The sequence below is a fragment of the Photinus pyralis genome, unplaced genomic scaffold (genome assembly GCF_008802855.1).
Source record: "Photinus pyralis isolate 1611_PpyrPB1 unplaced genomic scaffold, Ppyr1.3 Ppyr1.4_LG9, whole genome shotgun sequence".
Classification (NCBI taxonomy): Eukaryota; Metazoa; Arthropoda; class Insecta; order Coleoptera; family Lampyridae; genus Photinus; species Photinus pyralis.
In genome coordinates this window covers 5985541-6048407 of record NW_022170878.1, presented here as the reverse complement: position 1 = coordinate 6048407, position 62867 = coordinate 5985541, and the positions used below count along the sequence as shown (strand labels likewise).

Genomic DNA, 62867 nt, shown 5'->3' with positions numbered 1-62867 from the left:
TTTAACTCTTTCTTTAGTGATGTGGGTACTAACGTAGTGAACAATTTACCACAAACTAGTGTGAATCCTTTAAAATTCCTTGAAAACTTCAATATTCCTGGAAACCTAAATTTCTCATTTAGGGAAATAACGTACAATGAAACACGAGAAATTATTTCAAAACTAAAAAATACCTTGAGTAGGGACCCATACAACCTCAATTTAAAAATCGTCAAAACGGTGCAAAATATAATAATTTATCCCCTTTGTAAACTCATCAACCAGTCTGTGAACGAAGGCATATTTCCTGATTGCCTAAAAATTGCAAAAGTGGTTCCAGTCCATAAAACAGGTCCCAGAGATGAGGTATCAAACTATAGACCAATCTCCATCATCCCAATTTTTGGTAAAATTTTTGAAGCGGCGATGAAAAAACAAATACAGCAGTATTTTGAAGAGAACAACCTATTCAGCACTTGTCAATTTGGCTTCCGCAATGGCAGGTCAACTACTACAGCCATAAATTACTTGCTACAGTTTGTGAAGCAGGGGTTTGAATCTAAACGAGTCTCACAAATGTCTCTCTTTGACCTAACAAAGGCATTTGACTGTGTGAGCCACGAGTTACTGATCAAGAAACTTGCGAAGTATAAATTCGATGCGACCAGTATAGCACTAATTCGTTCGTATCTCAATGATCGTACCCAATATGTTACACTTAACTCACTTAAATCCAAGAATGCAGCCGTGAAGATGGGTGTTCCTCAAGGATCTGTATTGGGGCCCATCCTATTTCTTGTTTTCATTAATGACCTGTCATCACTTTCAACAGCACCACATCAGTACCTAACTCTTTTGCCGACGATACCACCGCCCTTACTACAGCCGACAGCAAGGAACTCCTGAGTAAATCATCTGAGAAGCTACTGTCAGGAATAACCCAGTGGTTCACGAGCAATGGTCTAAGTACTAATGAACTGAAAAATCAATCCCTGCTACTGGGCCTCCATGATACAGATAAATCTCCCCCAGTGAAACTGTTAGGTATATATATCGATGGCAAGCTGACGTGGGCAGAGCACGCCTTGTACCTGTCCAGTAAACTGTCTAAAATGAACTACATTATAAGAAATCTAAAGCCTAGAGTAACAAAGCAGGTCTTACTACAAGCATACTATGGGTACATCCACTCCACATTAAGCTACGCAGTACTGTGTTGGGGACATTCCGTCCATGCAGCTAAAGTGTTTTCCGTCCAGCGCAAGTGCATAAGAATCATTGACAACCGCAAATATAGAGATTGTTGCAGAACATCCTTCACCAAACTTAACATCCTTACACTCCCATGTATATTTACCTGTCTAACACACGCAAAGAAGGCCCTTCCAACCCTTCGTAAAAACAGTGATAAATATCATTACAATGTACGGACTAAAAACAACCTTGTCGAAGACTACTATCGGACGGTAAAAGGACGAGATATTAACTATTTCATGAAGAAATGTTACAATGCTCTTCCTGACTACATCAGGGATCTGGAAGAACAACAATTCAGAAAAACAATCAGAGTGTTCCTTGGTGCCAAAGCATTCTACAGCATCGATGAGTACTTGAACTACAAGTTCGATGGCTCTGAATATTAAAGTGGCAATTGTGCTTCCCTATACTGTGACGTGTGGAAATATTTTCTGTATAAACCCCACCAATAAATATTATTATGGTCGGTGTATCTTGTGAGAACTCAGGTCTAGCCTGGTTAACTAATCGCACGGATTAAAATCAAGTAACGATTAGTGTCTGTGTCTGTGTCTGGTGAAGTTATGTAGGGTCCTAAAAAAATAAAAGAAATAAATAAATAAAATAAAAATTCACACCCTCACATTGGAAATCTAGAGATAGTATGTATTTCATACTTACCAACATAGCTATTGATGGGCACAATAGCCAACGCTATCAGGAAAGAGGAAAACAAAACAAACAAACAAAATCATTATAATAATTCCTGTAATTTTATTAAATGGAGTTTATTGTGTAAGTGTTTCTTTGGCTTTGCGTTTGGGTTGAATACGAGTGGGTTGTGATAACGTGGTGTGTTTCTGTGAAGTAGGAGTTTTGTGTTTTTTAGCTGTGGTAGGACGTGTAATTTTATTGGGTGGACCTGTCTTTGTGGTGCATGTTGCCTTACTTGTATTTATGGTGTTTCTTTGTTCTTGAGGTTGTATTTGTGTGGTTGCTTGGGTTATTGGTGGAGACATTACAGTATTTTGTGAGCCTGTAGTGCTGTTAAGGTTGTTGCGTTTGGGTTGAGTGCGAGTGGGTTGTGATAACGTGGTGTGCTTCTGTGAAGAAGGAGTTTTGTGTTTTTTAATTGTATTTATGGTGTTTCTTTGTTCTTGAAGTTGTATTTGTGTGGTTGCTTGGGTTTTTGGTGGAGATATTGCAGTATTTTGTGTGGTGCTGTTAAGGTTTTTGCGCTTCGGTTGTATACGAGTGGATTGTTTCTGAGAAGAAGGAGTATTGTGTTTTTTAACTATGCTAGGGCGTGTAACTTTATTGGGTGGATCTGTCTTTGTAGTGAATGTTGCGTTACTTGTATTTATGGTGTTTCTTTGTTCTTGAGGTTGTATTTGTGTGGTTGCTTGGGTTACTGGTGGAGCCATTACAGTATTTTGTGAGCCTGTGGTGCTGTTAAGGTTGTTGCGTTTGGGTTGAGTACGAGTGGGTTGTGATAACGTGGTGTGCTTCTGTGAAGAAGGAGTATTGTGTTTTTTAACTATGCTAGGGCGTGTAATTTTATTGGGTGGACCTGTCTTTGTGGTGCATGTTGTCTTACTTGTATTTATGGTGTTTCTTTGTTCTTGAGGTTGTATTTGTGAGGTTGCTTGGGTTTTTGGTGGAGATATTACAGTATTTTGTGAGCCTGTAGTTCTATTAAGGTTTTTGCGTTGCGGTTGAATACGAGTGGGTTGTGAGAATGTGGCGTGTTTCTGTGAAGAAGGAGTTTTGTGTTTTTTAGCTGTGCTAGGTCGTGTAACTTTATTGGGTGAGGGCGTCTTTGTAGTGCATGTTGCGTTACTTGTATTAATTGCGTTTGTTTGTTCAGGAAGTTGTGTTTGTGTGGTTGGTTGAGTTAAGAGTGGAGATATTACAGTATGTTGTGTATCATGTTGTGAGTCTAAAGTGCTGTTTAGGCTTTTGCGTTTGGGTTGAATACTAATGGGTCGTGATAATGTGGTTTGCTTCAGAGGTGAATCTCTGATTGTAGTATATGTTGTATCATTTGTTGTATCATTTGTTGTACTTGTTTGTTCGGTAAGTTGTATTTGTGTGTTTGTTTGGGTTAGAGGTGAAGATATTACAGTATGTTGTGTACCGTGTTGTGAGCGAGTACTGTTGTTTACATGTATACGTTGTGGATCATTTGTGTATGTAGTATCTTGTGTTATGTTTAGAAATTTACGAACAATATGGCATGTGCTGATAATGACTGCTTTTTGTAAATGTTTGTATGTGTTTTTGTCTAAACCTAATAGCTGTAAATTGTGGTGAATCTCTGTCTTTGGTATAACTCCGGTAGCACTAAGAATAATGGGAACTATAACAGTAGATTTCATTCTCCATTGCGTCTTAAGCTTTATTATTATTATTATTATTATTATTTCAATGAAATTATTGTTGTGAGTGCTTTTTACTGCTTTTTCACTTAATTGTGCTATTTTCGCTCCCCAAAATGTTCAGGCCTTGAAAGCCTCGTGTATAGATATATGTCCGAGACAAGAAAAATTACTCGCTAGAAAATAATCATAAACATGTTAATTGTTGTATACATTTTGGGGGAAAACGTAGCACCTGGAGTGGTGGCTATGGAATACACCTGGAAAAAAAAGTATTGATTCCTTTCCCGAAAGCAACTCGAAAATTCTCGGTCCTTAGGTTTAATTGGTATTGAATAATTTGGAACCTCTAAATTTTCGTTTATTAACAATTTGTGCCTTTAACACGCAAATATATTATATTATGTTAAAATTTAGTATTAGTGAACAAACTACAATTTTAAATTGCACACACAATAAATCACTTCTAACACGACGCACAATTAACGATAAGCAAAAAAAAACGCAATCTAAACTGCATTACATGGTAGATCATTTTTTAAAACGATGCACAATTACCTCTCCAAAAAACGCCACGGTAGATAATAACAAACCCAAACCGAATACCACAAAGACACCACCGAGGTGCTTAAGAGACAAAGCTACCACATCCTCTTTACAAATGAAGTTGCTCTTCTTCGCCTCTGCGTCGAACTTTCTATCTTGATCCAACTTGTTGTACAATCCACTTTCAGTCAGCCTAACAATAATAACGGCCATACTATCAATAAGGTACCCGCGATTCGTAGCCGCAAGCACATTCATGGCAGTCGGCAAAATTTTATTCTCAACAAAATAAGGAGGAGAGGATACTTGCATGCCCAATTCAATCGAATGCAATGTCTTGAGAAGTATACCGTATGAGAAAGTTTTATTAGCATACCAGTTTTTTGTTAAGTTGTGTGGGTTACAGAACTGATTACCTCGCACGCGTAATCTACGAAGTGTATTGTTGAAATCTGACAGTTGAAACATGTGCGCGGACTCCAGATCTAACAAAATTGAAAGATTCGTCCTCATCAGCTCGTCTAAGCTCTTAATGTGTTTTCCCGTTGGTAGCGACACTAACAGCCGCATTAATTCCGCAATGTAAGCCGTTTGTATGTGTATACTGTATACGATGTAACACATGATTAAGAATCTTGCAGTTGAACGGTTGGGAATGCAATTCGAACTGCCACACAATGTCATTCTGACAGTGTTCATTACGATAGTACCCATGCTCACTTTAAATCGACAAATAACGTACCAAGCGAGGGCGTATAACACAAAAGCAAGAAGAATTGATAACCAAACTTCTTTCTTGAAGGCAACTATTAAAGCCTCAATATACGATATTTTCTCTGCTGGAGGAACAACGAATACAATGTTGTCTCTAGCAAACACAGGACTGACACGATTATTTTTAAAAATACCATGCGACAATATCATATCGCCAAATATATCTGGCAGTATCAATGATTTGGAATGAACAACCAAGTTGAAAGAAATATTTAATATTTCCCGCGTAACATTCAAGGTATAGTCTCTTGGATCAAAGTCGTACCGAAATTTAACTAAGACGCCGACAGTTGCTTTGCAGCCATTATAGTTCCTGGTAGCTTTAGGAATTGTGTCCGTAATTGAACCTATACAACTTTGATTGTGAATTACGTTTAATCGACGTCCACAATCATTCAACGCGTCGTTTGGATCTCCCGTAAATAAGAGCGACTCGGAACTGCTTTGGATATCGATAGCCAACGCTGCGACGTAGACGATGTCGATCTCCCAAAACCACTTCAAGATCGCTTTCGCTAAATCATTTCGGTCGGTTATCACTAGAAATCGTCCATCGCGTATATTGTTATGTTTAGTTCTGCGTAAATATACCATGCTTTGCTCAAATGTGCTTAAGTTGGTAGCTTGAATTACGAAATTGTTGAAAGTCCATCTTGTAACCATCTTGCTTCCGGCGCTAAGAAGAATCTTGTGATTACTTACATGGAATGGTAAAAGATGGTTCAAGTCATCATAGTAAAAGCAAACAGGTTCTTCTCCAAAAATGTTTTCAATAACTTTCGCTCCACACATCTCTACTGACGCACGAATTCCATTTTGCGAATTGAGAACTGAACGCAAACAGATTGCAAAGAGAACACGAAATACAATACCGCCTTTCATTACACGGATCCGAGGTAACGTCCACAAATGACACGAGTAAAGTAAAACTCGAGCTAGCATATTGTTTCATGTAGGTAATTGATTATTCATGTTAGTAGCCGTTTTTATTGTTTGTAGAACCTTACCTATATATTTACTCGACCAGCTCGTATTTACCTAATAACAGGGCAATAACAATAGAGCGCTCACAATCGAAACACCACATTTCATACTTCTTTGAATTTGTGACGTCTCTAACTCTACCTCAAAACAGTTTTTGAGTGCCCTTAACCCTAGCTTTAACCATCATTAATAGTTATTAATGAAACGCGTGTATCGTGTTGCGATAAAAGCAGATTTTAGTTATAACTACTTTCATTAATCACAGTTATATCGAACGTGTATCATTCAAAATGTACCTAAAGGTGTGTATACCTACTCATTTGCAACAAAATGCCCCGAACGAACGAAACGCGCGCTAAATAAATTCCGACAAACATTTTGCTGGGGAAATTTGGGCTCTTTGTAGAGTTTGCGGTATTTACAGCGTTCCCATCAAAATTGAAAAATGTTTGGCGCATTCTATTCCGTTTGCGTCAACGTACTGACGGCAAATTTGTTACAGCGCGCGGCACGTTTGGTTCGTTGGAGCCATTTTGTTGCAAATGAATGCGCACCTATAAAGATCAAAGAGCCCGAATTTTCACAGAAAAATGTTTGTTGGAATATATTCAGCGCGCGTGGCGCGTTTGGTTTGTTCGGGGCATTTTGTTGCAAGTGAGTAGGCACCTTAATATACGACGGTATTAAAATTCAATACTAATTACAAGTATTTCGGGTGGAATATAATGGTAGGGAATCACTATTTTAAGTAGTTCTACGTTCTCGCAAAGATCGTCGTTTTTTATTAGGTTGGATGTATGACTGAAAAAGTGTAGTGTGTGTTTGACCGTTGGTAGACGTCGTTTGCCACCGTGGACGTAGAGAGGGGAGTCTAAGGGAGGGCCCGAGCTATGCCGAACTCCCCGTCGGCTCGCTCGGCATTGGTGTGTAAAAAAGTGTAATGTGTGTTTGGCCTTTGCTAAACGTCGTTTGCCACCTTGGACGTAGAGAGGGGAGTCTAAGGGAGGGCCCCAACTATGCCGAACTCGCCTTCGGTTCGTTCGACTGGTGTGCAAAAAACGGGTAGTGTGTGTTTTAGGTATACTCAATGAATAAAGAATACCAGGAAGGAGCATTACTCAGGTTGTATACAAGAGAGAGTGCGACGGAAGTCGGCCATTTGCAAAAGCCACTTATGACTCATTTTTGTTGTGGTTTTTGCAGTGACATAAAATAATGGTTAGTTGTTGTGCTTGTGGTTGCTCCAAAACAGAAAAGAATAAAAGTTTGGGAATTACATTTCATGTGTAAGTATTGATACCAATATTATTTTTATATAGTACATATAAATTTACAAATTTTTTATCGGAATGTAGTTTGAGGTTAGTTAAACAAAAGTCATAGGCGGAGTCGACACATGGGGGTTTAGATTGTTTTCGTGTAAAATTCTTTATAATTGTATCCTTCTACAACTGTAAGGTAGGTACGCCACTGGAACAGGAAACTACTGTCCGCCATTTGCAAAAGCCATCTCGGTCGCACGTATATTGTTGATATTCTCTTTCCTGGTATTCTTTATTCATTGGGTATACTTTATGCATTTATACCTATGAAGCGCAATTACGCATTAATGTACGCATTAATGAAAAAATTCGCGTTAAACCTCGACAATATACTTACGTCGCATGTTGTTATATACGGCGGTAAAAAGCATTCTCGAGGATTTTTACCAACGGCAAAGCTCAATGTAATGGTTTAAAAAGACAATTTCGACAACTACTGGCGTGGCGTTAAATTTTTCAAATTTGTATTAATTTTCGTCAAAATAAAGTCCCGACCTATGACACCCCTTTGTTTATCTTGAAATTGACTCGTCCATCAGATTGACGTTTAGTTTTTTTTAAATGGCGGAACATTCCTAGGAACATTCTCATTTTAAGGAAATTAAGGAAAATACGCCTTTTCGTGACGACAAAAGGCTTCCAACACATGTGGATGGAACTCAAAATCGCCACAAAAAAGACCGCTTCACTGATGACGTCATCGGTGCATGATTTAAGGTTTTTTTTTGCAAATTTAAGGGTGAAGGAGTGTATCAATCAAATTTTGACGGTATGAATGTCAACTCAACTTTTCACGGACTACTTGAGTAACCTCAAAAAAGGGCCGTGACCTTCAATTGCGGCCTACCATTATATTTATATTTTGCGTGTTTTTCCGCTCATTCATAATTAGTCTAGTCTAGGCGATAAAGACATCTAACTGGACATTTTGAGGTGGAAAAGAAAAAAATGGTGGAATATGTTCAGTTAGGTGTCAGAAACAACATATTAAAAATCCCACCCCCCAGACCCTGTGCTAAAGGCTCCAGCCACCCCACCATCCCCCAAAAACCGTGTTTTCGCTCTTTTTGGTTGATATCTCGCGATCTATGAGGTCTATATGAAATATTTTTAGCTGAAAATATTTCTCGGGAAATTTCATATAATGTAGATACTCAGAAGTTAGCCTAGGTGTACCTCTTAGCCTAGAAAATTCATAAAAGGAGGCGAAAATCATCATTTTCGTGTTTTTTTTTGCGTTTTTTTATCGTGCCTAAATGCCACGTCGTCTCTTCAGGGTACCCATGCATCGATGCATCAGGTAAAGCGGAAGACGAGAACTACGAGTCGGTAATCTCAGACGATCCACTACCACTAGAGGACGTCGAAGAGCCTGAAGAAGTGGAATCTGCAGAGGATAATGATTACGTTATAAATGAATGTGTGAATATTTTAATATGAAAATACTGTTTTTCTCCAACCACCTGAATAAGACGCTATTTTGTGACAGTGTTCGGTACGTAAAATTGACGTTTTACGGATTAATCGCTTTCACTATGGCAACTGTACAAAAAGTGGATACTTTTGGTCCTTATAGTACCAAAAAGAAATTGACCTTGAAAGTTGGCCAATTAAAAAATTACAATCACGGAGATATGTCACATTGACATCGTTTTACATTGCAGGTTGTAAGATATTTCTATACATACAAATCAAATATTTTTGCATATTCAATGCAAATAATGATGTTAGCTATACGTATGTACATGTATTGAAATTCGCTATTTTTATTTAAACCATGTGTAACGTCGTAATTTACATATTCGGTGAACGTAATTTTAATACGTAGACAACCCGGCGTCGCGCGTAACGCCATCTACTTCAGACCCATTGCACTATTATCTGTCATTTTGAATTCAAAATTTGAAAAAGTTAATTGCAATTAATTTTAATTAAAAAACTGTATGGTAAGTTCTTTATTTCAATACAAAATATAACAATATTAATTGTGTATACAATAGAAATGACTGAAACTGATAGCGACATGGATTGCACTCCGCCAGAGACTATAGAAACGGCAGAACATGCTACCTCAAGATTTGCTCCCTACAAAGTCGCGAGAGGTGAGAAGTATAAGAAGTAAGAACGAATAGGTTATAAGTTAACCTAAAAACTAGAGTGGCATGACACGTGAGGACAAGAAAGCAGAAGTTCTTATACTAGTAGTGAAACTGTGACTGAATCTAAATTCGAATATAATTTGAAGTAAATAGTCCATGGGCCAGTCGACATGACGGTATAATTTGGGGGTACCAATTTTCCTTTTTACAGTGGTTATACAGGTTTATTAGGATGCCAAAAAATCATGATTGCCATCTCAAAGCGGTAGCTAATAGAAATGGCGGCCAATCAAAGATGGCGGATGTAGAGTTTTATAAAGTAAACTATATCTCTGGAATTATTGATCCAATTTCATTAATCTTTTTATTGAAAGCTCTTTATATGTGCTATAAATATTGTTATTAGTCCTTTTTCGATAAAATCAACTGTTAATAAGTAATTTAAAAAAATGTTTTTTTAATTGTTTCCCGAATTTTCTTTACTGCCTGTATTAATACACAATAAATGGTAAAATTATGCGCATATTATGCAGAATATTAGTGAAAAATATGCAAACAGTTTTGATATATATGCACACGTATACAAAATTATATATGTTGCATAATTTCTAATAAAAAAGGAATTATGATAAACACTAGCAATTAGATGTTTCTCTAAGTTTTCTGAACGAAATGATTGTCTCCTGCCGCTAAGAATTAATTTATAAGCACTAAGCAGAGAAACTATACTCTACATCAACAAAAGTAATAGGTGCATTAGAAAAGGACAAACTATTGGGAGCAATTTCCAAACCTTCCACAATATCACCCATCATCACCGTAGAGAAAGAGAAAGATAAAATAGTTTGGAAATGATGAAATTAAACATCAATTAAATCAATAAATCTTCCTTTCGGCTTTTGCAGTATGTTTCATTATCGCGTCCGTTATAAAAATCCGAAAAAATGTATTAAAAATTGAAATTAAAATCGATTAAATCTAACAAAAATTTAAATACATCTTAAAATATGCAATTCTATCATGTAAATGCAAAGGATATCAAAATATGCAAGATACGCAAAAATAAATTCGGTTTAATAAATATTGCAAACCGAAGATACACAAAATCTCATAAGACAACCAAAAATAAACGATTATTCACAGCTTTAGCTGATCAAACAATTGAATTAAAATTAAAATAATTACTAAATACAAAAATCATTGTAGTTACGTCTATAGATATATTGTAGCTGAAGAGCCATGATCAAATAACAAATGATGATGAAATTGGTATGTGCGGATTATGTTTCTAAACCTTCACTTCTCTACTTTAATTGAACTTGTATCTCAATTTGGACGTTGTAATTACAGATGTAAAATTGGCTCTTTAATGGTGAAAAAACTCCCTTTAACGAGTACTGGGAAAACCTTAAAGAAAGGCTTCAGATAAGCGACGCCTGTTCGATAAACACAGCACTTCCACTAACTTCCTCGTAAAACGTGACACACGTTTCCGCTTAACGGTAAACAAGAACTTTACAACTGACAAGACTGACTGTCTTGCAATAAATACGATCAAATACGGCTTTTAGCCATAACGTCAGCAAAGAGTTTGTTAATATTGATGGAAAGGTGTATACTGTGCCGATAATTTGACATAAGTAGATTATATAAAACAAAAAATACATTGGAAAATTGTACGTCAAAATCAAAGAGATGCTATTCCGGAAGCAGCAAAAAGATGAAAGATAACCCTAAGTTTGGCTTCCATATCACCTCACGTAGAATTACCAAGCTGGCTCTTGACAACTACCATTACGTAATGCTAATAACTTAAAGTGTACAAGCGCATGCAAACTGCCAACTTGTGGATACGTCACTGAAGAAAAGGAAGGAGCAGATTTTAGTGTATATGAAACTTTTGAAAGTAACGATGGGGTTAATTTAGTTTTCATTAAATGTTAAGAGTTAAAAAAAATTCCGTTCGTTTACTTCATGCATTAGTTACTAATTGTTGATTTTATCGGAAATGTAGTTATGACAATATTGTAGCACACACAAAAGCTTTCATTTAAGAAAATGATGAAGTCGGACCAATAGTTCTAAAGATAGGTATAGTTAATTTTATAAAACTCAACATCCGCCATCTTGGATTGGCCGCCATTTCTATTAGCTACCACTTTGAGATGGCAATTATCGTTTTTTTACATCCTAATGTATGTGTCTAACCGTGGTAAAAAGGAAAATTGGTACCCCCAAATTATACCATTTCCTTAAATTTAGCCAGTTGGCCCATAGACTAAAAGGGGGTTGGAGAAAAAAATTTATGTTTTATTCGTACAAAAAATGCGTTTTCGGGACTCGGAAGGATGCTGGACTCCGCTAACGCGTCGTCCAGCAACTATCTTCCTCGTCCCGAAAACTGACATTTTTTGTACTAATGAAACAAATAACTAATTCTACGTGAATAAATGGTACATAGAAATACTTTGTTTTACAATGAATATTTCCTCACACATGAAAGTTGAAGGGAAAAGGTGACTTTACGCCAACTCTCCATTACCTACCTCGTATGAAATTGCACGAAGAGCATTTTCAGCTAAAAACATATGTCATCTAGCCCTGAAGGTCGCGATATATTTGCAAAAAACCGCAAAAAACTACGAAAATTGATGATGATTTTCGCCTCTTTTATGAATTTCCTAGGCTAAGACGTACACCTAGGCTAACTTCTGAGTATCTACCTTGTATAAAATTTCCCGAGAAATATTTTCAGCTAAAAATATTTCATATAGACCTCATAGATCGCGAGATATCAGCGAAAAAGAGCGAAAACACGGATTTTGGGGGATGGTGGGGTGGCTGGAGCCTTTATCACAGGGTCTGGAGGGTGGGATTTTTAATATGTTGTTTCTGACACCTAACTGAACATATTCCACCAGTTTCCTCAAAATGTCCAGTTTGCCAATTTTACAGTCTATCGCCTAGACTAAATAGCGTCGTTAAGAGAATTTGCGAGCTGCCAAGGTCCCCCAAGAGCCTGGAAGTCTTTAAAATAGCCGAGTTTCCAATAGTCACTTTAACGGGTTTTAGAGCATTTAAAAGCTCGCTTTAAAAATGGGGAATCTTCAAGTCTTAAATCTTTCATTGGCCTTTAAAGGTCATTAAATATTTCCTACCTCTGACAATAGAAATATTCGAATTCTACAATTATAAGCATTAAATAACGAAATAAGAGTCTTATCCCTAATCCTATTATTTTTACGGCACATCTTTTATCTTGGTAAAGAAAAAATTAAAATAACAAAAAATTAACGATAAGTCTAAAAATGGCACAAAATTTCGTTTTCAATTAACGCATAATCGAAGGATAAGGCCGTTCGTCCACCTACGCAACGCGACTGCGATTCGAACAATAAAAAAGTTGCTTGCGACAATTGGTAGGCGATAAACGATGCATTTTCCGTCCATCAAACTGACCCAAAAATGACTCTGTGTTCAGTTCAGTTGCTTGCATAATGTCCGGATATTTTTCCATTTTTCTTTGCACAAAGTGGCTATAACAAAAAATACCCAAATTAGCCCAGTCATCGACAAATAAAAATAAAAAAACTTATAGTTTTGAAATTTTGCCAAAACTGTTCTTTGGATCTTCCTCCTGAACATATCCAAAAAACCCATATATGTGGACGATAGGTAACAGGCCGCAATTTTGGATTTCATGTCACTTTTTTTGGTTTTTCCTCAATATTCAAAGAACATTTTTGACCAAATTTCAGCGCTATAAGTTTTTTATTTTTATTTAACCTAGATTGACTGGGCTAAAATAGTATTTATTTTTCATTTGCCTATTATATGTCATTATATCTGTCATATAAAGTAGTCTATTACGCCCACGGGCATAATGAGAGGGCATAATGGATTGTCATCTCATTATGCCTTCAAACGGTCTGTCAAATTAATTGATGGAGTTATATTATCTAATAAAAAAGATGCAACTTGATTCGTATGAAGCACTTTAATGTTGGGCAAACAATAATCATGACATTTGTATATTGGAAATGCATTCTTTGGAACGATGAAAAATAAAATGTTGTATGCACCTCAGGCATTACTCAATATTTAAGCCTCGGGTGACTTACAATCCCTCGGGCCAGAGGCCCTCGGCATAAATATCGCCTTAATGCCCTTGATGCATAAATAACTATTTTATATATGCGCATACGACTATAATCATAAAGCAACTGACATTTCCCGTCGCCATACGACCAGTTGAGCACGAGTTGCGCAATAGTTGCGTTGCCGTCGCCTTGGTGAACGAGAAACTGTATAAAATACAGGGTCAGACGCATTAGCAACTTATTTGCGATTGTAAAGTGATTTTATTAACGGTCGGATCGCAGTTGCGTCGCGTCGGTGGACGAACGGCCTAAGAAAGAATTGTCCACGCGAAATCGTACGTGATAGTTTATTGCGGAAGTTAAAGTTAATTTACCGAATTCCAAGGGAAAACTGTGCCGCCATTTCAATGAAATTATTGTTGTGGGTGCTTTTTCAATTAATTGTGCTATTTTCTCTCCCCAAAATGTTCAGGCATTGGAAGCCTCGTGGATAGATATGTCCGAGACAGGAAAAATTACTGGCTAGAAAATAATCACAACATTGTTATTTGTTTGCCGAAAGCAACTCGGAAATCCTCGGTAACAGTCCTTGGGTTTAATTGGTATTGAATAATGCGGAACCTCTAAATTTTCGTTTATTATAATTATAATTTGTGCCTTTAACACGCAAATATATTTTATTGTTAAAATTTAGTGTTGGTGAACAAACTACAATTTAAATTGCATTGCACAGTAAATCACTCCGTAAAACGATGCACAATTAGCTCTCCAAAAAACGCCACGGTAGATAACAACAAACCACAACCGAATACCACAAAGACACCACCGAGGTGCTCAAGACACAAAGCTACCACATCCTCTTTACAAATGAAGTTGCTCTTCTTCGCCTCGGCGTCGAACTTTCTATCTTGATCCAACTTGTTGTACAATCCACTTTCAGTCAGCCGAACAATAATAATAGTCATGCTATCAATAAAGTACCCGCGATTCGAAGCCGCAAGCACATTCATGACAGTCGGCAAAATTTTATTCTCAACAAAATAAGGAGGAGAGGATACTTGCATACCCAATTCAATCGATTGCAATGTCTTGAGAAGTATACCGTATGAGAAAGTTTTATTAGCATACCAGCTTTTTGTTAAGTCGTGTGGGTCACAGTACTGATTACCTCGCACGCGTAATCTACCAAGTATATTGTTGAAATCTGACAGTTGAAACATGTGCGCGGACTCCAGATCTAAAAAAATTGAAAGATTCGTCCTCATCAGCTCGTCTAAGCTCCTAATGAGTTTTCCCGTTGGTAGCGCCATTAACAACCGCATTAATTCCGCAATGTACGCCGTTTGTATGTGTACACTGTATATGATGTAACACATGATCAAGAATCTTGCAGTTGAACGGTTGGGAATGCAATTCGAACTGCCGCACAATGTGATTCTGACAGTGTTCATTACGATAGTACCCATGCTCACTTTAAATCGACAAATAACGTACCAAGTTGCGACAAATAACACAAAAGCCAAAAGAATTGATAACCAAACTTCTTTCTTGAAGGCAACTATTAAAACCTCAATATACGATATTTTCTCTGCTGGAGGGACAACGAACACAACGTTGTCTCTTGCAAACACAGGACTGACACGGCAATTTTCAAAAGTATGATGCGACAGTAACATATCGCCATATATATCCGGCATTATGAATGATTTGGAATAATCAACAAAGACGAAAGAAATGTTTAATATTTCCCGCGTAACATTCAAGGTATAGTCTCTTGGATCAAAGTCGTACCGAAATTTAACTAAGACGCCGACAGTTGCTTTGCAGCCATTATAGTTCCTTGTCGCTTTAGGAATTGTGTCCGTAATTGAACCTATACAACTTTGATTGTGAATTACGTTTAATCGGCGTCCGCAATCATTCAACGCGTCGTTTGGATCTCCCGTAAATAAGAGCGACTCGGAACTGCTTTGGATATCGATAGCCAACACTGCGACGTAGACGATGTTGTTCTCCCAAAACCACTTCAAGATCGCTTTCGCTAAATCATTTCGGTCGGTTATCACTAGAAATCGTCCATCGCGTATATTGTTATGTTTAGTTCTGCGCAAATATCCCATGCTTTGCGCAAATGTGCTTAAGTTTGTAGCTTGAATTACGAAATTGTTGAAAGTCCATCTTGTAACCATCTTGCCTCCGTCGCTAAGAAGAATCTTGTGATTACTTACATGGAATGGTAAAAGATGGTTCAAGTCATCATAGTAAAAGCAAACAGGTTCTTCTCCAAAAATGTTTTCAATAACTTTCGCTCCACACACCTCTACTGACGCACGAATTCCATTTTGCGAATTGAGAACTGAACGCAAACAGATTGCAAAAAGAACACGAAATACAATACCACCTTTCATTACACGGATCCGAAGTTACGTTCACAAATGGCACGAGGTACAGTAAAACTCGAGCTAGCATATTATTTCATGTAGGTAATTGATTATTCGTGTTAGTAGTCATTTTTGTTGTTTGTAGAACCTTACTTAGGTATTTACTCAACAAGCTCGTATTTACCTAATAAAAGGGTAATAATAATAGAGCGCTCACAATCGAAACACCATATTTCATACTTCTTTGAATTTGTGACGTGTCTAAACTACATTTGTCAACTATTTCTACAGACCTTTAGTGGTTCTTCTCTTCTTCAGCAGCAGCAGGTTTTAGTTTAATCACGGTTATATCGAACGTGTATCATTAAAAATGTAATATACGAATTATCATTTGAGTGTTTTTCCGCTCTTTTACGGCGGTAAAAAGCATTCTCGAGGATTTTTACCAACGGCAAAGCTCAATGTAATGCTTTAAAAAGACAATTTCGACAACTACTGGCCTGGCGGTAAATTTTTCAAATTTGTATAAATTTTCGTCAAAATAAAGTCCCGACCTATGACACCCCTTTGTTTATCTTGAAATGGACTCGTCCATCAGATTGACGTTTAGTTTTTTTTTAAATGGCCGAACATTCCTAGGAACATTCTCATTTTAAGGAAATTAAGGAAAATACGGCTTTTCGTGACGACAAAAGGCTTCCAACACATGTGGATGGAACTCGAAATCGCCAAATAAAAACCGCTTCACTGATCAAGTCATCGGTGCATGATTTAAGGTTTTTTTTGCAAATTTAAGGGTGAAGGAGTGTATCAATCAAATTTTGATGGTATGAATGTCAACTCAACTTTTCACGGACTCCTTGAGTAACCTCAAAAAAGGCCGTGACCATCAATTGCGGCCTACAAAAATGGGGAATCTTCAAGTCTTAAATCTTTTATTGGTCTTTAAATATTACCTACCTCTGACGATAGAAATATTGGAATTCTACAATTATAAGCATTAAATAACGAAATAAGAGTCTTATCCCTAATCCTATTATTTTTACGACACATCTTTTAGCTTTTTTATGTCTGTATACAGGGTGTTACACTCTGCAAAAAAATTGGGTGGTAAAGAAAAAATTAAAATAACAAAAAATTAACGACAAGTCTGAAAATGGCGCAAAATTTCGTTTTCAATTAACGTATAATCGAAGGATAAGAAAGAATCGTCCACGCGGAATCGTACGTGATAGTTTATTGCGGAAGTTAAAGTTAATTACCGAATTTCAAGGGAAAACTGTGCCGTCATTTCAATGAAATTATTGTTGTGGGTGCTTTTTCAATTAATTGTGCTATTTTCTCCCCCCCCCCCCCCCCAAATGTTCAGCGTGTGGATAGATATGTCCGAGACAAGAAAAATTACTCGCTAGAAAATAACCATAAACATGTTAATTGTTGTATACATTTTGGGGGAAAACGTACGTAGCACCTGGAGTGGTGGCTATGGAATACAGCTGAAAAAAAACGTTTTGATTCCTTTCCCGAAAGCAACTCGGAAATTCTCGGTCCTTGGGTTTAATTGGTATTGAATATTTTGTAACCTCTAAATTTTCGTTTATTAACAATTTATGCCTTTAACACGCAAATATATTTTATTATGTTAAAATTTAGTGTTAGTGAACAAACTACAATTTTAAATTGCATTGCACAATAAATCACTTCTAACACGACGCACAATTAACGTTAAGCAAACAAACCACAATCTAAATTGCATTACTGGTAGATCATTTTTTAAAACGATGCACAATTAGCTCTCCAAAAAACGCCACGGTAGATAATAACAAACCACAACCGAATACCACAAAGACACCACCGAGGTGCTCAAGAGACAAAGCTACCACATCCTCTTTACAAATGAAGTTGCTCTTCTTCGCCTCGGCGTCGAACTCTCTATCTTGATCCAACTTGTTGTACAATCCACTTTCAGTCAGCCTAACAATAATGTCGTCCATACTATCAATCAGGTATCCGCGATTCGCAGCCGCAAGCACATTCATGACAGTCGGCAAAATTTTATTCTCAACAAAATAAGGAGGAGAGGATACTTGCATACCCAATTCAATCGATTGCAATGTCTTGAGAAGTATACCGTACGAGAAAGTTTTATTAGCATACCAGTTTTTTGTTAAGTCGTGTGGATTACTGTACTGATTACCTCGCACGCGTAACCTATCAAGTAAATTGTCCAACCCCGACTGTTGAAACATGAACGTGGACTCAAGATCTAACAAAATTGAAAGATTCGTCCTCATCAGCTCGTCTAAGCTCTTAATGTGTTTTCCCGTTGGTAGAGACACTAACAACCGCATTAATTCCGCAATGTACGCGGTTTGTATGTGTATACTGTAAATGATATAACACATGATTAAGAATCTTGCAGTTGAACGGTTGGGTATGTAATTGGAGCTGCCAAAAAATGTGATTCTGACCGTGTTCATTACGATAGTACCCATGCTCACTTTAAATCGACAAATAACGTACCAAGTTGCGGCAAATAACACAAAAGCCAGAAGAATTGATAACCAAACTTCTTTCCTGAGGGCAACTATCAAAACCTCAATATTAGATATTTTCTCTGCTGGAGGGACAACAAACACAACGTTATCTCTTGTAAACACAGAACTGACACGACAACGTTCAAAAATATCACGCGTCAGTGACATATCGCCATATATATCCGGCATTATGAATGACTTGGAATGAACAACCAAGTCGAAAGAAATGTTTAATATTTCCCGCGTAACATTCAAGGTATAGTCTCTTGGATCAAAGTCGTATCGCAATTCAACTAAGACGCCGACCGTTGTGGGGCAGCTATTATAGTTCCTGGTCGCTTTAGGAATTGTGTCCGTAATTGCACCAATACAACTTTGATTGTGAATTACGTTTAATTTGCGTCCGCAATCATTCAACGCGTCGTTTGGATCTGCCGTAAATAAGAGCGACTTGGCGCAGCTTTGGATATTGATAGCCAGCACTGCGACGTAGACGATGTTGTTCTCCCAAAACCACTTCAAGATCGCTTTCGCTAAATCATTTTGGTCGGTTATCACTAGAAATCGTCCATCGCGTATATTGCTAACTTTCGTTTCGCGCAAATATCCTATGCTTTGCTCAAATGTGTTTAAGTTGGTAGCTTGAATTACGAAATTGTAGAAAGGCCATCTTGTAACCATTTTGCCTCCGGTGCTAAGAAGAATCTTGTGAGTACTGACATGAAATGGTAATAGATCATTCAAGTTATCATAGTGAACGAAGCAAACAGGTTCTTCTCCAAAAAGGGTTTCAATAACTTTCGCTCCACATACCTCTACTGACCGCGACGACGCACGGGATCCAATTTGCGTATTGAAAACTGAACGCAGAAATAATGCGAAAAGAACACGAAATAGAATACCGCCTTTCATTACACGGATCCCGAAGTTACATTCACAAATGACACGTAAAGTAAAAACTAGAAAACTTTTTCGTGCAATTGATTATTCATGTTAGTAGTCATTTTTATTGTTTGTGGAACCTTATACCTATGTATTTACTGAACTTGCTCGTATTTACCTAATAACACGGTAATAATAGTACAGCGCTCACATTCGAAAACACCCCCTTTCATACTTCTTTGAATTCCTGACGTTTCGTAGTTATATTTCTACAGACTTTTAGTGGATCTTCAAACCTCAAAACAGTTTTTGAGTGTCCTTAAGAATCCTTAATAGTTATAATGAAACTAGTTCGACATGAACGACAATATAATATATCGTGTAACATTAAAAACACGAGGCGTAGCCAAGCGGTTTTAGTTACACTACTTTCATTAATCACGTTCATATCGAACGTGTATCATTCAAAATGTAATTGTACGACAGTATAAAATTCAATATTAATTATATCATTTGCGTGTTTTTCCCCTCATTCATAATAGCGTCGTTAAGAGAATTTGCGTGCTGCTAAGGTCCCCCCCCCCCCAAGAGCCTGGAAGTCTCTAAGATAGCTGAGTTTCCAATAGTCATTTAAACGCTCGGCCTATCCTGTTACTTTAAAAATGGTGAATTTTCAGTTTTAAATCTTTTATTGGCCTTAAAGGTCTTTAAATATTTCCTAATTTTGACGATAGAATTATTCGAATTCTACAATATAAGCATTGAATAACAAAATAATAGTCTTACCCATTATCATATTTTTTTACGACACATCTTTTATATCAGTTATTTCCATAAAAGTCCGGAAAATGATACATAATAATATATGAATAATCCAATTACTTACATGAAACAATATGCTAGCTCGAGTTTTACTTTACCTCGTGTGATTTGTGGACGTAACTTCGAATCCGTATAATGAAAGGCGGTATTCTATTTCGTGTTCTATTTGCAATGGGGTTTTCCGCGTTTTTTCAAAAACCTTGAAAATGAACTCCAAGCACATTAAAAAAATTAGTGGTACTCATTTTTTTGTCACTTATAATTGCACAAGAGGTTTGTATTTTACCGAGTAAATTTGGGTTGTTTAGGTAATGAAAATCTGTTGCCTAGCAATTAGACGAGAAAAACTGTCAACTAATAAAAATGCGACACCGCAGGTGGAGCATTTTTAGGTTGACAGTTTTTCGAGTTCAATTGCTAAAAGGCAACAGATTTGAATTGCAACAACACAAATTTACTCGGTTTAAATACAAACCTCGAGTGTAATTCGGCAGGACAATTTAACGAACAAGAAATTCACATAACTAATCAATTACTGACAGACGTCAAACTAGTCATATGGGAAAGGATAATGCGATAATTGGTTCGAAAATGAATAAGTGAAAAAACCACTAGTGCATTTGTCGCTGGAAAAGTTGCAGGTAACTTTTGCCGCTGTCAAAGTGACAATTTCACTGCGGCTTATGCGATTTTTTATACATGAGTTGAATTGTCAAGAGAAATCGTTGTGATTAGCAAACACGATTTTAAAATGAACATCGTTTGAAAAGTTTCGAATGACCGCCACGTTGTAGTGACGTCACTACGCGCGTTGGCGCTCAGCCGTAGCATTGCTTACAATCGATTCAGAGAAAGAAAACGTCGTTTTGACGGAAAAAAGCGTCGAATAATTATTGCATTTGTACCTGAGTGTGATAGCAGAAGTCATCGCGAACCTAATAAATTGTATATAAACGTCCCAACAGAAAATATACGAAAAAAGTTCGACGTGATACCGCGAGTTTGACATCCCATTTGTATTGTGTGAAGACGATTCTAATTAATTAAAGTACATAATGTCGATTTACTTTCAGTCAGTTATCGACGAAAATCCATAGATATATAATATTGTAATTGTAATTCAGAATATGATTTACTTCGCACTCTGTTCTGGGCATATCTGTGCCCTTACAGCGCACACATTTTTCTCTATTTTCACTTATCCACATATCCAACACCCTAATTTTCTCGTTGAAATCCGTAAGGTGCATACTGTATTAGGTACCTACACTATACCTTGCACTATACACACATAACTTGATGTTATACTTCCTATGAACCATAACAGATTTGCTTCTGGGCTTTGACTCCACTCAAACGAGTGGCATGGAAAAACTCACTAGCGAAAACACATTAAGAGCTTAGACCAGCTGATGAGGACGAATCTTTCAATTTTGTTAGATCTGGAGTCCGCGCATATGTTTCCAGATTTCAACAATACACTTCGTAGATTACGCGTGCGAGGTAATCAGTTCTGTAACCCACACAACTTAACAAAAAACTGGTATGCTAATAAAACTTTCTCATACGGTATACTTCTCAAGACATTGCAATCGATTGAATTGGATATGCAAGTATCCTCTCCTCCTTATTTTGTTGAGAATAAAATTTTGCCGACTGTCATGAATGTGCTTGCGGCTTCGAATCGCGGGTACTTTATTGATAGCATGACCGTTATTATTGTTCGGCTGACTGAAAGTGGATTGTACAACAAGTTGGAGCAAGATAGAGAGTTCGATGCCGAGGCGAAGAAGACCAACTTCATTTGTAAAGAGGATGTGGTAGCTTTGTCTCTTGAGCACCTCGGTGGTGTCTTTGTAGTATTCGGTTGTGGTTTGTTATTATCAGAGTTGGACTGGGTCAAGCATAGAGTGACCCAGTGAGTTTACTGACCCAGTGACCCAGCTTGACCCGGTAACCCAGCTTGACCCGGTGACCCATCTTGACCCAGCTTTACTCAGTGACCCGTCTTGACCCGGTGGCCCGCAGTAATTAAATTATTGTTAGGTATCATCCAAAACAATTTCAAGTAACTTTTAATTTAAAAAAAAACTTCCTCAATAATATTCGGCAACAAGCACGTAGCCCAATTTCATTCAAGAGAACTAATACCTAAAAAAATCAAATGCATTTGTTTATAGTTTGTAGTCAAGTAGTCAATGAAAGTATTTAGAGAAAAGATTTATTTGGATTAAGCTAACTAGTAGAAAAAAATTAAATGTGAATGAACACCTGTAAGCAAACTGGTAAGCCCTGAAGCAAAGAAATAACATTATTCTAATACAATTCGGGACATGGAAAGTTTTTTACGGCAGTATTAAAGCAAACATCACAGAAATGGCAGTTGTCAAGCAATCGAGTATTATTTTCAACAAACCAGCATTTCATTTATTGCATAATCTGTACACTTGAACCGAGGGCACTGACTTAACTGCGTTATTCGATCAAACTAGGTGACTGGGTCGAATATGGTCCCCGGGTGAAATTTGATCGCTGGGTCAAACTGGGTCACTGGGTCAAGTTGGGTCAAACTGGGTCTAACTGAAAAGAGTATGACGTGACCCAGGTGACCCAGTCCAACTCTGGTTATTATCTACCTTGGCGTTTTTTGGAGAGCTAATTGTGCATCGTTTTACGGAGTGATCTACTGTGCAATGCAATTTAAATTGTAGTTTGTTCACTAACACTAAATTTTAACATAATAAAATATATTTGCGTATTAAAGGCACAAGTTGTTAATAAATGAAAATGTAGAGGTTCCTAATTATTCAATACCAATTAAACCCAAGGACCGAGAATTTCCTAGTTGCTCTCGGGTAAGGATTCAAAACTTTTTTTGCCAGGTGTATTCCATAGTCTCCAGGTGCTACGTTTTCCCCCAAAATGTATACAACAATTAACATGTTTATGATTATTTTCTAGTGAGTAATTTTTCTTGTCTCAGACATATCTATCCACGCTGAACATTTTGGGGGGAGAAAATAGCACAATTAATTGAAAAAGCACCCACAACAATAATTTCATTGAAATGACGGCACAGTTTTCCCTTGGAATTCGGTAATTAACTTTACATGCTTCTCCGGGAGTTTTATTTTTGTAATCAGTAGGTATAGGATTTCTGTAATGCTTTTTTATGCCTGTATACAGGGTGTTAATCTGCAAAGAAAATTGGGTGGTAAACAAAAAATGAAAATAACAAAAAGTTAACGATTTAAGTCTGAAAAATAGACTAGATTGTATTAAAAGGCTCCAAGAAGAGCTCAAAGGCCTTTAGAAACGGCGTAATGGACTAAGCGATTTGTGGAGTCCTATACGTGCTTCCCAGATCACTTTGGAAACTTCCGGAAAACCACAGATAGGTACGCAAACAACAGATAGCTAACTTTACACATTTAGGGGCGACAATAGGAGCCCAGCCGCCATGTTGCATCAAAAGTTCAAATTAGAAGTAGGCAACACACAATACACGTATAGCATGTGTTGCCTACAATACAATATTATCCTATACAATTGTTTAAATTATCCACTCGATGGAACATGGCCGCCGATCTCGACAACCAATCAAAAATTATTATTGTCGCCACTGTTTCTATAAATAAAATTACTGTATTTAGGTATACTTAAAAGCGCCCTCTATTGAGCAGTAGTATAAGCATGTACCGTTTAAAACTGTAAAATTACTTAGATGTTACTGCAAAAAAAATTTAAGTTCCATTGTTCAATTAAACAATGTCATCCCGCTTTTACTATTTGATTAATGGTAAAAGTAGCACAAAATTAATCTGCATCACAGTAGGGCGGCAACTGCCACCCTTTGTGCATACATGAGGAAACTATCACATTGATGTAACCCGGGTACAAGAACCTTGGACGTACAAAGGGCTAATGCGTGGTCTGGGACTGAATGAGCGCGGCTCACTACTGAGTCAACCGAAATCAATCCCAGATTGTGCATATCCACTATGAAAATTTTGTCGCGATCTGGTGGCAGTAATGGCTGTAGCCGTATATAGAAATCCGAGAAGAACTAACTGGGACTGGGACATCAGTAAACACCAATGTGACTATCCAACCAGGATAATCCTGTGAACATGCTATCCACAGAGTAGAGGATGTAGCTGAAAGGGCGATGGGTTGTGGTAAGGAAAAAGAAACACCTCACGAAGTCATTTGCCAATGTGAAGCATACACAAAGCTAAGGGAACGCCTACTTGGTAATTAAAAAATTAGACAATAAGTAACGAGGGTTAGTCTTATCAAAATCCTGGACTTTGTTAAAGGCACTGGTATTTTTGAAGGGTAGACAATAGACCAAAAGGTTGTAGTGCAGGAACCGACTGTAACCACAACTAGTACAATAATAATAAGTATCTAAATGTGTGGAAGGTTAGCTATGTGCTTAAACAAATACTTTCCAGAAGCTTTTCTTATCTTATAATTTCAATCTAATTACATGATTTATTTATTTACAATTAAATAACAATAAATGTTTAGAAATGGATTAATTTATTACAGATAGTTAATTAGTATTTATCACTCACAATTTATAACACAGCACAAGCGCATCGATGTTTGAACTAACTCGAAACACCATTCAATTTGCTTATATAGCAAATAAAAATCGTTCTAGAATATTGACCGAGTGCTCCCTAATGTTCTAGAACAAAAAAAATTTCTTATCGCGGATATGACTAATTTTTCATAACGCATCGACGTCTAGAATATTCGCAACAATCTTTTCATAGTATTTTCCAGATCGATCTCTAGGCTCTTTCCAGTACTTTTCAGAAGGTGAAATGTTCAGCTAGCTCTGAAAATGCTACCAAGAAAGCCTCCGAGGGCCCTGCTCCCACGGCAAAAAGATCTTACAAATATCCATGCCCGAACCCGGATTCATAGCATGGGCCCTTACTGCCGCAGTCGTGCGTTCACGCCACACAGGCCGACCAAACGTTCTCTTCGTGCCAATTCATTGCTCACTGCAAACCTCATTCCTTTAAATCCCTTTCGTTATGTCTTTCCGGCTCTTATTATTTCAACTGTGCTTCTGATCCACCACATTCCTGATGCTTACGGATTTTGCAATTTACGCCGTTGCCACTGCTCTTCCTTTTTTACCCCTTGCCACTCCATATCACCTCCCACCTCATTTAAGTCTTCTTCCTTTAGACGTGTGCTCAAACCTTCTTTAGGCTCTTTACACATTATTTGTAATGGGAGCCCGCTTTGCAGGTTAGAATTTTTTTGTCTCATTTTATATTATTATTATTAGTATTATTGTTACCATAGCCTAGAGAATCTCACTAACGCGTCGGTTCCGTTTTGCCAGAGACAGAATTGCGGTAAAAACAAAAGATGCGGCTCCACGATTGGTTTAAAAGGGACGCTAATTACGGGAATTTCGTTGGTTCCCTTTGGGTTTAGTATAAATAGCGACGCGCACGGAAGCGTATATGAAAGTGTAGGTACATCTCGTCCGCGGTTTTAATCGTTGCGCAAGTGGGAGACGCGTAGTCACGAAAGCGTGTCCGCGCAATTTTAGTTGTTGCAAGACGTGTGGAATTAGAATAAAAGTGAATAATTAACGGTTGCGTGAATACAGTTTGCGTATAAATTATAATGTGAAAAGAGTAGGTACTGATCAACTGATCAGGAAAATAATATTTTTGTAATATTAAACACAATTTGGTTTTATTGGTGAAAATGTTAACAGAAACGCAAGCAAAACAATTAAAACATGCTTCTGCATAAATATACAAATCTCTCATTACAAAATGCTCAACATACAGCATGCTCTCGTACTCTCACAGAAAATATTTAAAGCAAATAGTCATTTGGTATCTTCTAAGTTTCTTTTCTTTGTTTAATGTAAAGAAAACTTAAAAACATACAATATATAATATATATCTGCACATTTAAAGATTAATCTCATAATATTATAAAATCACATTTCGCAATATTCGTTATAGTTAAATATAAGAGTCATAAACGTAAGTATGAGATGAGCTATCATATTCACGTTACGATTGGAAGATTCAAAATGCAGAAACAGTTCGCGACTCTTTCGAAATTGTGCTTATCGGAGACGGGACTTCCAAAATCGAAGGTATGATATGTGCGAGAACTTAATCCGAAATAATGTATAATATTTACAAAAAAAAAAAAATAAACAAGATTCGTTGTGAAAAGTGTAGGTAGATCAGGTACAGAATAATAAAATATTGCAGCTGAGTTCCATTAACCACCTACAAATGATTTAAATAAATAAACGACAAAAACGATTCAGTGTAAAAGTCGATCTCTCCAGGCGTGCCTGATTTTATGCCGCGCCGGACTCAGCTCGCACGGGCTGGGCGTGGGCGGACTGAAACCCTCATCGGCCGATAACGTTAAATCTTCCTCCTCTTCCGAACTGATTAGTTGCTCTATTGCTGCGGTACCATGAAAACTCTAGAAAAGAAGGTTTAAGTTAAGAGACTTTGGCTGAGGTGAGCGTAAATCGTTAACACACCGCACAAGAGGTGATTAAGTGCTAGGGGGGTGAGAGAAGGTGATAAAAAAAGTAAGGCACACGCGCTTACGTTGTTACATGCTCGTTCGATCTCAAATACACCACCAATTTAACTGTAAAGAATAGTCAAAATGAACGTAAACGAAATTCTAGCGTCAATTTTAATTGTAGTTTGGCTAAAGATAATCCGCCCCACGTTCGTGGGTGCCAAAATAATTCTCGCTCCACGTTGGTCGCCAATTATTTGATTTACACTTCATATTTTGAGATACTGTCGATCTGTCCATCTTGAGCCAACATACAAATGAATGTATTAAATAAAAATTGAAGACCAATAGTAACGACTACCCCACGTGAAGTGAATTGTGTTTCGTTACAATCGACCTTAGTACACCCGAAACGAAGAAGCACAGCAAATTGGAAATACCCACCTGAGACCTATGCACCGAGCTTGAATGAGATGGTGAACTATCACAGTCTTGATTTTGGTTATTTTCAGTGTACGATTGAGTCATGATATTGTGGTTGTGCTTCTTCGCCATTTCCGCCTTCTTCTTACCCTCGGCGGCCGCCTTCATCGGATCGTAGCTCTTTCTCCGCTTCCAATTCTGAAACTCTACCTCTCGACTTGAGAGAGACGAATTGCTCCGCCCGCCCGACTGCTTCTTTCCTAGAGTGAAGGTTCGAATTTAAAATGTAACTCGAGCGTCTCGCGACTTACCTTCCTTTTTCGCGCCCTTTTGCACAATCGCAACCGGTTTCGCGGAACGCACGCTGAAACGTCCCGAGTCCGTGCGCGACAGCACCTGCGGCTTGCCGGGCGGCGCCTTCCCGGATCCGATTTTTGGCACACTCCTGACCACCTCAACGGGGGCGTTCTTCTTGTTAATACTTTGCAGGTATCGACTCGGCACCTCGTTCGTCTTGACGGGGCGCCGGTCGACCGATATTGCACGTTCCGAGCGCAAGTGCTCGGGCTGAAATTTCCGACGCATCTCCGGCGTGTTCGGACATTTCGGCGGGGGCGCGTCGCTATCGAGCCGCGCCCGCCGCAGGCTGAAGGCGCGGTTGTATCGCGTGTTCGTCAAGTTCGTAAAGTCTTTCTTCTTGAGTAGGTTCTTCTCGAAGTCGTCCTCGCTACTCGATTCGGTGTCGCCGAATTGATTACGGTCGATTTTCGCATGCTCACTGTTCACGCTCGATCGGCGAAGCTGTAGCAGGCTCGGTTTAATGTTCGCCGTCGACGATGATCGCTGAATTGATCCATTCAAATTTGGAGAGTTCCTTAAAACAAAATGGGTTTATGCATAAAACATGTGTTAGTAGTAGTTCTGAATCAATAGAAAAACACATGTGGATTTTAAGTTCGTCAATTTGATCTAGATATCAATTTAAAATTTTAGGGGGGGGGGGCGGAAGTAAATTTGACAGGTTTAACTTCCAAGACGGCATCCGTATGCTATTATGATTTGTTTTAATGGAGAGAGGGTCATGTGAATTGTCATACCTAATTTCGAAACCTTTTTAATCCTACGCTATTTTTGTCGAACTAAAAACCGCCGTTTTGTTAGCAAACGCAGTTTTATGTCGTTTTACAGTTTGTCAATTTCTTTTTTTTGCTTAATCGTTGTGAAAATTTACGTTTTAGGTGTCGTTGTAATGGTTTAAAAGGCGATAATAGCGGAAAAAAACTTGATTCGGCTCAAAAAAGAACCAATATTTTATGATGCTCTCTCTTTTTTAGTCAATGTCATCGTATAGGTTGGTAAAAGACTCCGGTAGAATATGTGTATTTCGAAGCAATACCTGCCAATATGCGGTATTTTACGTAAAGCAGACATCGCTCGGCTTCGACCTCCGCCTCGCAATATAGGAGACCAATGGTAATGTCATTTTATTGACACGAGCACAACAATGCTGCCCTGTGAGTACAGTACTTCAACAGGTCGCACTGCTGAAGAAGTTTATTGATTGTGAACGCCGTGAAGACTGGGATGGACATGTAACCTGCATTCAACAGATGATACCTTTTTTAAGTTAAGGTCTAAAACAAAAACTTGTTATGTAAGTGGCATATGCATAAAATAGCGTTTTTAGTGTTTAAGATTTTCCGGGTGAGGACTCCCGGAACCTCCGTATACCCCCCTCCCCCCCGAAATGCGATGTCCAACGTTCATTCTACTAATATTTGCCCTCCCCAAAATGTCAGCCTGGATCCGATCTATGTCAAACAAGGTGTCCAAAAACGTTTCCATTCTCTTTAGTATCGGGCGCGTTAGCAATCACATACTTTGCAACAAAGTCGTCTTACCATTTTCATGGATAGCTAGACGGAAATGAAAATAATTGAAAAATCTTGGTTATTTGAAGTATTTTGACTGTGGTGCATTAAGAAATTTTGCAGACTAATAAACAGCCATATGATGTAATAATATACAGAGTGTTCTATATAAAAAAGTTCCATTTCCGTTATTATCTGAAAAATGCGATTTTGTTTTGGTTTTTTTAAATTACAGATTGGATTCAGTAGAAAAAATTACGCAATCTAACCGTCTCTCTAACTCTACAACTAAGAAAGTCAGCAATGGTGCAGACTTAAATTGAAACAGACGGTATGTGCTTTCGAGAACAAGCTAAAAATGATCCGGATCCTGGAAAAGGTATTTGGTTCGAACGAAGATGTGCAGCCAATAAAGAACGTTTATAATTCGAATACGGCAGCATCATCGTTCGTAGTATTTTAGAATTGATCGATTCTAAAATACCACGAACACTACCCCACTACCTTATAACCCGACCATTTACTAAGCTATTTCCGTTTAAAAAATTGGCTTTATCTGCAATTTATACTTGTTTAAATATGAACGCGTATTTTGAAAGAAAATGAAATTCTGTATCAAAAAAACCTTCGATGCACAACCGGTCTCAATTAATGAATAACAGAGCTACATCTTTAAATAAAAAATTAGGAGCAATGGGAAAACCAAATAAAATTACAAACAAGTTAAAAAGTCATTATGCCAATAAATGACGAAAGCGTATTTTCCTCCTAATAATGTTAACGCTGGGGCCGGAAAAAAAGACCTGTGGGCACGAGATTCTTGCCCCATTTTCTTCCAAGGGGACCGCGATCTATCGCCCAAGGTCTGTTAGTTAAATTAAAGGTATCAACAAATGCATTGTTAAATGTAAAATAATTTATTTTACTACGTATTTTGAATCTGGTGTTGCTTTTATTCCAAACGCCTATGTATCAAATTTCATTTAAATGCCTTCATAAACAAAGAAGTTGGCACTGCGCATGCGCAAAACCAAATTTTGAAACTGGCGTTAGATTTGCCTTTATCCCAAGTGCCTATGTATCAAATTTCATTTAAATGCTTTTGTAAAAAAAGCCGGCCCGTGTGGCGCAGTTCAGTAGAAGCTAAAGTGAGGTGTTAAGGGTCCCTGGTTCGAATCCGGGTTCGGGCATGGATATTTATAAATGTATAGTGGATTGGGTTGGTAGAACAGCCTTAACTGAAACCCCGCCAATCAAAAATAAAGGCAAAATAAATAAATAAATAAAGTTTTTCTACAATCGATATCCAAAGTAGGCATTTGCGCTCGTATTTGACAACGCAAACGTCATCTTTTTCGAGGACTGTCACTTTGTCGCTTATAAGCGACAAAATAGAAAAAACGCTCGCTCTCCCAATTATTAACTATAAATCAAATATGCATTGCTCAGAGTATCCAATGACAACCAGTAAATGACATCTTTCATTTGGGCATAAGATTAAAATGATTTGAGTGAAAAATTTTAATTTCTGGAAATATGTGAACTGCTGGATTGTAGAAAAAATCTTGTGTGTAATTCGAGCGCAAATTGATTGTCGATTTCAAGAGATTGCCGCGCGACGAAACTGTCTCTTTCAATCGACAATATATCATTTTGCGCTCTTAATACACAAATAGCTATTGCACTGCGCATGCGCAAAACAATATTTAGAAAACGTCGTTAGTTTCACTTGTATTCATAGTGTTTGCATATAAAGTTTCATTTAAATATCTTTATAAATAAAAAAGTTAGCATAGCACAAGCGTCAAACCAAATTGTTGATACTGCGCATGCGCAAAAATATCGGTACGCACGAAATTTCATTTCAAACGAGCTCCATCCCGCCCAAATCGGTTCAGTAGAACTAGTACGTGTGATAGACGGACCACAAAGTGCAGCCAATAGCGATTTTTCCCTTTGAGGAAAACACGCTAACAAAAGAAGAACCGTGTGTCTTATTTTGGTTGATATTGCAGTGTATCTCAGCTGATTTTAAAGAAAGAGACTTCTCGCGACCTTGTTCCATTTTTTTTTACTACACCACTGGATTCTACGTAAAAAGATCTAAAATAGGCAGGTTTTACTTTTTTTCTATCTTACACGAGTAGTGAGATATGATAGCATTCCAAAAAGTCAAACTTTTCGTCCACCCTGTACATCAGAAACAAATCAATCTAGCTACAGATTGATTCTGTTTGTGGTATTAAAAGTTTCATAATCGTGTATAGGGTGTGCGCGGAGTAATGCATTAAAGATCCATAGAGTGCTTTTGTATTATGATATGGTTGAATATTTTCCACATTTTAAAAATATTTTGAATTATACAAGGTGCGTTCACAAAATAGGGCGTTAAAAAGGTACTTTTTTTAAAATTAAAAGTAGAATTAGAAAATGTATTTAACAGGGTGTATGAAGTTTTGCAACTTTGGACCTACCAAAAAAAGACCCTCTACGCAATTTTTTTAATGTTTCATAGTAGATGTATCCAGAGTTGGACTGGGTCACTGGGTCACTAAATTAAACTGGGTCACTGGGTCGCTGGGTCACGTCATACTCTTTTCAGTTAGACCCAGTTTGACCCAGTGACCCAACTTGACCCAGTTTGACTCAGCGACCCAATTTCACCCGGGGACCCAATTCGACCCAGTAACCTAGTTTGATCGAATAACGTAGTTAAGTCAGTGCCCTCGGTTCAAGTGTACAGATTATGAAATAAATGAAATGCTGGTTTGTTGAAAATAATACTCGATTGCTTGACAACTGCCATTTCTGTGATGTTTGCTTTAATACTGCCATAAAAAACTTTCTATGTCCCGAATTGTATTAGTATAATGTTATTTCTAAACAGTTCCCTCCTTCATTTCTTTGCTTCAGGGCTTACCAGTTTGCTTACAGGTGTTCATTCACATTTAATTTTTTTCTACTAGTTAGCTTAATCCAAATAAATCTTTTCTCTAAATACTTTCATTGCTACTTGACTACAAACTATAAACAAATGCATTTGATTTTTTTAGGTATTAGTTCTCTTGAATGAAATTGGGCTACGTGCTTGTTGCCGAATATTATTGAGGAAGTTTTTTTTTTAAATTAAAAGTTACTTGAAATTGTTTTGGACGTACAATTACACGTAGAATTCAAAAATTTATTCAAATACAGGGAGTTCTATTTAAAAAATGTACCATTTGGGTGCCCTACTTTGTGGCCGCGCCCTGTATAATTCCAAATATTTTTAAAATGTGGAGGATATTCAACCATATCATAATACAAAAGCACTCTATCGAAAAATCTTATCTTCACGCCAATTGGTAAAAAAAAACCTTATGTTCCGAATCCAAGTGTACCATGATGTAACAAAAGAGGTTCCTTAGATGCTACACCCTGTATAGCAAAACATGTTGTTAATATTGTTTTCATCATTTGAAATCGATTAATAGAACTGTCAAAACAGTACCATTATAGCTCAGTTTAGAATACTGGGAGTGTACCGCGTTGTTCTAGGCTGTCTATTTGCCAATTTGAATTATTTTGAAAGTAGTTCACATATTTTTCAGTGACATTAAACTGTAAATATATAATTCTCAACTATTATATTTAGCAAAATAATTAATTCTACTACTGTTTTAATAAATTTTATTTACATTCATCCAAAGGAATAAATTTTATCACCCAACAGTGCTGTTTGTATGTTACGATACTGGCGGCGTGCCTTGGTGACAAATGGTAACAGTTTTATTTAAAGTATTACTTGTCCTCTCTCTTTCCTTGTCTCAAGTGCTATCATTGATTATATACCGTATAATCAAAGTTTCCATGTTTGAATTTGCCACAACATCGCGGATGGGTTCAATTATCACCACTGTCTTATATAGAGTGAATGTACTGAAGACAATAGAAATTTAGACACTCAAACTAAAATGTGGAAGTAGTCAAAAAATTGACTCGGTTAATCATAGAAATCTTGAGACTCGCGGATGGTGTATCAGTAGGAAATTTAACACAGGGGCAGACCTCGCTGGGTAATGCAGATGTAATGCTCTGGAACATAATGAGGAGGCTTTATGGTGTTTCTAGCCTTCTTCCGGACCCTCTAAACTCTTAGCGGAGCCAATTGACTCGAGTTTCGAAAATGGCCAAACCAGTTTTGGTAGGAAGACAAGAAATTTTCCCAGAGATGTCTAAAGTAACCTTGAGGTATTGGAAAGCGCGTAGGCTGACGAGTTTTCAAGTGAAAAATCATAGTTTCTACACTGATACTGTAATTATGTTTCCAAATGTTAATTTATTGTCCAATCAAACAAATTCTCGGTAATTGAGAAACTTTTAAATGTTCATTTATTAACAACTTGTGCCTTTACACTCAGTAGTGAACAAAATACAATTTAAATTGCATTGCACTTCGTAAAACGATGCACAACTAACTCTCCAAAAAACACCAAGGTTGATAACAACAAACCAGAAATGAATACCACAAAGACACCACTGAGGTGCTCAAAAGTAAAAGCCACCACTTCTTCCTCAGAAATGAATTTGTTCTTCTTCACCTCTGCGTCGAACTTTCTATCTCGATCCAACTTCTCGTACAATCCACTGTCAGTCAGCCTATCAATAATCGCGTCTATACTATCAATAAGGGAAGCGCAATCCATAGTCATAAATACATTCGTTATAGTCGGCAAAATTTTATCCTCAACAAAATAAGGTGGAGTGGGCACTTGCAGACTCAATTCAATCGATTGCAATGTCTTGAGAAGTACGGAGAATGAGAAACTTTTATCGGCATACCAGGTTTTTGTTAAGTTATACGGGTCACAGTCACGATGATCTCGATTTTCTAACCTTTCAAGTGATTTGTTAACCAGATGCATATCAAACATGTTCATGGACTCACGATCTAACCAAATGGAAAGATTCGTCTCCATCAGCACTTTTAAGCAACCAATGTGTTTACCCGTTGGTAACGACATCAACAACCGCATTAATTCTCCAAGGTACGCGGTTTGTATGTGCACACTGTATATGATGTAACACATGATTAAGAATCTTGCAGTTGAACAGCTGGGAATGCAATTGGAGCTGCCAGAAAATGTGATACTGACTGTGTTCATTATGATCGTACCCAAGCTCACTTTAAATCGACAGATAACGTACCAAGCTGCGGCGAATAACACAAACGTCAGAAGAATTGATAACCAAACTTCTTTCCTGAAGGCAACTATCAAAACCTCAACATACGATATTTTATCTGCGGGGGGGACAACGAACACAACGTTGTCTCTTGCATACACATGACTGACATGATAATATAGAAAAATACCAAGCGTCAATGCCACATCGCCATGTATCAGAGCCAAAGTTCCTTTATTCCCAATATCATGAATAACGACGAAAGAAATGTTTAATATTTCCTGCGTAACATTCAAGGTGTAGTCTCTTGGATCAAAGTCGTACCGCGATTTTACTGAGACGGCGACAGTTACAGGGCACCCATTATAGTTCCTGGTAGCTTTAGGAATTGTGTCCGTAATTGAACCCATACAACTTTGCCTGTGAATCACGTTTGTACGATTTCCGCCATAATTCAACGCGTCGTTTGGATCTCCCGTAAATAATAGCGAATTCGTGCGACTTCGGATATCGATAGACAACGCTGCGACATAGGCGACGCCGTTACGCCAATACCACTCCAAGGCCGCTGTTGCTAATCCATTTTGGTCGGTTATCACTAGTGTTCGTCCTTTGCGGCGATTTCTGGTCAAATATTTCATGAATTTAATAAATTTACTGTCGGTAGCTTGAATTACGAAATTGTAGAAATGTGACTCTGGAAGCATGCCCCCTTCGGCGCTAAGAAGAATCTTGGGATTACTTACACGAAACGGTAAAAGATGGGTCAAGTTATTAGAGTAAATGAAGTAAACGGGTTCTTTTCCAAAAAGCGCTTCAATAACCTTCGCGCCACATTCGTCTACCGCACTCATTTCAATTTGCAAATTGTGAATTGACCGCAGAAAAATTGAGAAAACAGCACAAAATAGAATATCGCCTTTCATTACACAGACGTCTTAAAATGACTCAAGGTAAAGTCGAAATCGAGCTAGAACGATTTCATGCAATTGATTTTTCATGTTAGTAGTCGTTTTTATTGCTTTTGGAACATAGCAGTCTATAATTTCACGCTTTTCCACCAGGACCTATAATGACATAGTAACACATTTACTGTACAAGCTCGTATTTACTCTAATAACAGAGTAATAGCAATACTGCGCTACCAATGGAAACACAACCTTTCATATTTCTTTGCATTTGCTATCTTTATTATACGTGGATAACTAGATTTTTCTTTTTTTTTTTTCATTACGAGACAGTGGCCTTTGACGCCTTTAAAAGTTCTTGCGTGTCTTTAATGGTCTTAATCGCTTTTGATGATCTTCACGGATATTTGTTTAATGTTCAAATTTGGAAAAGTCTGCAAGATTCTTTATCCGATTTTAAAACGTCTAATTACAATGGTCGTTAAAAGCATTTGATAGCTGGCAAGTGACTTTAATGGGTTTTAGAGTTGTTAAATCCAAGAGCACTGAAAAGATCTATCCTGAGGCTTTAAGAACATTATGAAAAGAGTCTTTCAAAGCTTGTAAGGGCGTTACAAAGTCTTTATGAATTAAACATAGTCTCTGACTAACTAAGAAAATCGAGAAGAAAATTTAACTTGCAAAAAGATAAAAAGAGCCATGGTTACGTTCAACTAAGCTTTGTCACTCCAACTATTGTACCTATCTGACCTTTTAGTAGCGAGGGTTAAAATTTTGTAAATTAGTCCAAGCTCGTGAATAAATACCTCCCAGAAAAAAAAATGTTATAAAAATATAGGGGGGTCTGGGAGGTTTTTTATTACATACCTCCTAGAAAAGGGAGAGTTGATTACACTTTCCCGAAAGCAATTTGTCATGGTAAATTTCAGGAAAGTGAGCACAACAGATATTTTAAAACAAGTATAAATTGTGCACAACTCTTGGGCGCATTTTTTTTTAACCGAAATAGCTTTTGTTTTGACATCACCAATGGATATATTTCTTGCAGACGTCTCGATCGCCCTTTGCGAGTACCCTCTTCCAACAATCCGTTCTTGAGGTATAAGGGAATATACCCGATCATGATAAGAGGTCGAGGAGGAGGGCTATGGTTGGTAGAAATTAATTCCTTTCGTTGAGACCTTTCATTAGAGTATCATGAAGGATAAAACTAGTTCCCCTCCCCCCTCCTCCCCGTCCTTTGATAAGAGGACAGAAAGAAGGGCAGCCCACAAGGCACCACTAAAGACATGCGTAGTATGCAAAATCTGAGACCAAATGGTTGTCGTATGTAAAAGTTATGCACATTTTACTTTCAAAAGGGGGGGGGGGGGGCTTTTAGACAGCGAAATTTGATGGCCGTCTGGCACAGCTTCAAGGTATAAGCTACCTATAAATTCCAGGACTCTAGGACCATTTCACCTAGAAGTAGTTCAAAACGGCAGAAGTGGATCCGGACGGACGGACAAAACGCAAACAATAGCACATTTTTTTTAATTCTTAAAAAATGCGCTAAAATGACAAAAGTGGATTAAAACTAAGTTCAGGCAAACGTGACGTGACCTTTTTGGGGCCTCAAACATTTATCTCCTATAAATTACTCTGTAAATTTGTTTAATAAATTACCTAGGTTGGCAGATATACATGTCAATTCCCTAAATGATATCTTAGCGCTCTTGGATTAAGTTTAGTTATTTGCTTTAGAATTATATATTCAGTTAGGATTTATTAGGTTTTCTTTTTTTTTTGTTATTTGAAGCTATATTTGTGTAAAGATTTAATTTGTTTGTTAACATGTGTTAATTGTCGCGTAAGGATAATAAACTATTATTATTTTATTGATTAAAAATCACATTCATTTTGAAATGATAGGAACCACTTAAGATATTTGTACGTAGAATCCAGTAGCGTAGTCAAAAAATAATGTTAACCCACCACTTCTGAGATTAACTCAAAGCTGGTATTTTTTTTTAATGCAACACCCCGTATATTTTAACGTCAACCGTTTGCATTCGTTTTCCTGATTACCTTGATGCATCACAACCAATATTTTTTTAATATAATTATATATTATATCATATTTTTCAAAATTGTGAAATGACATGTTTCTACCGTCAGCTATTTTTATTAATTATGAATTAATGAATGAATTAATAAAAAAACATTAGTTGTAATACATCAATTTAATCAGTAAAAAGAATGCAAACCAATTGATGTTAAGATATATAGGGCGAGATATAGGGTATTAGGTACATTAAAAAAATTCAACAAATCTTAGAAAAGGTAGTCAAACATTTTTTTTACTACGTCACTGTATTCTACGTAAAAATTTCTAAAAAGGACAGTTTTTACCTTTTTGCTATCTTACATGAGTAGTAAGATATAACATCTCAAAAAGTCAAACTTTTCGTTTCCATCCGGTATCTGAGAAACAAGCATAGCTAGATTGATTCTGTATGCGGTATAAAAAGTTTCCAATGTATTGGTCGTTTTTTGAGCCGAATCAAATTTCTCGCTTTACAGTTCTACTGTACACACAGAATTTTTTATATATAAACATAACAATTATGTTTAATAACATAAGTGCGGAACGGCGAATATATAATTTACAAAAATGAAAAAAAGGTGTTCGCCCTAAGATGAGTAACTATAACGTTAGTTCCATGCATTAATCAGTACTTCTCAAAAGACCATAGCTATGGAGCTATGTTTTTTTTATTACAAGCATCTATGGTTAAAATGCATGTGCACATTTGATTTTTACAATATGCGATATGTTTGTCTTTACTAGAAGCATCTGTGGTTGAACTTTCAAAAAAATATCTCCATAAATAAGAAAGTTGACATTGCGCAGTATGCCAACATGAGTTGGAAAATACGCTAAAAATTAGGCGGTTTTTAAAAACTCAGTTTAAAGGGAACCAGTTTATCTATCATTTTCATAAAAACAAAAACTCAGTTATTTCAAAAACAAAGACGGTGTGGGGCGTTCAATTGTTTTTGCAATAACCTGCTTTAACTTCTTAACCGTTTGACGAATTTTAACAAATTTGGTATGGTTGAAAAGAGCATTCCTTAGACAATGAGAATCAACCAAAATATAGTTAATTTAGTTGAATCCTTCTCCGTCAGGGGACTAGTTTTGACACTATGACCCAAAATCCTAAAAAAATCAAATGGAATGATACGACTTTTTCTTTATGAAAAAGTAGCCAAATAACATGCAAAGAGGCCAGTTCAAAATCTCGTTCCTAACCTCAAATATTGAGAAAATGAGATTAATTAATTAATTAATTAAAATGCTTAAATTGTATCTTAAATTTACTTTTTACGTATTTCCGGTATTTGTCGATGGCGTGAAAGAAAAGCACCCTACACTTTTAGGTAGGCCTTGGAAAAATAAACAAATGAAACATGGTGCATTATAAAATAATAGCAGCCGTAATTTGTAAATTATTCTGTTGTGTTTACATTCAGAAAGTGCAGTTTTTTGAAATTGTAATCTTTTCTAAAATGCCGATTTAACCAAGAAGCATTTAATATGCTGGCGATATATTTTGAGTATTTTCAAAATGCGACCATCGCTGCCCGCATCTTCTATTTGCGACCGAATCATCGCCGCCAGCATATTAACTGCTTCTTGGTTAGAAATCGGCATTTTAGAAAAGATTACAAATTCAAAAAACTGCACTTTTTGAATGTAACCACAGCAGAATAATTTACAAATTACGGCTGCTATTATTTTATAATGCATCATGTTTCATTTGTTTAATTTTCCAAGGCCTACCTAAAAGTGTAGGGTGCTTTTCTTTCGCGCCATCGACAAATACCGGAAATACGTAAAAAGTAAATTTAAGATACAATTTAAGCAATTTAATTAATTAATTAATTAATCTCATTTTCCAAATATTTTTGAGAGATTTTTGAAAAACGGTTTTCACTGTTGTCTTTGGGTGTTATTTGGCTACTTTTTCATAAAGAAAGAGTCATATCATCCCATTTGATTTTTTTAGGATTATGGGTCATAGTGCCAAAACTAGCCCCCTGGAGGAGAAGGATTCAACTAAATTAACTACAACAATACCAAATTTGTTACAATCGATCAAACGGTTAAGAAGTTAAAGCAGGTTAATGCAAAAACAATTGAACGCCCCACACCATCTTGGTTTTTGAAATAACTGAGTTTTTTACGAAAATGATAGATTTACCCAATTTTTTTACCCCTAAGTCATACGACGAACGGTTCCCGAGATATGGCCGAGAAACAGTCTTATTGGGTCACCCGGTACGTGCGTCTGAGGTAACGGCTCGACGGAATTTCTTCAAATTTTGTATATGTATATTGGGCATTCGGAAATGAAAAATGACGGGCCGGATTTTTGAAAAAAATTTTGGAGTGCCGCAACGGCACCGCTCTTTTGTTTTCAAATAGCAACCTAAAATTTTTATTAAAGTATTTTTTAATGTTCTGTGTATAACATACAAAAATTGTGCGAGTTTTTATTATAAAAAATGAGAAATGTAACAGTTAAAAAAACTAAAAAAAAATTTTCAGACAAACGGTTACTACGATTTCGTTAAAATTTTGCAAATGTACATTAGGCATAAAGGATGTAAAACTGTCAAAAACTTTTTTTAATATCTTTATTAATATCCATACCCTCTACCTAAGGATAAGTAAAATTTCATTCTTATCTTTCGTTTCGATTGGATAAGGAGGTTTGTAGATTAGGCAATATATGAATTATTATTAATAAGTACCTATTATAGTAACACAAACAAGAGTAAAACAGCGTGCGAAGACGTTAAACGGTCAAGAGTTGAGCTAGAAAGCTGTTGTGTCAAGAATTTGGCACATTTTTGAAATTAGTTAAAACTTGCCAGACGTTTGTCGCATATGCATCCAGCAGATTCGCGTTGCCGCCATGCTTAAAGGGCCTTAGGTAATTACGCGCGTGTTTTAAACGCTGTGTAAACAATATTTGCCGTTCTATTTGTAAAATTAAATTACCTCTTAATACTTCTCTGCATTCAAAAAAATTTCGATAATTTGCTATTAAAATATCATCAATTCATAAAAATACTGGCAATTTGGGAACGATTTTGATTAATTTTTTCGAAAATTATTATTATTAACAATGGTGGATAGACAAACTCATTTTAACCAATTTGTACCACCCCCATATAAAAAAGATGCAAATTTTTTCTCCGCAATTGGTAAAGAAATTAGTTAACCCATTTTCCGCCATTTTGAGCGCCATCTTGATTTTTTTTGGCTACTCATTTTTTGATAAAATAGTAATAAATAGTAAAACGTATGTACTAAATAAAAATCATATTTTTGTTTACAACAAGAAAAGGATCTTATAGTGAGTTTTAGTCGCCATTTCGGGCGCCATCTTGACTTGAGGACGGCTAGCAGCCGGATTTCGAGGTGATGACAGGAAAAATCGGATTCAGCAGGGTCCAAAGATTTGCCGTTAGAAGTTAAGATCTCAAAATTACAGCTTTTAAATTATGATAAGTATCTTTGGCAACACTGGCATGAATATTTGGCTGCAGGTATCTATATCACAAATTTTATGGTACATTTTACTTATTCAACTCAGTCACTAGAGGGCTAGACTCACAACCTGCAGAATAAGAATTAAAGGGGTCAGGCCTATCCCTCAAACAAAAATTTACCCATGTGTATTGTGTGTTGCCTAAATCAAGGCTGTTTTAAACTCACCTCAAATTAATGTCTTTGGTCACATTCAAATTGCTAACTTTCGGCGGATTAATAAACTGATTCTTATTGGAGAAACTGCTCGATCGTCGTATTGGACTGTTATTCGGCGAGTTCTGCAGCTTATGCCTGTATTGATTCAACTTATTCGTGTAAGTTTGATCAATACCCTGAAGGTTCTTGTTCTGAAAGTGCTCCAACTTGTTCGAGATCTTGAGGTGCTTGTCGTCGAACGAATTGTGCCTGACGTGCAGCGACTTCTGCTTAAGCAGATCGCACGTTTCGTTATTCAGTCGTAAGTTCGTTTTGTTATCGTAGTCGCTACTGTCGCTGTCCAACGACAGTCGTTTCTGCAGAGAGTTGATGTAATTCTGGGTCGGTTTCAGGAACGATTCCGTCTCGAGGCTGCTGTCGGATAGGTCGACGTTTAAGGAGCTCACGCTGTTTCTACTGCGCGGTCTCGCCGAGTGAACGGGCGACGGTATCTTGGTCGGGGAGCCCGAGATGCCGCCAATCGCCGGCGGTAAGTTCGTCACCTTGGGTGGTTCGACGGCTGGGGCAGGAGGACTGTGCGCGCAACCGACGTCGACGTACGTCTGGATTTGGACTTCGGACTTGGTGAGGCTCGGCTGACGGGCGTGCTTCGGGGTGTCGCCCTTACGGCTGAAGGCACCGCTCGAGGTGACCGACGTAAAGCAGCCCTGATCGAAGCCGATGCCGGTCTTCGCTCGGACGGTCGGGTACAAAATTTTGTTCATTTCGGTGTCCTTGCGGTCGACGATCGAGAGGTTTTGCGTCGGGGAGAGGATGGGGGACAACAGCCGTTTCGGCGAGGTCGGCTTTTTTGTTAAGCTCTCAAGGTACTCCTCTGTCTTTTTCATAAGAGACACCTGCTCGATGTTAAAGTCGCGATCAATACTCATTCTCGCCTTCTGCTCTTCGGTGTAATTATCGGCCTCGAGCGTGTAAGTACCGGCGTCACTAACTGTGTCCGATTTGTCGAAGTCGAACTCGGTACCGTCCACGAAGACCTCCACAACGGGACTGGAGGCGTGTCGGATTAGGGTTTTGTGCGGCAGAGGACGGGGAGTACCAAGCTCGGGACTCGAGGCGTTCTTTAATTCTAAATCTGGACTTTTGATCGTTTCCAGATTGAAGCTACCGTTAGGAAACGACTGGGTCATTTTATCACCGACCACCACACTCTTCAGCGGTAAAGAGAGCTCCGATCGTAGCTTCGCCGATCGCACGTTCTTTTGGTCACGTTCATCACTTGACGAATAACCTTCGGACGAGTGCCTTTTCGCCGCATCCTCCAGCTTCGACAGAGACTGTCCTCGCCGATGCCTATTCTGAAACTTCTCCACTAGCGCCTTGTGCTTCTGCGTATCGTAGCCTTTCACGCCACCCCCGAAGTCTATGGTAAAAGCGAGGGGTTTCGGCGATTCGGGCACCTCAACGGGGGTAGCAGTGGCTCGAGGGTCCTCCTCCTCCATGACTCAAAGAATGACAAAACAAACTAAAAATAAACTCGATCCCAATCACTCCATTTTAAGCCCTCTACTTACGGTTTAATTAACTGGCAGTTTGCGGCGGAAAAAAACGCATTTTATCCTATTTTTAATAACGAAAATTGTAAAAAAAAGGCTACGACTTGACATTTCATCTACATTTTTGATCGTAGGCGGCGCCGCCGAACAAAAACAAGTGAAACGTCACTAGCTCGGTCGGTGTGTTTACAGGGCGACGAAAAATTTGGTACCGTTTCAATATTTTAATTATTGAATGGTTAACATTCCATTATAAAAGTGTGTTTATTTACGGTTAGTTAGCCTTCGATAATGCGAGGAGAAATTCGAATATTTTTATGAAAATGGTGACCGATGAGTAACAGTTGTCTACCTACTTAGAATTTTTAATTGCCTCATCCTTGTTGCTGGTGTCATGGTCACTCGAGCGGCAATCCTGTTTGTTTTACCTTATTTATAATTGTTTGTAATAGAAATTACGCAAATTGTTCGAGAATTCATTCTTCCGTAATCAGGAAATATGATTTCTCTTTACGTAATACAGAGAGGCAACGCAAGTGACACTGTTCGCTAAGGTGTAACATGTGTTGCCTATCCATGCAAGACAAAAATTCCTACAGTTTGTATACAGGGTGGTGACTTGGCTAACGCATCATAGGGATTTCAGTAAAATTCATAACATGCCATTATTGGCTCCCCAAATTATTTTAGGGCAAAAATGTATTAAGGTTTTTTGTAGGAAAAATTTTTACGCCAATCAGCCGTATTAGTTTTCAATTTTTTTCATATACAGACGGAAAATTGGAAAAATAAAACCCGCATCTTTTTCAATAATCTGTGATGCCATGGAATTTTATAATACAAAAACTACGCCAATATCTGTCATGCCATGGAATGTCTGCTATAAAGCAAATCAAATTCTATCAAAAAGTATTATATTTAGAACAGCGAATTCAACATAAAAAAAGACCAAATTACTAAAAACGATTTCCTAATATAACAATTTACAATAAATGTTCGAATAAGTCACCACTAACTGCAAGACAGTAACCAAGAAGATCATAAAATCCATTTCGAACTGCTGCTAATTGATAACTGGATATCTTTTTGTTTTAGAAAGTTCCATGGCATCGCAGATTATTGAAAAAGATGCGGGTTTTATTTTTCCAATTTTCCGTCTTTATTATGCAGTTGATTGACGTAAAAAAAATTTCCACAAAAAACCTTAATACATTTTTGACCTAAAATAAGTTGGGGACCCAATAATCGCATGTTATGAATTTTACATTGAAATCCCTATGATGCGTTACGCAAGTCACCACCCTGTAGAAGGACAGACGGACAAAGGAACAGACGGACAGATCAACAGACAGACGACAGACAGCAATACAAAATTATAAACGATCTCTAGGATCGTTAATAAACGGCAAAAGTGTAAAATTATGGAACATTTTCTTAACCCTAAAACTAAGCATTTTAAGAAGAAATGTCAAGGGAGGAAAATTGTAGAGAAGAAAATTGCTTACCATGTATACGTCAAATTTGTTAGATGTTCAGTGGCACAAATTTTAGCAACTCTACTCAATCAAAATACTATAGTATTTCCTAATATTACGATAAAACGCCGGAAACTGTTCATTTAGGTTGCCTACAATATGATGAATTCAATACTGCCTGCAAGGGGGTCTTCGAAGTGACCCCCCCATAACCCTAAGCAACCAGCCCTACCCCAATCCTGGGCGTCCCAACTTTTCTGGCACCTCATTCTCCGTTTAGATCCTACTTGCAGTTAGTGTTACTGTGAAGAGTCAATATTTTCCAAACTCTCCTTCTTTTTTATCGCATTTTGGCAAATTTATTTGTAAAAGGGTAGCTTTTAATCTCACTGGCTGGCAACAAATTTAGGCCCGCAGAAGAACGCTTGTGGAAAGAGGAGGAATGTACAATTGTACAGGGCGAGTCAATGATTGTGCGGAGTAACTTAATGCCTTGAAGATAAGATTTTTCGATAGAGTGTTTAAAAATATTTGGAATTATACAGGGTGCGCAAACAAAGTAGGGAATTTTTTTTAAATAGAACCCCTGTATTTGAATGCATTTTTGAATTCTACGTACGTCCTTTTTATTATATAGTTAATATCCGAAAAGCTAGTAGTTTTAAAGATAATTCGATTTTTAAGAAAAATTGGGCATTTGCAAACGTCAGTCAAAATTATTACTTAAATTTTGATTCCAGGTTTTATATCTTGTCCTGGGTTAAAGTAAAAGTCAAATAAATACATCTACTATGAAACATTAAAAATATAGCTTACAGGGTGTTGTTTTTGGTAGGTTCAAAGTTGCAAAACTTCATATTAAAAATCTCACTTTGTTTAAATGGAACACCCTGTATATTTTTCTGTCATCTTTCAACTCATCCAAAAACCTTCAACTTTTGATAATAATGTCCTATATCTTCCTCTGATAGTTTTCGAAATATCTTGGTTTTTATATTCTAATCTTAAATAAGTTACATGTAATTGACATAATAGTTGGCCATGCAAAAAAAAGGCAATTTTTATCTATCTCGCCCAAAACGAAAATCATATTGATTAATTTATTTTTCAAACAATTTATTTTAAGTCCAAAAAAATTTCAAACAGTTCCAAAATTGGGCTACTATTTCAAAAGTTACAGCCCTTTGAATTTTCTTTCGAAATTGGTTTTTAAGTCTATAACTTTTGATTGAGAAGTCTGACCGAAAAAGTACGAATTGTTTTGGATTCTACGCACCAAAATTAATAAGAAAAAGTGTGTTCCCGAGAAATTTTGGTGTAGTCGATTTTTGGTAAAAAAGGAAGGTTATACACTGCCTTTTTTTGAGGCCCGAAAAAAAATTGTCTCACATCGACCCGGAAAAGAAATTTTCTTATAGAATGTGGCCTGTAGAATCCATAATTTCAAACAGTTCCAAGATTGGGCTACTAGTTCAAAAGTTACAGCCCTTTGAATTTTCTTTCGAAATTGGTTTCTAGTCTATAACATTTGATTGAGAAGTCTGATCGAAAAAGTACGAATTGTTTTCGATTCTACGCACCAAAATTAATAAGAAAAAGTGTTTTCCCGAGAAATTTTGATGCAGTCGATTTTTGATGAAAAAGGCAGGTTAAGTAAGTATTCAAATACTATGCGAAGTATTCGAATACTTCTCAAAGTATTCAAATACCTTGCGAAGAATTCGAATACTTTACGAAGTATCCAAATACTTTGCGAAGTATTCGAATACTAAATATGTGTGAAAGTATTTGAGTTACAAAAACAAATACTGCTTCCATAAAAGTATTTAATTACAAAGTATTTGAATACTTTAAAGGATTTGAATACTAAAAAGTATTTACAAAATCGAATACTGCCCAGCTCTGTTTTGGAGACAGTTCATTACCTACCAGGCGGCTTTACCGGCCGCACATGTCACAGGGAACAGCTTGTCAAATTGTCAAATTAAAAATTTCGGCTAAAATTTAATACGAAACTCGCTTGTAAAATGACACTACTCGACTCAGAAATTAAAGTACTCGGCCCTAAAGGGGCCTCGTGCTTTAATATTTCCTCGTCAGTAATGTGTGATTTTCCTGACTTTTATATAAAGAATTTTTCTTAATGAAGTCATTAATATGCACCTCAGTATTGAAATTAAGCTCTAATTACCTCCTAAAGTGCATTTTAAAGCATTTAAGGATCTTCATATTAAAAAGTAAGAGCTTTACAGAAACATTTAAGGTCTTGAGCCAACAACTATTTTCAATACAAGAGTTTTCAATGGCCTGCATTTTAGTAGCCTTTAATTAAGATCTTTAAAAGATCTTCTATAAAGTATTTGAAATCTTTCAGCTATTATGAAAAGCTCTAAGGGTTCTTTAGAAATCGCTGCTGCTACTCCAATTTAATGGGTAAGCAAAGATTAACTAAGGCGAGTTCGGCCTAGGCAGAGTAAAGGTTTGCAAGGGTGACTTTTCTTAAACAGAACTTCCACTCCGCCTAGGTTTGTGCTGAACTCGCTTTCGCTCGGCAGTAATTTTGCAATTATAATCTTTAACAACATAGGCTGACTAGATGTGCTTAAAAATAATAATTCGAGCGGCATTACCGAGCGAGTCGAAGACGAGTTCCGGACTAACCTAGGCAGAGTAGAGGTTCAGCCTAAGCAGACAAATTAGAGGTTTGTTAGGTTAACCTTTCTGGAGTTGAACGTACACTCTGCCTAGGTAACGCCTCTGTAATCATTATTTGACACAACCCTTACTACTAGCTTTTTAGTTTTCGGATAATAACCATATAATAAAATAAACGATTTACAGAAAGCGCATTTCCACTTGCATTCATTTCCCACTTGTAAGATGCAACTTCTCTTAAAATCTTAAAAATCCGGCCACACATATGAAAGATAGCGTTGCACATGTGCAATCCATTTTTGACGTGCTACTTCAATTTTTGTTTATAAGACGAATTTCATTTCAATGCTTTTCTAAATAAGAAAATTTGGAACTGCGCATGCGCAAATCTAAATTTTGAAACTAACGTTATATTTTCCTTTGTTTCAAGCGCCTTAGTATCAAATTTTATTTAAATGCTTCCATAAATAAAAAAGTTGGCACTGCGCATGCGCAAAACCAAATTTTGAAACTGGCGTTAGATTTTCCTTTCTTCCAAGTGCCTTAGTATCAAATTTCATTCAAATACTTTTATAAATAAAAAAGTTTGCAATTCGGTTTATAAATGGTCGAGATACGAAAAGGGCACTGTGAATGTTGAATCGATTCCACTCAACTTTTGGCATTGGGTATTATATGGCTGAAGCTATGCCCATATTGAATTTCACGCAATTCGGTTCATAATTAACGGAGATGTTAAAGCGATCGGATATTTCTAAACAAAGTTATCGTTCACACGGACAGATAGAGGGACAGACAGACAAAGGAACAGACGGACAGACCAACAGACAGCAATACAAAATTATAAACGATCTCTAGGATCCTTAATAAACGGCAAAAGTGTAAAATTATGGAACATGTAAAAAACGGTTTTTTGTTTTTTTTACAATAACTTTTTTTGCAATAAACGCAGAAAAAATTCCTTCCTTGGTGCAAGCCTCGACAACATAACGAACCAAATAGCGAAAAAAGTAGAAAAATAGTTCTTAAGATGAAAAACTAGTAGCGTCTCAACGAACGAGCAGACGGACGGACGGACAAAGTAGCCACAATAGCGCTTTTTTTCATTTTTGTAGAAATGCGCTAAAAAGGTAGATTTTACGCATCGGCGCTGGGGTTTCAGACGGTATTTAATACCTTAGATTAACAAAGTATCTTGCCAAATTTCAGCTTGTCTCTAATTTGTTGAACGTCATCATGTATGTGCTAATAAGAAACGAGAAAATTATGGTCATAACAGATTCTGATTCTCCTTAAAAAAAGTGCCCATAGAAAATGCCAACGGGAATCGTCCATTTCCGACCGTTCAAACTAGGGAAAATGATGAAGTTTGACATTTTCAGCTTTTCGATATCTTCAAATATTTTTCAAAAATTTCAACAGTGTTTTTTAGTCACAACAAAAAGAGGCAACGTTGCCCTCATTTGACCTACGCTGTATCTCTTACCGTTACGGAGATACCAATGATGAACCACCCTGTACAGCGACGATACTTCAATAATAATAGATCTTACTTGACCTAAAGACACTACAAATCTTCTGGGCCGGCTTGAAAGTTAAGTTAAGGGTAGAAAACTTGTTCTTAATACGGAGGTTGTCATTGTCAATTTAACTAATATGTTCGATCCCTAGAAAATCCAACTTAAGAGGATGTTCTAGAGTTGGGCATGGTTTACCGTAACTGTATCAATGTCAGTACTCTGAAGATTTAACGAAATGCAGATTATAGGGGGGGGGGGGGGGAATAAGGAAGTGGTCCGCCACTGCCCTGCTTGTCTTGGTCAAGCAGACTCCTTAGGATGGATCAAGTTAGGGAGTTGGTACAAGTTAGAAGGGATGCATGCTGCGCGGAAAATGGCGGGTAGAGTAGGATAGAGTGTTTTACGTACAGTATGGGGCACCTACCTTACGGTTTGTTCCCATACCGTGGTCAAAAAATCCAAGAGGGTAGGAATAGGATCGTAATCTTCGTTTGGGCAGGGGTTACCGTAGTAGTTTAAAAAATAAAATTGATAAAATTGTTAAATTTTAAAAAAATATCTAAAATAATTGAAAACAAATAAAATCTAATTTCATAATAAACTCAACATAAATTACTTCACTACTACGGCAGAGGCAAAATAAATAAAGCAAAGAAAATCTTCTAAGGGAAACACAGTACTTTCTGGAACGAATTGCTACTGTTCGAGAATTATGCTTAGGTATATGTGAGGAAATGTGAGTCTTCATCCAGGATTAATGACGTGTTGTAGATCAAAAATCATTAGAAAAGTACCAAATAATTACATTTAAGAAAAAAATGGGAGGGGGGTGTTGGCCATCCACAAGTGGCTCAAGTGACCCCCCTGAACCCCCGAAGACTCACTTACCATTTGATTGCACCTATCACTATCACTAACTCCACAACTTAACAACGAAGAAGCGCGCGAACCCGAAGAGTCGAAGTGAATATGAATAATTAATTTTTAAAGAAAATGGAGATGCGATGTTGGCCACCCACAGGTGACTCAAGTGACCCCCCTGAACCCCCGAAGACTCACTTACCATTTGATTGCACCTATCACTATCACTAACTCCAACAACTTAAGAACGAAGAAGCGCGCGAACCCGAAGAGTCGAAGTGAATATGAATAATTAATTTTTAAAGAAAATGGGGATGGGATGTTGGCCACCCACAGGTGACTCAAGTGATCCCACTGAACCCCCGAAGGCTCACTTACCTTTTGTTGGTACCACTAAGTCAGTCAGCTTGAGAACGGAAGAATTGGCTCCAATACTTCTTCATAATCTGATTCGCAGAGCAAATCCGCTTACTTCATACAACTGGTATGACTAAGAATTCATAGTCATACTGGATATTTAGGAAACCGCGCGAGAGACCATTCGAAGAATCATTGTAGTCAATCTTACGTCACCAAGATGACAGACTTAGAAGACCTTCGATGATCTTCTTTTAAAATTCACCGCTCACTTTCCCCCCACACATATAATAAAACATGCTATCCTACCTTTATAAGGCTGCTCTTCTGTAATCTGAAACAAACAAGAAATTTGTGATAAAATTATGAAACAGCTGCAACTCTGTTTGTTTTTAATGTCAAAGTAACTTTAATAAAGACTACGTTAAGGGTATTCTGAACTAAAACCTTTGCATGAAAATTTCGTTTACGATTTAGCATAATCGTTTGCTGATGGTACTATCGGCAAATTGGTTTTTGCTGCCCTCAAATTAAAAAAAATTAAAACTTACCCTTTAATTTACTTTAATTTAATTCGTTCACACCAGGAAAGTCGCCGCACTGCAGATTCACTATTTCACGTTCGCGAACGTCTGGTAAACGACCACTGATGGTAACTGAAAAAGAAAATATACTGTCATATTGGGGCAACTCGTAATTCTTTTTGACTTCTCGACTAATTCTTGGGATTTTTTTTGATAAAAAGTATACAAATAATTAATTAAATAGGTAGTACTCTTTTTAAAAATTCAAAAAATTACTTTTTTGCTATTGCTCATAGTTTCTCCGAAGAAATTTATATTTAATTTATATGAGGCCATGTACAAAATCTAAAATGAGTTCTTATCCAACGGTATACCTATTTATTTACGTTAAGTGACGCTGGACACAGTGGCGTACTCACCTCGTTTGGTTACATCAGAGTACCATGGTCTCGGATTGAACAATTGTCGTTGGGAGATGCTGTCCAGTATGGGCGAAGATCAGTGGTGCTGTGAACAATCGTTGAAATTAGTAGGCAATCCAAAATGTTGCTAATTATGTATTTAAATCGTGTTCGTCTACTAATCAACTCATCAGAGATGAACTAGTTAATTAATAAACAAACACGTTCATTGCGATATAATAACTCACCTTCAGAGGTCATTAAGCGGACCTTTATGTAGTAACAAATGAGATATAACAACCCTTAAATCACCCACTTTTGGTACGAAGGAGTTATCTGCAATACTTTGCCGTAGTCTCGTTCGTAGAGACAACCCGTTCACGGTATGGCTATGAAGTCACAGTCATACTGATTAATATTAAGTAAACTGATGGTGCCACGAAAGAGACTCTTGAACAATTATTGCAGAGAATCCTACGTCACCAAAATTAGGATGAGAAGATTGTCATAAGTCGTTACTATCATAAGAAGGTCGGCTAAAAGTTGTCGATGATCTTCCTTTTAGTCACTAATGCACTATTCACTCCCCCACTGAATACATAGATATAAGGCAACATGCAATGTATAAGAAAGATCCTACCTTTATAAGGCTGCCTTTCTGGAATCTGAAACAAGAGATTAATTTACGTTAAAAGCTGAAAACCGGATTATATTAATTTATATTATTTATTTTTCGTGATAGTAGATATATATGCCGCAATTAAAAAATAAAGAAATTTACCCTTAGCCTTATTGATTCTGACCCGCCCAAGAAGCACCATTAACCGCAGGAGAGAGGAAACACTGCACGTCCACAATTTCGCAGGTTGATGGGAAACCAATCACTGAAAAGTAAAATATTAAATTGTTTGATTATCTTAAATCTTAATTTTTCTAGAACTTCCCATTCAATCTACTGATTTTTTGAGAGTACACCCTTTTGACTCCAAAATGTACAAGTGGTAACGTCTAATAAGTATAGTTTAATTCGCACCCCACAGATGAGTTTCTACACTACCGGCTGGGAAAATTCTACTTCTACTAAGTGTTCTTAAAACGCCTTTTAACTAAAATGAAATGAGGCATCTGCTTTAATATTAAATGAATAACTGGGTACCAGTCTGTTGTTCGAAAATCTCATTACCCATGTAAAGGCGATTGCATTGAGTCACACAAAATTTTGAATAAAACTATAATCAAATTCAATGCGTGTGCAGATGAAAATTTCAAAAAGTAAAAGTACCGATAGATATTTAGTTCAATATTATATGATCGATAATTCCTTTGCATCTTTATGAATGATTCAAACGGGTTTATGTTAAAAACAGAGTCTTGTACTCACCTTTGATTTTTAGAGTAATTCTCCAGCACGACGTATGGTGAATGAGAATGCCAAATGATCTGACTCTGTGGACAATCGATAAGATTAGTTTTTCACATGAAAACTAATTTGAAAAAAAACTTTTGTGAAAAAGCATGACAACTATCAACAAACCCTATCACCATCCAGGTCGAAAGGACTCGTTTTGTGATAAGTACGTTTAGTAACTGTCATTGCATCTCCTAATTAAAAAGTGGAAACTTACTCATTCATTAATTTGGCAGCGATTAAGAGGAGGGTGGTTACAGACGAACGAAGACGAGTACAGGTAGAGGGAGTAGTTTCTACCCGGCGACCTTATCTTCAATCCAATAACTGAAAGGAAAAATATTATCGAGTAAAAATACTGTTGACTGTGCGTCTTTTCTAGAGAGATGCAATTTATGCACAATTGCTCTACATGAAAGCTATCGAGCCCGAAGTTGATGATAAACCGATGGGCAGATGAAAGGGTAGACAGCCGCAAACTCGTCAATTTAAGATTACATTTTTGATCTGCTTTAAAGTAGCGATGTGGTCCAAATACTGTGTGGAGCCCTGCCACTTTAGGAGAGAAACTGGAGTGAATTTTTGGGAATTTTAAAATTTACTATTTTTATTTCTGGGTACCTACTGGAGATGGTTTTGAATAAACATTTATGGTGTAGGCTAAAAAAACTTGGTACCTGAACTTATCCTAAAGAACGTGAACTTTATAGGAACTGTAGTTTGCAGATGTACCCACAACATGACCAGCTAGATTCATCGTCTAAAAGGCTGGTCGTAAACTACGGGCAAACGAGAAAGGTGAAATGGTGAAAATTCCTCCTTACAAAGTTTGCATTACTTGTGTGCATCTGGAGTTTTGCATTTTATTAAAAGGTGGATAATTATAGACCATTTATAGAAAAACGTGACTTTTGCAAAAAAAATCAATTGTGCTCGGCTTATGTTAAATACAGTGGCGTACTCACCTCGTTCACTGGAACCATATAGGTACGATGTGATTGTTCAGCAAGTCGAGCAAGTCTTTATCTCAGTTGTTCGTTTTCATCTGTATAGTGCAAACGGATGTGTTACCAGGGACGAGGTTCTATGAGCCCTCGCAGATCTGCGTTTTCTCATGATGCGAAAAGTGGGAGGGCATACTTCAACGCTGCTTTTCTGAGTCACTTGTTAACTCATTTACGATTTTCTTGAAAATTCCAGATCTTCTTATACTTGAAAATCATATTCAGACGTACGGAAATCCTGCGGAGCTTGTGGAGTGAATTTTCGGAAATCTGCACCCTTCTCCTGGACTTGAAGATCATACTCCAGACGTACGGAAGTCCTGCAGAGCTTGTGGAGTGAATTTTCGCAAATCTGCACCTTCTCCTGGACTTGAAGATCATACTCCAGAGGTACGGAAGTCCTGCAGAGCTTGTGGAGTGAATTTTCGCAAATCTGCACCTTCTCCTGGACTTGAAGATCATACTCCAGACGTACGGAAGTCCTGCAGAGCTTGTGGAGTGAATTTTCGCAAATCTGCACCTTCTCCTGGACTTGAAGATCATACTCCAGACGTACGGAAGTCCTGCAGAGCTTGTGGAGTGAATTTTCGCAAATCTGCACCCTTCTTCTGGACTTGAAGATCATACTCCAGACGTACGGAAGTCCTGCAGAGCTTGTGGAGTGAATTTTCGCAAATCTGCACCTTCTCCTGGACTTGAAGATCATACTCCAGACGTACGGAAGTCCTGCAGAGCTTATGGAGTGAATTTTCGCAAATCTGCACTTTCTCCTTGTGCGAATACTGGGAGAGCATCATTGCTTCCTTTCTGAAAAATTTAATTAATTCAAAGACGAACATATGTACTCAATAACTCACCTTTTATATGCCACATTAATCCTGGAAGCCATGGCCAGTCACTTGTTAATTCATTCAGGATTTTCATAAAAATTCTAGATTTTCTTATTGTTGAAAATCCTACTCCAGACGTACGTAAGTCCTGCAGTGCTTGTGGAGTGAATTTTCGCAAATCTGCACCTTCTCCTGGACTTGAAGATCATACTCCAGACGTACGGAAGTCCTGCAGAGCTTGTGGAGTGAATTTTCGAAAATCTGCGTATTCTCCTTCTGCGAAAACTGGGAGGCCACACTGCATTTCTGAAAAATTTAATTAATTCAAATACGAACATATGTACTCAATCACTCACCTTCTATATGCCACATTAATCCTTCAGGATATTCTTGATTCTAGATCTTCTTATTCTTGAAAATCATACACCAGACGTACGGAAATCCTGCAAAACCTGTGGAGAGAATTGACGAAAGTCTGCACCTTCTCCTGAAATATAAAGAACGTGTGGAGAGAATTGACGAAAGTCTGCACCTTCTCCTGAAATATAAAGAACCTGTGGAGAGAATTGACGAAAGTCGCGCAACTGCTCCTGAAATATAAAGAACCTGTGGAGAGAATTGACGAAAGTCTGCGCCTTCTCCTGAAATATAAAGAACCTGTGGAGAGAATTGACGAAAGTCTGCAACTTCTCCTGAAATATAAAATTGAACTCAGCCGTACGGAAATCCTGCAGAACCTGTGGAGAAATTGACGAAAGTCTGCACCTTCTCCTGAAATATAAAGAACCTGTGGAGAGAAGTGACGAAAGTCTGCACCTTCTCCTGAAATATAAAGAACCTGTGGAGAGAAGTGACGAAAGTCTGCAACTTCTCCTGAAATATGAAGAACCTGTGGAGAGAAGTGACGAAAGTCTGCACCTTCTCCTGAAATATAAAGAACGTGTGGAGAGAATTGACGAAAGTCTGCACCTTCTCCTGAAATATAAAGAACCTGTGGAGAGAATTGACGAAAGTCGCGCAACTGCTCCTGAAATATAAAGAACCTGTGGAGAGAAGTGACGAAAGTCTGCACCTTCTCCTGAAATATAAAGAACCTGTGGAGAGAATTGACGAAAGTCGCGCAACTGCTCCTGAAATATAAAGAACCTGTGGAGAGAATTGACGAAAGTCTGCGCCTTCTCCTGAAATATAAAGAACCTGTGGAGAGAATTGACGAAAGTCTGCAACTTCTCCTGAAATATAAAATTGAACTCAGCCGTACGGAAATCCTGCAGAACCTGTGGAGAAATTGACGAAAGTCTGCACCTTCTCCTGAAATATAAAGAACCTGTGGAGAGAAGTGACGAAAGTCTGCACCTTCTCCTGAAATATAAAGAACCTGTGGAGAGAAGTGACGAAAGTCTGCAACTTCTCCTGAAATATGAAGAACCTGTGGAGAGAAGTGACGAAAGTCTGCACCTTCTCCTGAAATATAAAGAACGTGTGGAGAGAATTGACGAAAGTCTGCACCTTCTCCTGAAATTATAAGAACCTGTGGAGAGAAATTGAAGAAAAGTGCTGCGCCTTTCTCCTGAAATATAAAGAACCTGTGGAGAGAATTGACGAAAAGTCGCGCCAACTGTTCTGAAATATAACGAACCTGTGGAGAGAATTGACGAAAGTCGCGCAACTGCTCCTGAAATATAAAGAACCTGTGGAGAGAATTGACGAAAGTCTGCACCTTCTCCTGAAATATGAAGAACCTGTGGAGAGAAGTGACGAAAGTCTGCACCTTCTCCTGAAATATAAAGAACGTGTGGAGAGAATTGACGAAAGTCTGCACCTTCTCCTGAAATTTAAAGAACCTGTGGAGAGAATTGACGAAAGTCGCGCAACTGCTCCTGAAATATAAAGAACCTGTGGAGAGAATTGACGAAAGTCTGCACCTTCTCCTGAAATATAAAGAACCTGTGGAGAGAATTGACGAAAGTCGCGCAACTGCTCCTGAAATATAAAGAACCTGTGGAGAGAATTGACGAAAGTCTGCACCTTCTCCTGAAATATGAAGAACCTGTGGAGAGAAGTGACGAAAGTCTGCACCTTCTCCTGAAATATAAAGAACGTGTGGAGAGAATTGTCGAAAGTCTGCACCTTCTCCTGAAATATAAAGAACCTGTGGAGAGAATTGTCGAAAGACTGCAACTTCTCCTGAAATATAAAGAACCTGTGGAGAGAATTGTCGAAAGTCTGCACCTTCTCCTGAAATATAAAATTGAACTCAGCCGTACGGAAATCCTGCAGAACCTGTGGAGAGAATTGTCGAAAGCCTGCAACTTCTCCTGAAATATAAAAAACCTGTGGAGAGAATTGTCGAAAGTCTGCACCTTCTCCTGAAATATAAAGAACCTGGGGAGAGAATTGTCGAAAGTCTGCACCTTCTCCTGAAATATAAAGAACCTGGGGAGAGAATTGTCGAAAGTCTGCACCTTCTCCTGAAATATAAAGAACCTGTGGAGAGAATTGTCGAAAGTCTGCACCTTCTCCTGAAATATAAAGAACCTGTGGAGAGAATTGTCGAAAATCTGCAACTTCTCCTGAAATATAAAGATCCTGGGGAGAGAATTGTCGAAAGTCTGCACCTTCTCCTGAAATATAAAATTGAACTCAGCCGTACGGAAATCCTGTGGAGAGAATTGTCGAAAGCCTGCAACTTCTCCTGAAATATAAAGAACCTGTGGAGAGAATTGTCGAAAGTCTGCACCTTCTCCTGAAATATAAAGAACCTGTGGAGAGAATTGTCGAAAGTCTGCATCTTCTCCTGAAATATAAAGAACCTGTGGAGAGAATTGTCGAAAGTCTGCACATTCTCCTGAAATATAAAATTGAACTCAGACGTACGGAAATCCTCAGAGCTTGTGAAGGGGGTGTTAGCAGTCTACGTCTTCTCCTGGTGCGAAAAGAGGTAGGGACTACTACTGCCACATTAATCCTGGAAGCCCTGGTCAGGTTCGCAGTTATAATCAGTTTACTGCACAAAACTGGTAGGGGTGGGGTAGACTATCCACATGAAGTTTCCACTGAAAAGAGGAGAAGAGAGAGATTAGGAAGGTGAAAAAAACGCATACTGAAGAAGACGGCGCGGCGGCGGTCAGTACCGATTGGCTCCCGCTGAAGACACGTCTTTCTAGTGGAACAAATTGCGGAGGAATACGGAGGATGTGCTCCTTTCCTCAAAAACAGCGTATTGAGTCAATCCGATAGTTACTGTTAGCAGCTTTGGAAATCAGAGAATCAGGGAGGTGACCTATAGGTATGCGAAATGTGCAGTTCGGCCCTCTTCCAACGAGACTGATTATGTGCGCAACAAACAGAAGCAACGTCTCTATACACTTTCAGATCGTTTATCAACGGGGGTGTTTTGCATGATCAGTATGGGGGCGCAGCATTTGAGTGCGTTTTGAAAGGTGGCTGCAGAATGCAATGAGTGGTTCTAGTACGTACAAAGTTTGACTACGATCGATTGGCGACTAGGAATTGGATGGTGTGATGTTGGAGGGCGAGGGGGGTACAGTCCGATCACGAAAAAAAAAACAAAGGCAGACGAAGGTAGTCTGGTTGTATGCCGGAGGAATCGGTAGATTTAACAGAATATAAAATCAAAAGAATTTCAAAATGAAGGTCCGATGGAATATTTCACGAACATACGAAGTTTGATAAATCAGATGAAGTATTTTTTTTTCAAATACGAGTACCTATTATACTGGAAACACTGGAATAGCTATGTTTATTGTACCGTTAGTGAAATGAAAAATATTTTTTTTAATTTAAATTTCGAATTGATCAAGAAAAGTAAATATATAAGGGTAGCAAAATTACTATCGTGAAGTCAAAACAGCGTAGTGGTGCCTCTTTTTTTTATGTAAACACAGCCCAATTAAAATTTCTACTGACTAGATCAGGAACCGGTACCTTACCAGTACCAAAAAATAATTATTTTATAAGAAAATGGGGGTGGAGTGTTGGCCACCCGCAGGTGGCTCAAGTGATCCCACTGAACCCCCGAAGGCTCACTTACCTTTTATTGGTTCCTCTAAGTCAGTCAGCTTGAGAACGGAAGAATTGACTCCAATACTTCTTCATAGTCTGATTCGCAGAGCACATCCGCTTACTTCATACAACTGGTATGACTAGGAATTCATAGTCATACTGGTTAATATGAAGGAAACTGATGATACCCCGTGAGAGACCATTCGAAGAATCATTGTAGCCAATCTTACGTCACTAAGATGACAGGCTTAGAAGATGGTCGTTGATCTTTTATAATTCACTATGTGCACTGCTCACTTTCCCCCCACATATATAATAAAACATGCTATCCTACCTTTATAAGGCTGCTCTTCCGTAATCTGAAACAAAGAAGAAATTTACGATAAAATTATGAAACAGCAGCGACATTGTTTGTTTAATGGCAAAGTGACTTTAATGAACACATGCAATTCTGAACCAAAATCTGTGCATAAAAATTTCATTTGGGATTTAACATAATCGTTTGCTGATGGTACTATCGATAAATGTGGTCTCAAATTAAAAAAAAAATTAAAATTAATTTACCCTTTTTTTAAATTTAATTTAATTCGTCCACACCAGGAAGAACGGCGCACTGCAGATTCATCATTTCGCCTTCGCGAACGTCTGGTAAACGACCGCTGACGGTAACTGAAAAAGAAGATATAATGTCACATTGGGGCAAATCATAATTCTTTTTGTAAACTGATGATCAGAAATTAATCTTTGATATTACTTTTCAACTAATTTTTTTGATAAAAACTACACAAAGAAAAATAAATTAAATAGTACTTTTTTGAAACTTCAAAAAATTAAAAAAATTACTTTTTTGCTATTGCTCATTATTTCTCAGAAGAAAGTTATATGTTAATCATAAATGAGTTGTGTCAGATCATGTACAAAATCTAAATTGAGTTTCTATACGACGGTGTAAATGATTGTGATGCTGAGGACAGTGGCGTACTCACCTCGTTTGGTTACAACGCGTCCATGGTCCTGCATTTGGGGAATGCTGGCCGGTAAGGGTGAAGGGTTCAGTACGATGGTCAGTGGTGCTGTGAACAATCGTTGAAATTAATACACAATCCAAAATGTTGCTAATTATGTATTTAAATCGTGTTCGTCTACTAATGAACTCATCAGTGGTGAACTAATTAATTAATAAACAAACACGTTCATTGTGATGTAATAACTCACCTTCACATGTCATTAACCGGACCTTTATGTAGTAACAAATGAGATATAACAACCCTTAATTCACCTATTTTAGGTACGGAGGAGTTATCTGCAATACTTTTTCGTTGTCTCGTTCGTAGAGACAACCCGTTCACTTCATAAAACTGGTATGGCTATGAAGTCACAGTCATACTGATTAATATGAAGTAAACTGATGGTGCCACAAAAGAGACTCTTGAACAATTATTGCGGAAAACCCTACGTCACTAAAATTAGGATGAGACGATTGTCATAACTACCATAAGAAGGTCGGCTAAAAGTTGTCGATGATCTTCCTTTTAGTCACTAATGCACTATTCACTCCCCCACTGATTACATAGATATAAGGCAACATGCAATGTATAAGAAAAATCCTACCTTTATAAGGCTGCCCTTCAGGAATCTGAAACAAGAGATTAATTTACGTTAAAAAGCTGAAAACCAACTAATATTAATTGATTATTAATACAAATTTTAGTGATAGTATACAGTGTGTCCCAAATCGGGTGGGATTGCATGGGTAACTTTGTTATTATTAAAGATAGAGAATTGGTTAAATGGGCAATGTTTTGCAGTTTTGGATGCTTATTTAAAATTTCCTTATGAAATTCAAAATGTCGCATAGGTTCGACGTAAATTCAAAAAAACTAAAATTGGTCATTTCCTTGAATGTCTTATATCATCGAAAGTATAAGAGATATAAAAAAAAGTTTTATATAAAAGTGACTGTCTTTGATACGCTTAATTTAGAATTGATGTCAAAAAAAATTCAAGATGGCCACTTTTGAGGAACATTTACCAACTTCCTAAAGTTAAATGGGCGCCATATTGGATTTTTAGATTACTTGATAGATTTTTTAATTCTCTTTTCAACGAGCTATTATAACATAAGATTGAAAATAAGATACCAGTTATATTAACGGTTTTTGTATTTTAATCAAGTAGTCTGTGACGAATAAAAAAAAACAAAACAAAATCTATTCGAGGCAACAAAACAATGAAAATAATTACACCAGATGTTTAAAATACTGGCCATTATTAGTGAAACACACTTCAAGACAGTTTAGTTTAGGCAACGTGTTGCCATTGATTATTATTATTATTATTGTAGTGGTAGCTACTTCCACTTTACTTTTATTTTTTAATTAAGTACTTACTTTTATAATTTAATGTACTGTACATAATTCGTGAATTGTGACCTGAGCAGCCAGTTTGTTGGTAGGTAGCATAAACTAACCCTTCCTTCGAAACATACGTTGTCGAGAAAAATCCTTTAAGGAAGTTTATTGGAGAATTTGTAAATAATGGTGAGCAGTTAAAGATCCATCGAAGATTACCGGTCCAATTACATGACTTCCCATTATGCCATAAAATACATTAATTTAAAAAAATATTACTTGATTTTGGTGTGAAACTACAACATGTAGGTTTTCCTGTGACGAATAGTGTTCATAATGTCGATTTGAACACTTCGCAGTTAGAAGAATAAGATTCATCTGTCCATATGCTCGGACTGGTAAAACTGTTAGTTTCGATATTCTTGCGGATAAACCACCTACAAAATCTGACCTGGGACAATGCATCAATGGTAATACATTGTGTAAAATAAAGCGAAGTGTCTTGAAATGTCTTTAACTGGATAATGGCATGACTTTTTTCGAGGGGATAGTTTGTAGTTATACCACCATTTGTAGGTATGTAAGTATGGATAATAAGTCAATAAGTGATGTTATAAAAATCAAATTTTTCTAGACCTAATGCTTATATAAAATTTTGGAGGGAGTTGTAATGCCCAAACCCCCCCTCTCATGAGTGCGTCCCTGATTTTTTTAAACATCTGATGTAATTATTTTCATTGTTTTGTTGCCTCGAATAGATTTTGTTTTGTTTTTTTTTAATTCATCACAGCCTACTTAATTAAAATATAAAAACCGTTGATATAACTGGTATCTTATTTTCAATCTTATGTTATGATGGCTGGTTGAAAAGAGAATTAAAAAATCTATCAAGTAATCTAAAAATCCCATATGGCGCCTATTTAACTTTAGGAAGTTGGTAAATGTTCCTCAAAAGTAGCCATCTTGAATTTTTTTGACATCAATTCTAAATTAAACGTATCAAAGACAGTAACTTTTATATAAAACTTTTTTTTATATCTCTTATACTTTCGATGATATAAGAGATTCAAGGAAATGGTCAATTTTAGTTTTTTTCAATTTACGTCGAACCTATGCGACATTTTATAACCGCTGTAATTAAAAATAAAGAAATATACCCTTTAGCCTTATTAACTCTGACCCGCCTAAGACGCACCATTAACCACAGGAGAGAGGAAACACTGCACCATAATTTCGCATCAGGCTACTGGTAATCCAATCACTGAAAAGTAAAATGTTAAATTATTAACTAAGCGTTTTGATTATGCTTTAATCGTAATTTTTCTAGAACTTCCATCCAATCTCTTGGTTGTGTGAAAAGTAAATCCTTTTGACCCCAAACTTTATTGTGTGCTTCGTAATTCAAAAATTGAAAGATAGAATTAATAACTACCAATTTGTTGGTACCGAAGATAAATGTATTTGTGATGAGTCAAGCACAACTATGTTAAATGAAACTATGTCAAAACAAATTCTTTCACTGCCGATGCGAGTGCAGTTGCAAATTCCAAAATTCTCAAATGGACACCGAGAGATTTGTGGTGTGTTCTCAATTATATGATTGATAATTACTTTGGATCTTTAGGAGTGCACTCACCGTTCACTTTTCAGTCTTGTCTCCATGTGATTCTCCTGCAGAATCCACGGCAGAGTAGGATGCAATCCCCAGTGGTTCTGTGGACAATGGACTAAAGTTAGTAATGGATAGTAGGTATATGGATCTCAGATACTCGACAATGGAAAATATGCTGATAGGTATTCTCGCACGATTAGGGCGATTTGCGCGGGTGCGCCATCTTGTTGAAACCAAATTTTGTTTTTTTACGTGCTGTATATCGTTGTCATCGTAATAAAAATGCTACTCGATACAGTGTGTACTTTTTTTACGGGCCATAAAAAAAGTTCAAGATGATCTTTCCGAAACGAAACGTTGAGTTAAGTTCTGGAACTCCTTTGAGATGGCGATAACATGTAAGTGCTGAGGAAATAAAAAGTCGTTTTCTTTCTCCAGGGGGGGGGGCACTCCATACAACCCTGGCTCCCAGCTGATGCGTTCTCCTTTCAAAACGTTTAGAACCCACAATACTTGTCGTGATCATTTTCGAGAGTGAGTCATCAACGAGCCCTTCTTCTGAAGAGCATTCCATCCCAAATCCACAGGGAGACGCTTGGATGGTTATCCCTCGAGAATGTTCACAAGTACTGAGGAATGTGAATGTGTTAAAAGGAATACACATCGCCGGGGGGTTACAAATAGTTTCTGGTTGCGCCTTGAGAATGATGGTGACAGGTACCCCCGAGTATAAGAACTGTCATGGGTGTCTTTAAGCCTGGACGATTTTGCGGGAAAACGTTGTACCAAGGCGTCGGTGGAAGAAAAGGGTATTGATATCTTCAGTACTTGTCATAGTCATTCTCAAGGGGAAACCAGAAACATTTTTACTGGGAGGTATTCCAAAGTTACAAAAAACTAACCGGAAATTTTTAGTTTTAAAAAAGTTTGAAAACTTGGTAGTGGCGTCAGAAAACAGGGCGGTACTTTTATAACTTCTTTTGGAAAGGCTTAAACTTCGGGAGTGGCCTAAACGGCTTTGGTAGAACCACATGGAATTTTATTAAAGGACCTAAAAGAGCTAGATAGCGTTCATATTACTTTCCAGGACCTTTCATACATTCCTGCATTTTTTAAGTGCATTTCAGGGACTCCTGGAGCTCTTTTCCCACTTCCCAGAAGCATGTGTAAAAGACACCGGAAAAAACTGCCTTGGAGTGCTGTCAACGCACGTGGGGAATAAGCTTAACAGTATTGGTCCTAGAAAAGGCCTATAAAACTCAAGAAGAAACTTACAAACTCTGACAAGGGGGTCCGTTAACTTGGCCCCCCCACTGAGAGATTTCATAGTCGTATTATTTTGAAATGAATGCGCTCGTTATGCGCTCATATGCGCCACCGATAATAACTCTTGCGCCATTATCGTTTTTTAGAAATCCGAAAAAACATTGGGGGGGGGGCAAGTGAACGTAGCCCCCCCCAGTACGTATTTTGTCCCTTGTAACTAGGTCACCTGATACATTTGGTTATGCGCTCAATTGCGCCACTTGAATTAAAGCTAGCGCCATTACGGTTAAGCCATAAAAAATTTTAAAAAGGGGGGGG

General features: G+C 37.4%; 1 protein-coding gene and 1 long non-coding RNA gene across 3 annotated transcripts; both read right to left on the bottom strand.

The window, feature by feature from the left end:
• Positions 1-25753: 25753 nt before the first annotated feature.
• On the bottom strand, positions 25754-42481 carry LOC116180194. 2 transcript variants are annotated; one of them, XM_031500066.1, is made up of 6 exons: positions 42278-42481; positions 40713-42228; positions 27312-27874; positions 27022-27260; positions 26661-26703; positions 26388-26529 (listed from the first exon to the last, which is right to left on the bottom strand). In XM_031500066.1, the coding sequence occupies exons 2-5, from the start codon at positions 42203-42205 to the stop codon at positions 26683-26685; spliced, it is 2316 nt and encodes a 771-aa protein (XP_031355926.1). In that variant the 5' UTR covers positions 42206-42228; positions 42278-42481; the 3' UTR covers positions 26388-26529; positions 26661-26682. The 2 variants fall into 2 exon arrangements, with proteins under 2 accessions (XP_031355925.1, XP_031355926.1); XM_031500065.1 differs by lacking the exon at positions 26661-26703 and having other exon boundaries at positions 25754-26529.
• Positions 42482-58668: 16187 nt separating this feature from the next.
• LOC116180186 lies at positions 58669-61386 on the bottom strand. Its single transcript, XR_004147088.1, has 3 exons — positions 61308-61386; positions 60829-60932; positions 58669-58956 (listed from the first exon to the last, which is right to left on the bottom strand). It is a non-coding gene; the product is annotated as an uncharacterized LOC116180186 (long non-coding RNA).
• Between the last annotated feature and the right edge of the window lie 1481 nt (positions 61387-62867).

Coding starts and splice junctions, on each gene's coding strand:
- LOC116180194 (XM_031500065.1), bottom strand. CDS start 42,205: ATGGAGGAGGAGGACCCTCGAGCCACTGCTACCCCCGTTGAGGTGCCC. Junction 27,875..40,712: donor ACCAAAGACATTAATTTGAG/GTGAGTTTAAAA, acceptor TTTTGTTTTAAG/GAACTCTCCAAATTTGAATG. Junction 27,261..27,311: donor AAAGGGCGCGAAAAAGGAAG/GTAAGTCGCGAG, acceptor CCTTCACTCTAG/GAAAGAAGCAGTCGGGCGGG.